Below are 72,089 nucleotides of genomic sequence, written 5' to 3' on the forward strand. Positions count from 1 at the left end.
TGGGCACTTTTATCCCAAGAGCCCAGGAAAGGCTTGGGCAGCTTTGTGTCCAGTGTTCTTCATATCCCTCAATGGCACCATCACATATCCAGTTGTGTTAGTCAGACTCTGGAGTCCCTCTTGATACTCCCTCTCCTCGACACATCATATTCAGCTCATCACCACATCTGTCAACCTCACCTCCTCATGTTCTCTTGAATCTTCCTGCATCACTCCATCTGTGCTGACTCTCCCTCACTCAGGAGCTTCCTACCTGGCTTCCTGCTTTGCTCTGGACCCCTCAGTCTCACCTGTACAATAGCCAAGTGATCTTTTTAAAATGCAACAATGATCATATTCATTCTAATGCTTAAAACACCTTGGTGGCTTCCCACTGTTCCCAGATTTAAGAGTAAAGTCCTGACCATGACCTGCATGGTCCTGGGAGACTTGCTTCCCTCCTTGGCTCTCATTGGCTTCCCAGCCACCTTGGCCTTCTCACATGGCTGGAGCATGGGACACCTGGCACAGGGCTTTTGCAAATGCCATTCACTCAACTATATATTTAAAAATGTAGCTTTTGCTTTGAATAAGATGGGAAATGGCAGAAGACACTGATCTTACATAATTTTTTTATTGATTTATTTTAGCTTTATTGAGATTTAATTCACATATCAGACAATCCACCAATTTAAGGTGTATAGTTCAATATTTCAAAGTATTATGGGGGTACAAATATTTTTGGTTACATGGATCACTTTTATAATGCTTGAGTCATGCTTATAAGTGTGCCGTCACCTGGATAGTGTTCATTGTACCCGTTAGGTAGGTTTTCACCTATCTCATCCTCCCCCCTCCTCCCTGCTTGATTTCCATTGAGTTTTATTTTTATTTATATAGAAGTACTCTTTCTGCTCAGCATTTCTGTAAGGAGTAAGATGTAAATTCCCTCAAGTACTGCAGTCATGGTAGGAACTTTGGGATGGGCACAGAATAGTGATGGTATGGATGGTGTCCTCAGGGTGTCACGGAGGAATGCTGTGTTAGGGGTTAGACAAACCTAGTTGGAGCTTCCATGCAGCCTCTACCAGTTTGGGTATCTTAGGCATCACACCAGTTAGCCTCCCTGAGCCTCAGTTTCTTACCCTGTCATATGAGGAAAATCATGCCTCACTAGCTCGCTTCAATCACATTGCGATTATGAGGTTACAGTGAGATGATAATGTGAAATGGTCGTAAAAGAAAAACACTACGCAGATGAAAGAGATTCTTGATCTTTAAAAACAAGTGTACCTGCTGGCTGCAGACATGCGTCTTACTGGAGGGTAGGGAAGGGAAGCAACAAAGGGTAGGAAGAGCAAACATTCGCTGTAAAGCAACTGGGATATCTTCAAAATCTCTACAGAACATTAGAAATCTTGGATGGTTACCTCTTGGCAGTGCAACAAATTCAGTACTGATTTGGTACCTGGTTTTGTTCCCCCTTAATACGAAAGAGTGAATTCAAAGCGTGCAACAGACAGGCGAAGGTAAAGGCAGGAAAGCTCTTACAAGAGCTTGTTTCACACACATAGGTAGTACATTAGTAAATGCATTTTCCAGGCACAAATTAGTGACTCAAAATCTGAAAAGATATTTTGCAGCCACATTTGGTGGGGAGAAGCAGGTTCTATGCCAGACACCGAATGTAAGAGACATCCTAAGTAATTTGGTTAAGAAGGATATGGCATTTGAAATTGCCATAATTCCTAGAAAATGCAGAGCAGGTGTTGTCTGAATTTATTATAGAAAGTAACATGCAATTTTAAATATTTAATAGGCATTCACTCTTAGTTTATATATCTATATTATTAAAGGCTCTTTGTGTTGCACGTAAACTTATTCCGCTAAGTAAAAACAGGAAGACAGACAAACAAACAAAAGATTTATTGAAAATCCACAAGAGTTTCTTTCAGAGTCTGTATGTTTGGGAAGGACAGGACCCAGGACAGCTCTTGAGAACATAGTAGAAGCATACAGAACTTTTATTTTAGACTAGAGCACAGCTTTAATTGTCATCTTGCTCTATGATTTCAGGCTTGTCTTATTGTCGACATTAAATAATTCTGGAAGAATACTGTATTTCCAGCTCAGCTGGGTCAGATTTTATTTCTGGTAAGTGGGCAAGTCCCCCCAGCAATGGCTGCAGAGGACCCACCTGTGAGTAATGAGGTAGTAGCTTGAAAGGGCTGCACTAAACTTTTCTGGGACTCTTCTTCCATCCCTGACACTGCTATTCTATGAGAAAAAATAATGCCACTGTGGAACAGCAATAAATTTTTCAGTTTTTTAAAAAGTCAGTTTTTGGTTTACTAGCACAGGTGAGTGGGCTCAGATATTTTTTGTAAATATTTTCCAAAAAATACGTAGGAAACTTTAAACTCTGAAACTTCATACATTTTTAGGAGTTAGGAGCTTGTTTTTTGGAGTCAGGTTCAAATCCTCTTTCTGCCACTTACTGGCTCTGTGCCTTTGACCTTGTTATTTTAGCTGGGCTTTAGTTTCCTTATTTTGAATCGTTCTTTGGTTATCCTGGTTCATAACACATATATATTAATACACATATATTTCATATTTTTGTGTGTGTGATTAAAACTTTGAACATGCCCAGGAAAAGTGATTACCACCCACAAATTTCTTCTCCATGAACTAAGGTATGTGACCTCAAAGAGGAAAACTTTAATCTGACTTTCTAGGAGTGAAATTGCAAAGCCAGGGTGTTCAAAATGGGTTGTGTTTGGCTGAAGCCAGGACCTGATCCCGAGAACTCCTGGGAGCTGCTTTGAGGCCTGGATCCCGGAGAACTCGTGAAGCAGAAGAACTGGAAAAGCGGGTTTGGCTGCCCTTGGATTGTCCAGGAGCCAGACAGGTGTGTCCTTTGAAACACAAGCCAGAGAAAGGGAAACAATTACCAAGCAGAGAGGGTTTAAGACTTAAAAAAAAAAAAAAAAAAAAAACCACCCCCCAAACCCCAGAAAATCTTTTAACCTTTTCTTTAAAATTTTTATGCTTCTGCATTTTAAAATATAAGAAGATTCATAATGAAATCAACTATCATACATACTTGAGGAAATGATCAACAACAACAAAAAGAAACATTCAACATATATAAGGAAAGAATCAGAAACAGAGGAAGGACGAATTTACATACAATAAACATAAGGATAAATGAAGGCACTAATTTCATGGTGAGTTTCTGGATAGATGGGAGAAAAAAAGGAAATACACCAAGTCACATAAATCTTGCGTTTAGAAAAGGAGAAGCGGACTTTAGTGGAAGCCATTGTTTTTTATTCTTCTAAATTCTAGAAGAAAAAAATTTCCATAAGACTTCATGGAGGGAACATTAAGTGATGTTGTTCCCAGTTGCAGTTTTGCTGGTCAGGTGCATCAGACTTCCCTCCTCAGTTTACTTGTTCCCAGGTCCCTCCCTAGGAAGTTCTGACTCAACAAGTCTAAGCATGAGATCTAGTGTGTCCGTAGTAGATTTTTTCCTAAATACGATAAATGTATATAGAAATTCAGAATTCACAAGGTGCTCTTTTATCTACTACTTCTTATTAATTTTAATAATCTAGTGAGGTTCATCAGATGTTTTTATGCAGGAAAGGAAATTCATACTTAAAGATGTCCAATGACTTAAGCACAAAGGGAGATGACTTGAATCCATGTGGTTTGAAGTAATGCAGAACAACAGGAGTTGAAATTTTAAGTCTATTGAAAATTTTTAGCATATTGGAAATCATGCTGTTGTGGTCGAGCAGAGGTTGAGACAGTCTCAGATCAATCAGGTATCCAATTATTATGTGATTTTTTTTTCTGGTACTGCACCACTCTACTCATCATCTGAGATTGCGTGCAGCATCACACGGAGTTCACGTTCTCTTTGTAAAGCCTTCATAATGCTCGCACCTTCCTCCAGGTGTTCTCTCTTAGCTCCTTTTGCCAAGGCATTCCCAAGACCCTTTCATACATTATCATTTCTTTCCACAGTTACAGGATATGCTGTGCTATGTGATAATCCAGACTTCTCAATGGCTAGCTAGTGTTATTCATCTTAGTAGCACTGGCCAAATCTAACACATAGTGGACATGGATTAAAAAAGTATTAAAGGAATGTGTTGAAAAAAGAGATCTTTGTCACTAGGAGAAACACATGATATCTATCTATCTAATCATCCATCTTCATTTAAGAAACACCTAGAACTTTGGACAAGTTTTCTAAAGTGGAGAAACAGGTATTGCTGTGAATCACTTAATTCTAAAGTGATGACTTACTTTTGATTAGATGAGGCAATTATCATACAAATGCAATTTCTAAAGCTACTTATTAAATGCACGGTCACTTGGGTTTAAAGAGATACTCCTGATCAAACTACCCAAAATTTAACCTCTCCCTTAGAAGCTTCCTTCTCTTTAGTCCAGTGTTTTTTTTTTCCTAACTACCATTTTGTGCAACCAATTTTTTTAAGTCCCTAGATTGAGCCATTCCTCCCTGCTCATTAGGGCATCTAAAATTGGTTCAGGAATCTAATCAAAGTTTTTTAGGTCCAGTTAAAAAAAGTTCCGGCATTAAGATCTGGAACAATTAATTCCCTACATTTAAAAAACTTATAAGGACGAAAGTGAGGCTCAGGGAGATGAAGTGACCTGTGCTTGGTTACAGAACCAATAAGTGGCCAATTTAGAAGAACTTACATCTTCTCTATGTCTTCTGCTCTTTCTGCTCCTCCATGGTGCCCTGCCTATTGGGCTACCTCACACACTGAACTTCTAGGATGACACTCCAAGGGTTTGGGGTGTGACTACTAATGATTATAGGTGTGTATCAGCGGGCTGAATGAAGGCAAGGTGTTAGGCCACCTGCAATAAGAGGTAGGCTGTTCCCTGAGAAAATGGGGAGGAAGACATACAAACATAAACAAATGTCTTTAGAAGTCTAAATGGCTTTGGGGTGAGATGCAGGAGTGTCTGAGTTGAACATGTCTTGACATGATTCCAACACCCAAGGCTGATTTTCATCCTTAGAAGCATGTGGGAAAGGGTGGGCTAAGTTCTGGGTGATAGGATAGTAGATTTCTGAACTGACACTAATCACATCCAAGTTATGAAATGGAGCCAGTAGGTGAAAGGGGTGTTTCCAGACTGGGTCACAAATAGAAGTTGGGAAAGACCATCCTTCTTGGAGATGCATTAGAGGGTAACCCGACTAACCAAAGTAGTGTTTCATTTCTATGGACATGTGTAGGCATAACTAACCATTGTTATCTACTGCCTCCTCCTTTATTACTATGCTCTACTCTCTAGTAGCACTATGGATTAGAGATAGAGCACAGACTCTGGACCAGGCTGCTTGAGTTAAAATCTTGCCTCCTTCTTTATTAATATAGTGACATAACAAAACTCCTGAGCCTTCATTTCTTTATCGATAAAATTTTAAAAATAACAATACCTATTTTCCTAAGGATTGAGTTAAATTAAATGCTACCTATCCAGCACTTAGCTTGATGCCTAAAACAGAGTAAATCCTCAGTTCATTCAAGCTACCGATTTTATTACTTTTCCAGCTAAAACCTTTCTGTTTTTATCTTTCAATAGTCACTATCCAATATCAGAGAGCTGAGTAAGAAAAAAGCAGCTATTTCTGAGTACTTAAACCATATTGTTTGCACATAAATCTAACCATGTGGGATAGAGAGATTTTGCTACTTCTTTCTCCTCTAATGAGGTTCAGCAAATTTCACTCTTCTCATGAGTAACTAACTGAGTGATTACATGAGTTCTTCGATTTTAGTGTGCACTATTCCCTCATTTCATAGGCTGGACTTATTCAAAGTAAATTCTTAGCAAAGCAAATTCCTAGCACACATGTCCTAACTCCCAGTGCTTTCTCATTTATCCCCACAATTGTGCCTCCTCCCTTAGCAGAATGATTTAAAATTAATTTTAAAAACAAATGACAGCAAGAACAACAACAAAAAAATACATCTTTTCTGCTTGTAGACAGGCATGGGAACCCACAACCATTAAATAAAACCATTAAATAAAACCTTTGTCTAATATGCTATTATTTTAATTGTAAATGGTAAGTTAAAAATCACCTGGGGAGGTCACTTTGATGAATGTTCTCCTTTTTTATCACCAAATTCCATAAATCCTCTTGAAAATAAAAAAAAATAAAGAGAAAATAATGAATTATGATTTAGACTGTACAGGAGTGTTAGAATGATCACTAAGGTGTCTTATAATGTTTGAGCCACATTTTTCTTCTCCAGATATTCTTATGTCAGAAGGAAATGAGACCTAAGATTTCCATAATAGTTCATAATGGACAAGCTAGTTATGCATAATTATGTCTTTAAACCTGATACCAAACCTATTATTGATAGTTTGATGTCTATTCATGCACAAACTCCATAAAGGCATATGTTTTGATATATTTTTGCAGTAATATATCCTCAGTACCTAGAACAGTGCCTGGCCTGCAGTATAAATTAATAAATAGTTGTTGAATAAATTTTTCTTATCTCTTTTGATGTGTGAAGAAACCTTTGAAGCTCAAAGAAATTAACCAACCTGTGCAAACCACATGGCTGGTAAATGGCAAAGCCAAGTTTAAAACTTAGCTTTCCAGAGTCATTACTAAATGCCAGAAACTCTATACCCTATTGCTCCAGCGTGGGTACTGGGGTAGCTGCTAAGTGGTAAAAGATGAATAAAATATAGTTTGTGAAGAGATTATGGTCCCATGGAGAAAAGAGACACACTCAGATGTAAGTAATTTAAAATAATGTGGGGGAAAACCTGTTATGAAGGTTCCTACAAAGCATTATGAAATCCCTGAATATGAAAAACTGAATTTTCTAATTGTGGGCATCTGTGACTTCTTCACAGACTCTGTTTTTGAAATGGACTTTAGAACATGATTAGATTGACAGGTGAACAGAATTGGGGTTGGAGCTTGGGGGCTAGGCATTGCTAGCAGAAAAAAAAAAGCATGTAACTAGTTTATACAAAGATGACTTGCTCTGAAGACAAAAATCATTTGTCATTAGGGGATCAGGTGTTTGGTTTAGGGGGTGAGAGATACAACTGAAAGATTCATTGGCATCAGGGAAGGATCTTTAACATCAGCCTAAGGCATTTGCTCCACTTTTGTAGACAATGGAAATTCATGAAAGGGTTTCAAGCATGGCAGTGATATGACCAAATTTACACTTTTGATACATTATTCTGGTAGTAGGTAGAAGACGGATTGGAATGAGGAAACACAGAAAACATTGCAGTGAAAATTATTAGAAATCTGACAAAAGGAACTTGGGAAAGAAATGATGGGGTACTCGACCAAATAGTCAGTGGAATTGAGGAAAAGGAATGGCATAGAAAAAAATTTAGGGTAGAATATTTAGCCACTGCATGAAGGTGATGATGAGCAGGAAGGATCCAATGAGACCCGTATGTTTCTGGATTCTGGGCAGATGGTGTTATGAATTAATGACAGAAGGAGGTGAGTTTTTAAGTGAGATGATGGGCTTGGGTTTAGACCAGTTGAATTTGAGATATTCATGGAAAACCTAGATGGAGTTTTATAGCAGGCAATCAGTTATTTCAGTTTGGAGCTCAGAAAAAAGAATGCAATAGGAATATGAATTTGGAAGTCATTAAATCATAAGCAGTATTCCCAATGTGGAAGCTGCAAGATGGAAAAGCAGGTACATTTGGAATATAACAAATGAAAGGGGAAACGGTGGAAGATGAGGTGCCATTTCCAAGCCTAGAGTTGACAGTGATTTTTTTTTTTAGCATATCAGATAGTCAACTTTTAGGGTTAACATAGAGAAAAATGTGCTATTTTATACCTGGAAAATTCCCTAGAGAAGGAATAAAAAAGAAGTATTATTGTTCCAACTGCTTGCTATGCTCTGTTGTTAATATAACAATTTCAGTTTAACTGGAGTCTAATCTGTACTTTGTACCTAATGGGTTGTACTCATTGTTTGCTTATTACTTCCCTTCTTGTTTACATTAACAATCATGGGAAGGCAACAGTTGCAAAAGAAACCACAATAGGAAATGTAACAGTAAAAAAGAAACATCTGCGAATTTAACAATTTGTGGAGAAGGATTGCATGCATAACCTGCCCAGCCAGATGATAATAAATTGATTTAGGTAGATCAGTAATTATAAGACTCTCATTACTTCTGTTAATATGTAGAAGTGGTTCTTAGTCTTTTGTTGGTTATAGACCCCTTTGAGAATTTAATACAAGTCAGAAATAATTTCTTCAGCAAAATGCAAAAATTCTCATCTATATAAAATATGAATAAAAGTGTAAATGCTATATGGAACTTTAAGGCCCATCCATGTAGTCTAGAGCATTTGCTTAAGGACATGGCTTTCAAAAATTTCTGTACATCAGAATCACCTGGAAATCTTGTTAAAAAGCATGCCCTTAGCCTTGCCCCCAGGGGGATGCAAGATAGGATGGGGAAACCTGCATTTTTTTTTTTTTTTTTTGGTAAGTTCTTCGGGGGATTCTAAAACAGGTGGGTAATAAACTACACTTAGTCAAATTCTGCTTACGGAGATAGGAAAGTAAAACTTAAGAGAGCAGAGGTCTTAAAGTGATGGAGATTAAAAGCACCTGGAAGTTCTGAGGAGTGAATTTGATCCTGGAGTACTGAATTGGGGAGGTTAATGTGGGGAGAGTTAAGAATAGGGTGAAGTAGTGGTATAAAATCGGAGCTATGGAGGCTGGAATAAGATGTTTTAGGAATTGAGCACAGGGGCTTGGAAGCAGGCTGAGAACACGGGGAAGCCTCTGGGTTGGGTGATCTGCCCCTAAGGCAATCCCTTATGATCCAAACTAACACTCACGCTGAGAGGGTCTCTAGATTGTCTCCAACGAGAGATACCTCCTGTCTCTGCTAAGCCTCTTGAGCTACTCAAACTAGAAAATAAAGACAGGGCTCATCACCCCCATCACTAATGAACCTATCGTTACCCCTTGCCTTCACCACATAACTGCAGTACTTTCATGGGGTGGGGGAGACTCTCTAACTTTACAGATGAGCAAACAGAGGTACTCCGAGAGGGAAGGCTTTGCCCAAGACCATGTAGTGAGAGAGCACCTGAGTCAGGACCAGGACTTGGCTTTCTGTCCCCTGGTGCAGTGCTCCTCCTCCTCCCTGTTTGGTACCGAGATGAACGATTTTGTATGGAACCACTTGATGGGAGTGTGCTCACCCCGAAGAGTTCAGGGCAATTCATTCAGATGCAAAACATATCTTAGAGTGGGACAACATTTTTCAATAAAAAAGTATACATTTGCATGTGCCACAAATTTTGTTTCTCATTCATTTTAATGTGATGTGGTCATTACCAACAGCAAAGTGGAGAAAAAGCAAGGTTTGTCTCGGTGCTTACGTGCTCCTGGTCATGGAGCGGAGGATGAACTCGACTGCATTCTCAATGATCTCTGTGCCTAGGATGTTTAGGAATTTGGGGAAATCTGGCTCTGGGCTTTTCCCTGAGTCTTCTGGCTTGTTATCTGGTTTATCATCTGAAAAACAGAACAGAATCTCAGAGGTGATTGATTCTTAGCAACAAGGAAGTCTCTTTTCCATGCAGGGAAACCTTGGGGCCCTTTGTACCCATCTCACTAATTATGAAGGCTTATATAGTTATATTCATTGAACATCTAATGCCCACCTGGTTAAACTCTTCACATGCATTATCTCATTTACTCCTAAAAACAGAGAAACAGACCGGCGGACCTTGAAACTTAGGTAGACATGGGCCCCATTTTGTGAGTGAGAAAACTGATGCTCACAGAGGTTAGGTAGCTTTCCCAGAGTTAACCAGTAAGTGCTGGTGCCAGGACTGAAATATAGCTTGCCAGTGGTAATAATAATAATGACAAAATGTCTGTGGGTAGCATTTGTTTTTTTCATTTTTTTTAATTTCAGAATATTACAGGGGTAAAAATGTTTAGGTTACATATATTGCCTTCGCACAGCCCAAGACAGAGCTACAAGTGTGTCCATCCCCCAGATGGTGTGCATTAGGTGTGAATATACCCATTCCCTCCTCCCCCTCCTACCTGCCCTACAGCCTATGAGTGTTACTGCAGGCCTCTACACTTGACTCTTAATCGAGTGCCCTTTGGATCGAGGGCCAAGGATGCAGAGAGTGAGGCTGGTTAAATGCAAGGTCCCTCGAAGTGTGTTGACGTTGCTGAGTGTACTTTATTTTAGGGAGAAGAGAAGAGATGGAAGAATGACAGCAGCTATGTGTGGCCTCCTCTCTGGACCCTGATGACAGGATGAAGTAGGACCTTTATTTTTTCAGTTTTATTGTAGCCTAACAGACAGTGTTATCAGATTTGGTTTATAAAAATACAGAATGCCCAGTTAAATCTAAATTTCACATAAACAACAAATACATTTTTAGTACTATAAGAATGGTCCATGCAATATTTAGGACTCACTTATGCTAAAAGATTATTCATTGATTATCTGAAATTCAAATTTAACTGGGTGTCCGGTATTTTATGTGGCAAGCCCACCATAAGTTTCCACCCACAAAGTCCCAACTTCTGGACAATGCACCCCTGTGCCTTTGGATGAAGGCGATGTAAACAACCCTTTGTGTGGAGGCTGTCAAATTATGTCAGAAGCCTTACATCTATATTATATCCTAAAATAGAAACTATTCGTAAAAAGATTGTCATGCAATTTTGCAAACATTTATTGTTTACTGGGCCACAACCAAAGATTTGATGGGAGCACCAGTCTGAGACTTATACACAAAATCAGAATGCTAATCATCAAGTATAATCATTCATTCAGCCGTTGGTCCTTTCATTCAAAAAGTATTTTCTGAGCCTACCATTACATGCATAGCTATGCTAAGAGTTAAGGTAAAGAGGGACAAATATAGATATGACCCTCACATAAAGTACTGGGCAGCCAAAGTGCACAGAAGAATTGGTTTGTTTTTATCATGGAAAGAAGTAAACAGAACTCATTTATGGGGTGCCTATCTGGCAGGTGCTGGGCCAACGCTTTCATCACATGCCTTAATCCTCATTTAGCTCAGTAATGATATCACAGTTTTATAGAAAAGAACACAGATACTCAGGGAAATTAAATGACTCACCTAAAACCACTCACCTAGAAAGTGGCTGAACCAGGTGTCTGAATGTTTTTAACTCCACAGAGCGTGTTATTCACCTTATATAATACAAACTCCAAGTGATTGTTCTCTGAAGACATTTGCCAAGTGCAAAACAATAATTTCTTGCATGAAAGGTGAGTTCATTTTTTCTGTGTTCTTAACTACCTACTTGCGTAACAATTTAATTTTATTGACTTTTTATTTTAATATGACACTAAGTGCTAGCTTTTCAGTATGCAGGGAGCCTGGGATTGGAGTGGGTGAAGATCAGGTTCTTGGCCTCAGCCTGTGGGCCACACATGTACTGAAAGATATTGAGAGTGTGGTGGATCACATGCTTTGGAATCCTACAGGCCTGATTCCTGTCTTCAAATAAAATTAGCCATGTACCTTGCACACAACGCTTAACCACTCTTTCTCTCAGTTTCCTCATTGTGGTGTTGTCAGAGTTGAAAGATATTTTATATACCATATATATGTGTATGTGTCACTTATCACTTATCAGGGTACCAGTCCAAGGTAAGCTCACAATAAATGTTTACTGTATTATTATTACTATCAGTAATAACAATGGCAACAAAATGATTTATAATTCACTTTGTCTTCTATTGCCTTGGGAGATTATAAAATCTTAAAAAATGCTTTTAAATTTTAAAGAAATTTGATATTCTAGAAATAAATCACCAAAGCCAATAGTTAAACATCTTCTCTTTTCAAGTATAATATGGGGTAGACTTCTGTTTTTTTATTTTTTTGAGATAGTGTCTTGCTCTGTCGGCTGGGGTTAAGTGCAATGGCATCATCATAGCTCACTGCAATCTCAAACTCCTAGGCTCAAGCAATCTTTCTGCCTTAGCCTCCTGAGTAGCTGGGACTACAGGTATGTGCCACCACGCTCAGCTAATTTATAAAACCTTTTGTAGAGATGGGGGTCTTGTTATGTTGCCCAGGCTGGTTTTGAACTCTTGGCCTGAAGCAATCCTCCTGCCTCAGCTTCCCAAGGTGCTAGGATTACAGGTGTGAGCCACTGTGCTCAGCCAGTCTGGATAGCCTTTATTTATAGTAACTACCTGGCTGAGTTTCTTAGACAAAGTGAATGTAAAGAATATTGACAATATAAACAGATACAGGCATACTGTATTTGTTCAAATTTTTTATCTGTATTGCTGATATTTGCACAGTTCTTATGGTTTACAAAGTGATTATAAAAGTCTATTCATTTGATCTGGTACAGTTGATGGTTAACCCATTTTACAGATGAAAAAACTGAGGTTCAAAGCAGTAAATTGACTTAACTACAGTTTCAGAGTTCATGAGAGACAGATCTAGGACTGGTCTTCAATGTCAAATCTCACCATTTATTTATTTATTTATGAATGAATGAATGAATGAATGAGACAGAGTCTCGCTCTGTCACCCAGGCTACAGTATAGTGGTATGATCATAGCTCATTGCACCCTCAAACTCCTGGGCTCAAGCGATCCTCCTGCCTCAGCCTCCCGAGTGGCTGGGACTGCGGGCATGCACCATGATGCCTAGCTAATATTTTCTATTTTAGTAGAGACAGGGTCTACTGAAGGCTCAGGCTGGTCTGGAATTCCTGACATCAAGATATCCTCCTGCCTTGGCCTCCCAAAGTGCTAGAATTACAGGCATGAGCCATGACGCCTGGCCCAAATTTTACCTTTCACTTCACTGTGGTGACTGCTTTAGGAGTGGACACAGTAATCTCTGTGGCCATCCCTAGAGTGATTCTGTTGTAGTGTCTGCCTGTTGTATTGTCTGCCAACTTACACTCGTAGGACCGTTAGTAAATGTTGGCACTATCTGTGTTTTTTGACCTATTATTCTGAATAGAGATAAGTCAGGAGCTCACAGTCTTCTGCAGACAAAAAGATAAACTAACTAATGAGAACGCTGCCTGCTGCCTTCTGGTCCTCTGTGTACATAGAACAGATAGGAAAGAAGTAGATGCTCAGTTATAATGGAAAGAATCTAGGAATGTGGGCTTCACTCCCAGGTGCCACTTCCACCTGTATTTATGCTTAAGAGACTTTCCCTCTGCAAGCTGAGTTTATTAACCTATAAAAAGGGAAATGATAAAACTGTGCATGTTTACCTAATAGGATTACTATGAAACTCAAATGAGATTATACATGACAACAATAACAGTTAATATTTACTGCATGCTTACTATTGACCAGGTACTGTTCCAATGTGTTTTGTCTCTTTTATTTAATTTTCATGATAACTTTAGGAGAATGTTAAATGTTCCCATTTATGTCTGAGGTCTAGACAGGTTGAGTAGCATGTCTAAAGTCACATTTCTGATTAGTGGTAGAGCCAGGCTTAGGAGTCTTATTCCTGACAACATATTCTTCATCATTGAACATTATTAGCTATAATCATTAAAAATTAAATACCTTCTAGCTCCCAAGGAATTTATAATATGGTATTGTCACTATATCATATGAATACATAAGGAAAAATCATTTCAAACTTCATACATTCACTGAGAATAGAGATTATAGCTGAAGCTGACTTTAATAAAAATCCTACTTTCTTTGTGTTAGAAGGTACAGCTCTTGTTTTCAATCCAGTGCTCTTTCTGTGGTGCCCACAGGCCCCTCCCTCCTTTTAGCTTCTAGATCAGTGCCGCTAACTTCCTCCAATCACTGCTAACCACTGCACAGTCCACGGGCTGTGATCAGAAGCACTTACCTGCATGGCAGGTCAGGATTAAGAAAAGCAGTCCCAGGACAATTGTCAGCCGAAGTACTGAGACAGCCATTCTTGTACCACTGGATACTGGTGCAGACAAATTGCTGAGATGCACCTGAAACACTGCTCCATTTATAGGGCATATATAGGTGACATCATCTGCTATGGAATTTAATTAGGGTATTGCATAAGATGACCGCACAGATTGCTCTTGGATCCCTACTAATGAGCCCTGACCTATCTTTCAAACTAAACGTTTTTCTTATAGGGAAAGAAAAACCCTCTTGCTTTTTCTAATTTGTATCTGTAAATGGCACCAAAGTGAATCTTTTGGGGGTAGCTCCAATGCTGGCATTGATAATGAAATGGATACCAGGCAAATTTATTTATCAGTGTCAAGGAGCAAGCACAAAATCAGATTGGCACGAGGCGTGCCTACTCCCCTTCCTGTGCAGTCTGCTTCTTCCCTCACTGAGCTAATCCCCCATCCTACGTGGGCGTGTCCTTTCACACCCCCGTGCCTCTGCTCTGGTTCTTTCTTCTTCCTGGGATTCTCCTCCAGCTCCCCTTGGAGCGTTCCTCCTTGTTCCTCAGACTCAGTTCAAGTGCCCCCTTCTCTGTGAAACCTTCATGATGACCATTCCACCCTACTCCAGAGAGAGTTTGTTGCTTCATCATCTGTCCTATAGAACCCTGGACCCCAGTGTTTGAGAACTAAGTATTTTAGTAGCGCTCTCCTCTTGCAGCCTGTGGATCTACTTATTTATTTATTGACAAATAAAAACTGTACATATTTACGATACACAAGGTGATGTTTTGAAATATATGTACATTGTGGAATGGCTAAATCGAGCTAATTAACATGTATATGACCTCACATACTTATCATTTATTTGTGGTGACAACACAAAATCTACTCTCTTAGCAATTTTCAAGTATACAATATATTGTTATTAATTATAGTCACCATGTCGTAGGGTAGATCTCTTGAACATATTTCTTCTAACGGAAATTTTGTATCTTTTGACCAACATCTCCCCAATCAATCCCTCGACCCAACCTCTAGACCACGGTAACCATCATTCTACTCTCTGCTTCTATGAGTTGAACTTTTTAAAATTCCACACCTAAATGAGCTCATGTGATATGTATTTGTCTTTCTGTGCCTGGCTTATTTCACACAGCATAATGTCCTTCAGGTTCACCCATGTTGTCACAAATGACAGCATTTCCTTCTTTTTTTAAGGTTGAGTAATATTCCATTGTGTGTGTGTGTGTGTGTATATATATGTGTGTGTATATATATATATATATATATATATACACACCACATTTTCCTTATTCATTCATCTGTTGATAGACACTTAGGCTGATTCCTAGCCAGTGGGTCTGTTATGGGCAGAGTGTTTTATTACTTCTGAATCCTCAAGGATTGGCATTGATCTCAACTTTGACTTCACTTTCTCTGGAAGTTTGTTTTGGTTGTCCCAAGCAAAGATAGGTGATCCTCTGATGTATCTGATAGGTTCTTATTTAAATGTCTTCACCAATAGGCCATCAACTTCTTGAGGGCAAAACTATCTGTTTAGAGTTGAATACATATTATGCAAGGAATATAGCAAACATCAAAGAAAAAAATTTGGAAGTTGATTGTGTCCAATTTCTCTCCCTCACTACCACACTCCATTGTGATAGTTCCTATACCTATCCCCATGGTCCCTGATAAATAAAGAATAAAGTCTACCTTACTATCTTAAAAAAAAAAAAAAAGAAAGAAAAAATATTTACCTGGATTAAATTTATTTGCACTTGGTGAAACAAAATATTGTATTTGAGATGCTGCCATATATCTCAGGCATAAAATACTCTTCCTTTTGGATCCACTTAAGTGGATAAAACTTGTCTCAGGTCTAGATGATACTGGTTATCCTGAGGAATGCTATAATGTAAGTCTAGTTAATTGGGATGAGGACTTGGGGGTACCTACGTGTGTCAGAGGACCATTTTATAAATGGGAAAATTATCGGGGGTGTGAAGAAAGGAGGCTTGTCCAGTGTCTCAGAGCCAAGGCTAGGGTAATGCCTCTTCCTCCCCAGTCAGTACTCCTGATAAGGCACCAAAAGCCATCAGGTAGCTCTAGAGGTTTGCACCTTGTGTGCAATGACCTTCCCAGGCTCTCCAACCTATCTTCTCAAGTAGACTCTGACCCTCTGTCCTATACAAAGCATTGTCATATAGAGATAGTCACCCACATTGGGGAGCTATCAGCAAGGTAGATTTACCCCATTGGGATCACTCTCGTGATCGAGCAGTGTGCTTGTCAAAGGGCTAGAGGGGGAATGACAGTCAAGTGCCTTCTGTTAGCCATGCCATGGATCCTGACCTATGGCTGTGTTTGCCTTGGAATTATTTTTCGAATTCACCACAAATGCACTGTAGAGGCAAATGAAGCTCTAGACATTGCAACTGAAGATAGTCTGGTGGCTTCTCAGGGATAGCAACTGGATGGGGCATGCAGGCAAGTCCTGAATCAGCTGCTTTCCATGGTCTGGTGTCAAGAAAATAGCACAGTCCTGAGCATCAGGATAGCTGGCCCCCATTCCTGTCATCAACACTAACTCACCCACTGTGTGACCCTGGTTAAATTACTCTCCAGGCCTATCCTCCATTTTCTCTACTTGCTGTGTTCTTAGCCCTCTCCTCTTCTCTCAGTATGTTCCACTTAGCTGCAGGTTTTAGTTAAAGTGTCTCTTTTATTTTGGTGAAAACTTCTGTGACACTCTAATCCAAATCGGATCTCTCTATTACATTATTTTTATACACTCTGTGTTCTTTCTTCTTAGCACTTAAATATTTTTGTTTGATGATTTAATGTTTCTTTTCCTAAGCGATGTTAAAATCCAGAATTGAAGGATTCTGGTCTATTTTGTTCACTGAGATAGCTCTGGTTTCTAGGATAGTACCTTGTGCTTAGAAGATACCCAACAAATAAATAAATTAATACATCATTTTGAGAAGAGAAGCCTGGACTTCTCTAATGGTCTGTCAGTTATTGTCTGCGTGGCTCTGGTAAATGACTGATACCATTCTGAATCCCAGTTTCTGTAAAATTGGGTTGCAATATAATTTCCTGCCTATTTGTCTGCACTGGTTTAAATATATAGGAGATAACAAAGATAAAATGTCTGATAAACTGTACAGAACCTTTAATGTGTGTCATATTCATAGCAGTTAAGAAGCTGTGACTTATTCCTCATTGGCATAAGCAAATCAGTTTGACTCTAGGTAGAAGAGAAACTGAGATTATGAAAGAGGGTTTTTCCCAAGCTAAAAAAAGTAAGATGAGAACTTTCTTTTGTAACACCATTCTAACTTGGCAAGAAAGTATGGGAATGAAGGAAATAAAGAATGTTTTAATTTCTGCGGACATTTCTATACTTAATTGAAAATCATCAGAGTTTTTTTCTTAGGGTAGGAAAGAATTGCAATTGGGTTGGCAACCTCACGGAGAAATTTCAGTTTAGGTATTAGTGGTTAAAAGTTAAAAGCATGTGTTTTGGAATCAGCAGAACTGAGTTTGAGTTTCAGATTTGCCATTTATAAGCTATGTGACCCTGTGACCTTAAAATATTTCCTAATTTCTCTTTGCCTTGGATCCAATGTCTATAAAATAAGGAAGAATGATACTTCGTGGGGTTATGAGGATTGGATTGCAAAAGCAGTTAGCACAGTGCCTTGTACACATTAAGTGAAAAAAAAATAAGTAATAGACTTATTCTATTCTATTCTATTCCATTCTGTTCCATTCCATCTACCTTAGGTTGTCTCAGGGGAGGGAGTGACACTTAGCCATGCAAGCAGCATGAAGACTAATAATAATAATAGACTTCCTACTCTGATCAGGTACCAAACTAGATGCAATATCTCAACAAGCTATCGGGAGGCTACCATTATTATCTTCATTTTATATAAGGAAATTTAAGCTTGGATAAGTTAAGTCATTTGCCTGGGGTTACAAATCATGTATGAGCCAGAGCAGGGAACTGAGCCCAAGAACACGTGACTCCAAAGTTCCTGCTTTTAACTATGCCACTATGTTGCACTGGTATGCGCTCTGTGGCTGTTTTTGGCCAAAAGCCCGTGCCAGGCAGGAACACTGCAGCCACCAGCCTGTTGGTCTACAGATTCGTCTGTGCTTACTCTGTTTTTCTCACTGGCCTCTGAGTAACGTTATGGTCCACTTTATTCAGCTATGTTTTGGCTCAGTTTGGTACGGCAAACATGCAGGTTACACAGTGCCTTCTTAGTCCTTGCCAGAAAGTGAATTGGAGATAGGGCTGCATGATAAGATATATGATGTCCAATTCAATGTAAATTTTGGATAAACAATGGGTAATTAATTTTTTAGTATAAGTATATACCAAATATTTCACAGAACATACTTATACTAAAAAAGTATTTGTTGTTTAGCAGAAATAAATTAATTAAACTTTTTCTTGGCTGAAATTTAAATTTAACTGAGTATCTTGTATTTTTATTTGCTGAATCTGGCAATCTAAACTGGAGAATCCCTCATAACTGTTTCCTCGAATACAACTCAGATGAAGGAGTGAAGTATAGGACTTGGGGGGGGGGATGTCACATAAATGATTAGATAGTCTATGAAAAGTTGAAATCATACATGGAAACTGAAAGTTTCGTAAGGAAATCATACGCCCCTCTCCTGTTCTTGGTTCATTCTGGCTAAAGTTGCAAACCAGCCTTAGAAAGGGGTACATGTGGCTTTAGGCAGGGCTCCCCCATTCCCAGGGTGTCCACATGCTAAGGAGAGGCCATTTTCATTGTCACCCTAATCGCCTTTCTAAATGCAGCTTATAACTTAGTCCATCTTCATGCCAGACATCCATTTATGAATTACTTTTTTCAATGAACATTTATTGAGCTTGTACCATTTGCCAGGTGCTCTGCTAAGTACTGGGGACAGGAAAATACAAAACATGAGTCCCTGACCTCACCTTTGTTGAGGATGCAAACATGTAACTAAATAATTACAATTTAAATATGAGAAATGCTAATGGAGTTATGAACAGATTCCTATAGAAGACTAACAGGGGAGTGGTTAACATTGCCTGGGAGGAGGGGATCACAGAGGTATCATTTGTTTGGGCCGTGAAAAGTGATTGCGTAGGTGTTCGCTATGCAAGCAAGGTGTGGAGAAGACACTTCAGGTAGGAGGAATGACATCTGCGAAGGCACAGAGGCATGGAAGAGCGTAGCATACTTCTAGGAAAGAACCCTCAAACTCTCTAGTTTTGACATTAGAAGAGAAAATTAAAGCGGAGCTAACTGAATCCTGAAATTTGTTTTAATTAATGAGCACGCTAGCAAGAGATAATGGGCGGGGGAAAGAAAGAGAAAAGAGAGAGGAACAGAGAATGGGGGTGAACAGTAAAAAAATCATTAAGTATTAAATCTCATAGCTAAGAGTTTTTCCTCTGTTTTTAATTTCCTAATTAGAATTTCAGATAAGGACATTGCCACCCATCAAATTACTAGTTAGAAATGTGAATTTTCTTTAACTCTTTATCACCACAGAACAGATTTTCTTACCAAGTCCTATCAATTTTCCTCCCAAATAGCCTTAAAATGTATCAAATTCTATTACTTCCACAATAAGAGTCATAGTTTGGGACTTTACAATCTAAGGTCTTCCTGATGTATGCCTCTCCCCATTCCAGGCTTTCCTCCACGTTGCTGCCATTTTTATCTTTCTAAAACATCATTTTTTTTTAAATTTCAAAGTATTACAGGGGTACAAACCTTTTGGTTGCATGGGTCACTTTTAAAATGCTTGCGTCAGGGTTAAACGTGTATTCATCATACCCTTTAGGTAGGTTTTCGCCCATCCTGTCCTCCCCCTTTCCCCCTTCTTGCTTTTTGTTGGGTTTTACTTCCCTCTACTCACATATGTGCTCATCAATTAGTTCCAATTTCATAGTGAGTACATGTGGTGTCTGTTTTTCTATTCTTTAGATACTTCACTTAGGATAATGGTCTCCAGTTCTATCCAGATTGTAGCAAAATAAAACATCGTTATGTTTATATCATCTGTCATTTCCCTTCTCTAATAATGTCCATGGCTCTTTACTGCATATAACTAAGGCCTTTAATATTTAATTCAAATCAATATCTCCAGCCTCATCTCAGCAATAGTGTAGAATAATTCTTAGAGCATAGCTTCTAGAGTCATGTGGCCTGCATTCAATTTCTGACTTCCACAGGGCTAGTGTTTACCTGCCATGTACTGGGATGCTCACTCTGGTTGTTTATATCCAGTCTACTAGGCTGGGCCAGTGTTTGTACCCTGGTTTTAAAATAACTTAATATCTTTTCAGTTACTAACAGTGTGATTTGCCAGGTTCCTTATACTCTTTAAACTTCAGTTCTCTGGCTTCAATACGAAGATAAAGAGTATCAGCCTCATAAAGTTTTTATGAGTATAAATGAGATTATGCTATAAAGAGCTTAGCTCCATGTGCATCTAATAAATTTTGACTACTTGCATTATCACCTCCCGCCACTCTCTAACAATGTGACTTCCAATCTGACCTTATCAGGCATACTTACTCCAGCACTTTACTTTATCAATATACTGTTCTGCTTAAAATATCCAAACCTCACCAACTCATCCTTCAAATATTCCATCCTTCAGAGAGACATTGTGACCCTGACCTAACCCGTGGCAGAATTAATCACTTCTCCTGTGGGCTAACTTTGCACACACCTTTATTACAGCATGGACTGTACTGAATCATAACTTATTGTTGGTGTGTCTGCCACCATCATTAAGCTGTGGGCTCCTCAAGCATGGGTCATGCCTTATTTATCCTCAAATACTCCTTGCCGACAACTATGACTGACAGATAGAGAGTGTTGAATGAATGCAGTGAGTGTGCAATGAGTGATCACGAAGTGTATGAACAGACAACTGGGGTCAGTAGCAGAAGTGAATCCAGAGCCCCACTGAAATGAGAGCCAAGGCTCCAGCCAAGGGATCCAGTGTAAATAAGGAAGGCAGTTAAGAGTCCAGTGGCTTTTGTTTTCCTAGCAGTTGGAGCTATGGCTGAGGGTGGAGGCAGCATTCCAGAAGAGCTACTTTGTCATGCCTCATTTTGGCACATGAGATGGAATTAAGAGGACATTTTTTTTTAAAGCATAAATTAATCAGATAGAAGTAGTGATTTACCCCTAAATTATGAAGACCATAGCACTAAATAATAGCGTAAACATTTCTGTGTCAGTCATGGATAATATATCTATGCCAGATAAGGTTATAATAAAACCTAAATCACAAGGTTTTTGTGGGACCAAATGAAATAATAGATGCAGAGTTGATTTTAAAGGTACAAATTGTCAAACTATAAATTGAAAACTATAAAATGAAGGAAAACTATGATTGATAAAAGAAGGTTTATCTATTGAGTCAATAATGGAGGTAATATAAAGACATAAAAAATAGTCAATTAATCCAAAAACAGACCAAAAGTATGGAAAACCAAAGGAAATATCTAGTAACATTGTAGATTTTAACACAATCATGTTAATAATTATTTATATTATATTCCATTACATTAAATGTAAACAATCTAAATACATTAATTATAAAACAGATTATTAGATTATGCTGTTTACAAGAAATCCACTTTAAATGTAAAGACATAGATAAGAGTAAATGAATGCAAAAGGATATATCATCAAACACTAATCAAAAGAAACTTGGAATGGTTATATTAATGTCAGAAAAAATAGTGAGTCAGAGCAAGGAATATTACCAGAGATAAAAAGAGACACTGCATAATCATAAAGGAGTTGATTAAGAAAACATAACAATCCTATGTTTGTATGCAAGTCACAATAGATCCTCAAAAGCTATGAAGTAAGAAATGGCAGAGAAAAAAAGAGAAGTACACAAATTGACAATTCTGATTGGAGTCTTCAAAACTAGTATTTCAGTGATAGAACAAGCAGATAGAAAATCAGTAAGCATACAGAAAACCTGAATATCACAGTTAACAAAATTGACCTAACTAACATTAATAAAATACTCCAACCCAAATAAGTTTCCTTTTTTTTTCATGTACAGAGGAAGCATGAATAAAGATAGAGTTTATTGGGTCATTAAACAAACCTCAAGAAATTTAATAGAATTGAAATAATACAAAGGATGCTTTTGTACTACTATGGAATCAAACTTGAAATCAAATAATCATATGTGTCAAATATCTCAAACGATTTGGAAATTAAATTAAAAAGTCTTAAATAACCTATGGGTCAAGTAGAAGATGTCCCAAGAGACACTAAAGCAAACATATTTTGAATTGAAAAAATGTACCCATATATATTGTATAATTACTGTGTTACTTAAACAAATAAATATACTATATAAAAATTTGTGGAAGGCAGCTAAAACATTGTATAGAGGTAAATTTATAGCATTGAACACTTATATTAAAAATGAAAAAAAAATCTTGACTTCTGTCTTCAGAAACTAGGATAAAAGCAAATTAAATTCAAATAAAAGAAATAACATAATAAAGATAAGAGCATAAATCAATTGAACAAAGTCTGAGGGATCACTCAAGCTGATTTCAAGGCCTCTATAAAGCTCAGTAATTAAGACAGTATTGTATTTGAGTAAAGCTAGCCATATTGGTGGAACAGAATAGAGTCTAGAAATATACTCACACTTGTATGATCAGCTGATTTTAATGAAGGTGTATAGGTAATCCTATGGAGATACTCTTTTCAACATATGGTGTGATACAGTTGGACAAAAATAAATGCTAAAAGAAAAAAGAAAAAAAAATCTTGATTTATACCTTCTAAAATACATAAAAACTAACTCAAAATGGGTCACAGACCTAAATGTAAAAACTTTTTATTTATTTATTTTTTCCCCAGTTCCAGAATGCATATAAATGTAAAAACTTAAAGTCTAAAATTTTCAGAAGAAAATTATAGAGGAAAATCTTTGTATCCTTGGGTTAGACAAAGATTTCTTACATATAACACCAAAAACATGATCCACACACACAAAAAGATAGTGCTAAAACAAAGCAAAGATAAGCCATAAACTTGGAAAAAACCTCACATATCTATCAAAGGATTTGTATTCTAAATAGGATATATAAATTATTTTCAGAATTAAGTAATAGAAAAACAACTCAATTTAAACAAAGGAGGCAAAAGATTTGAACAAATAGTGTATCAAAGTAGATAAGTGGATGACAAGTATATGAAAAGATTCTGCATCATTTGTTATTGGAGACATGAAAATTAAAACTGTGATAACATATCCCACCCACCTATCAGAATGGCTAAAATTAGAAAACCAAAACCAAACAAAATCAAATGCTAAATAGTACATAGAGAAACTGAAACTCTCATACAGTGTTGTGGGAATTAATATAGGAAAACAGCTTGGCAGTTTCTTATAAAGTTAAATATATACTTAACCATATGATCCAGCAATCTTACCCTTAGATACATACTCAAGTGAAATCACTAGTTATGTTCACACAAAAATCATACATGAATGTTTATAGTGGCTTTGCTGGTAATAGCACCAAACATGATAATCCAAATGTCCCTTGACTGGTGAATAGATAAACTGTGAATAGATAAAGCTGTGGCACAGCTGCATACGGGCACACTGTTCATCACCACTGGGAATGAACCACTGATCCACGCAACAGCATGGATGAATCTCACTCCAATATTCTAAGTGATATGAGCCAGACACAAAATGCTGCAAAATGTACAACTCTAATGCCATTTATATAATATTCTGAAAAAGGCAAAACTATAGGGACAGAAAACAGAAGGGTGGTTGCTAGGAGCTGAGTAGGAAGGGAGAGGGACTTATTATAAATGAGCACAAGGGAATTTTGGGGGATCACGGACGTATTATGTCATGAGTATGGTTTGATTACAAAATTGTTTGGCAAAACTTCATACTTAAAAGGTTAAATTTAAGCTGTATGTAAAATATATGTTAACATTTTACTGTGTGTAAATTACACCCCAATAAAGGAAAAGAAAAAATATTATAGTCTTGTTGATGATGGTGATAGTGAGAGTTATTAGAATATATAGTGGACTGGTGGTTTAAGTCTGCATACCAGTTCTGCAACTGTGACAACTTGCTGGGTGATCTTGAATACTTCTTTTTCCTCTTCCTGGGCCCAAGTTTCTACATATTTCCAGGTTCCGTGAGATAATGACTACGGTTCCTTCTAGCATTGGCATTCATGACTGAAGACGTGATTCTTTTTTTTTTTTTTTTTTTTTTGTTGAGACAGAGTCTCACTTTGTTGCCCAGGCTAGAGTGAGTGCCGTGGCGTCAGCTTAGCTCACAGCAACCTCAAACTCCTGGGCTTAAGCGATCCTACTGCCTCAGCCTCCCGAGTAGCTGGGACTACAGGCATGCGCCACTATGCCCGGCTAATTTTTTCTATATAGATTTTTAGGTGTCCATATAATGTCTTTCTATTTTTAGTAGAGACGGGGTCTCGCTCAGGCTGGTCTCGAACTCCTGACCTTGAGCAATCCACCCGCCTCGGCCTCCCAGAGTGCTAGGATTACAGGCGTGAGCCACCGCGCCCGGCCAGGACGTGATTCTTTTAGGTTGTTTTAATGTTCCCTCAATCTTTGAGACCAAGTACTTTTGCTGAGGTCTGGGCTGGGCCCGCGTTCTGAGATATTTCCATACATGACAGGGAGGTGTGTGTTATGGACAAAGACGGCTAAAGTTAATCTGGCCACCACCTTTTTACCCTTCACGTGCCTCCTTCACTAAGCTGTTTATGACCGAGCTGTGAACAGCTGCCATCAACAGCAACCCAGAGCCTGGGAATGAATTCGAACAAACAGACAAAAGACTGAACATCTGTCTTTTACATGCTATCAGGCATCCTGCTCTCTCTGTCTCTCTTGATTGAACAGCTCAACAGAGTTTAGTAAGAATAATTTCCATTGTTTTTTAAAATTTTTTTTTAAATATTGGAAGAAATATTTTTAATTTAATTTAATATATATATATATAGAGAGAGAGAGAGAGAGAGAGAGACAGAATCTTGCTGTCGCCCCAGGTAGAATGCAGTGGCATCATTATAGCTCACTGCAACCTCAAACTCCTGGGCTCAAGCGAACCTCCTGCCTCAGACTCCCAAGTACCTAGGACTACAGGCACGTGCCTCCATGCCTGGCTAATTTTTCGATTAGTAGAGACGGGGGTCTTGCTCTTGTTTAGGCGGGTCTCGAACTCCTGAACTCAAGCAATCCTCCTGCCTTGACCTCCCAGAGTGCTACAGATTCTAGGTGTGGGCCACCGCGCCCGGCCAATAATTCCCATACTTAAGGCCCGCTCCCATGTGGGAACTCATGCATTCCACACAATTACCCTACCCCGAAATGTAGGTCAGGATGGGTATAATTATCCTCATTTTACAAATTATTAAAAAGAAAAAAAAAAAAACAGCAATGACAAAAGAAAAAACAAACTAAGGTGTGAACGTTTTAATTCACTACTCTAATGTTAATCTACTAGTAAGGGGCGGAGCTAGGACTTAAATGCCGTTCTATCTGATGCTAAAACCACTAATAAGAATGCATCTAACTGGGTTCCAGTCTGAAATATGGGAACCTGGTTACTGTTCATATATTTATGTTTTCACTCCTTCATTTATGCATTTATTGACAGTGAGCTGGACAGGCACTGTCCCTGCCACCACGGAACCTGCAGTCTAGTGAGGGACATGAGCAAAGTATCAGAGAATCAAGCTTCAGCATCATACTTGCTGTAATAGGATATTCCAGGCAGTGAAGAAAGACCAAGGAAATCTTCCCAAGGGAAGTGTTATCCATGCTGAGATGTGAAAGATACGCAGGCGTTAGACAAAGGTTTACAGGTGGGGAAGAGCATGACAGCAAATGAGAACCACAAGTAGCTCCGTAGGTCAAGGCTTTGAAGTAAAGCATCCCTGAGTGGTGTGAAGAGAAACTGAGAAAATACCCAGGGGTGGACTCATCTAGAATTCTGTGAACTTACTTAAGTAGTTGGAACTTTTTTAAAGAGCCATATGCAAAGGTTTTAAATAGATAAGTGACAGGATCAGATTTTATTTTTCAATTTCTTGAATCTGTAGTAGAAAACAAGAGTGAACCAAGACTGAAGGCAAAGGGACCATTTAGAAGATGATTATCATTATAATAATCTTATTGTTATCATAATAATGCCCACAATGATAGTGACTTGAAGCAGGGTTAGAGCCAGTGGTAATGCAGATGCGTGGATGGTCTTGAGCCGTAAATTTTTTTTTACTTTATCAGCCCTAATGCTGCGTTTTTTGCATATATTTTGTAATATACTTTTCATTGTATTATAACTAGTAGAGTATATCCTATTAACACACATAATTTTAATTATCTATAGAACTTCTTAGCTGTAGCACAATTAAGAATTAAAATAAATAATAATATAATATGTATTTTAATATCAGTGTGACAAGCTGAAAGCTAAACCCTCTGTAACATTACGGAGTGCCCGCTCTGAAGCATTGTCCTTTCAGCTGAGATCCACTAGATTCCCTGTTTCCTAGAATATCAAGTATGGATACACTTGTCCCTTAAAAACAAACAAACAAACAAATGTTTATTAATATTCATTTTTTAAACAATACTTTCTGTACAAATGCCAGGGAATTTGAAAAAGAAAAAAAAACAAACAAAAATAAAGCATTGGGGAAGTTCACAGTTCTGGATAGTGTAATCAAAAAAAGCTTCATAGAACCAGAGGTATTTGAACTTGACTTATAAGGATGGCTATATTTTAACTATGTGACAAAAGACAACAACGTAGTCTAGGCAGAAAGAACAAGGTAAGCAAGGGAAGGTGGAAAGACTGGGTTACACTTAAGGAAAATTTCATTAAGTTAATTATGCTTGTGCAATACTGTAGCCACCAGCTGCATGTGGGCTCTCAAACTTAATTAAATTAAATTAAAATTCAATTCCTCAGCCGTACTAGCCACATTGCATGTGCTAGTAGTTGCACATGGCTAGTGGCTAGTGTGTCGGACAGCACAGATACAGAACAGCTCCGTCATCACAGAGAGGTCTACTGGGCAGTGCTCGGCTGAAGACTGGGGCTGTGTACAGAGAATAATGAAAGGTTAGCTGTTACCAGATTTTGAGTTTGGACTTTATTGTGTTACTGTATCAAGTAGGATATTTTTGGTTATAAGAAATAGAAAATCCAACTCAAACTGGCTTAAACAACAAATGGAGTTTATTAGCTCAAGTAACTGAAAAGTCCAGAAATAACCTGAGCTTCAGAAATAGCTCTTTCAGAGCTTTTGCTCAGCTTCCGCTGGATTTTCTCTTGTCTTTTCTCTTCCATTTATTGGCTTTATCCTCAGGCTGTGTAGGGTAGGGAAATGGCTGCAGTAGTTCTAGGTCTGAAGTTCCAAAACCATTACCTTAGTCTGTTTTATGTTGCTATAACAGAATACCTGAGACTGGGTAATTTATAAAGAACAGAAATTTATCGGCTCACAGTTCTGGAGGCTGGGAAGTCTGAGATTGAGTCTCATGGTGTGTCATAACATGGCGGGAGATGTCACATAGTGGGGGGGGCAAACCCACTCTTGTCATAATCAGCCCACTCCTGTGATAACAGCATTAATCCCTTTATGAGAGCAGAGCCTTCATGACCTAATCACCTCTTAAAGGTCCCAATTCTCAGCACTGTTACTTTGGGGATTAAGTTTCCAACACACAAACTTTGGGGGACACGTTCAAACCATAGCAGACGTGATTCAGAAGAAGAGACCTTATTTTCCTCTTGACCTTGACCATAGAAATGGAAATTCCTGCTCTTTTCTGGACTTGCCCTATTTATGTCCCTGCCCACTTTTGTACTGTTTTATTGTGGTCAAGGGAGTGTCATGTGCTGACTGATGCCTGACACAATCAGTGTGGCACAAGAGATAGGAAAATGTGGATGGGCTTAGGCTGGGTTGGGGCCAGTCTTTGAGGTGAAGGTGGAGTCATTTCTGCCCATAGCGTTCTGGCTGCGACCCAGCCTGGGTGGAGCTGAATCGGCTGTGAAAAGCAATTGCCACTGAGGTTTGAAATACAAAACCATTGTGTCCTTTTTATTTTTTAAAATAACAAACGTTCATTTTTATTTGACTTGGTTAGGTTTGAAAAACTTTAAGCTATAATACAGATAAAATAGAGAAAAATCAGTAAAGAATAACCAGAATTACTTTTTTTTTAAGTTAGAGTTTTGTTTAAAACATGGCTACACAAAAAGTGGTAAGTTCAAAACATTAAGGAGCAATTCGTGAGGCACTTAACACACAATATACATACTGATATACAAAGAATATTAAAATCGATGAACTATGTAGCCAAATAGAATCTTTATTATTTGGCTGCTTCTGTCTAAACTACTCCTGTGATAAACCAAATAAACACAAATAAGTTTTAAAAATCATTAAAAACCGTCATCAAAAAAGCAAACAAAAAAGTGAAAGCCTTCAAACGAGAGAAGTCTGACTCAGTTATGAAAATGATCAACTTGTTATTAAAAAGCAAAACTGTTGCCTTGTCATATTATAGCAACTTTTGTTTTTTAAAAAATAACTTTAACACATCATGAATAAAACAAAGCATACTAAACTTGTATAAAATCAGTCATGTTTTAATTGATGGTTAATCACGACTAACAAGAAAAAGGAGGGCAAAAATTAAAATTGTGAATAAATTTCTATGGAATATGACAATGAGATCAATGAGTATTTTTCTTCATATAAAATATTGTCATTGACAGATTAATAAAGTGTATTTTGCATGATGACAATGTGAAAATAGTAGAACACGTTCTTTCTATAAAAAGTTACACGATACTTTCTATAGAAATAACTATAATGCCCATCCTATTCCAAAACTGACAGCATTATGGAGTCTGGTTTTAGAATGACCTTGTTATCTCTTTCTTGTGCTCATCCTTTTTTCCTCTTTTTTCTTTAAAGATCTTCTTCTTTGTCTTCTACTCTCTCTTTGTCAACATAGCCATCATAATATTTATTCTAAAATTCTTTTCTTTGAAAATGAGAGGTATATTTCCTCTTATCCCTTTCCCAATTCTGGAATTCCTTCACCTTGTCTTCATTCTCTTCCTCCTCTTCCTCACATCCTGTGAATGGACCAACTCATCCTCCACATCATCTTCATTAACTCTATGTTCATCCTCATTGTCTTCCTCCTCAAAGCTGGTGTTCATGTGTTCATCGCGTTTCTTAGCAAATCCCTCTAAGTATGTTTTGTTGCAGTAGTTAAAAAATACTTTCTCTATGAACTTTTAGGATTGCTAAACAAGTCAAGACTTTTACTTTGTAAGATTTTGCAGAAATCTACTAACCTGAGATATTTGATTTTGGTTCTATTCCAGTTGAAATAGTTAGAATCTGGGCATTTGCTTGTCAGGACTTCCAAAGCCCCCAGGTTCCCTCCACGCTGTATCACCGTGCGTTGGCTATGTGTCCCTCTGTGGTGTCTGGTCTGTAGTAGGCTGCAATGGGATGGAGCCTGGTTTTAGTGCAGAGTAGTGATGCAGGCATCAATAAATGGGCTAAGAGTGAGCACTTTGTAAAATCTGGTCTTCGTATTTCTAACTTGACTGCATAGGTTTTCCTTTAAAATCCCTGACATTCTATGAATGTGAACGAGTGCTTTTTTCTGTTCAAAGTGTAATCTGTGGAACAGCAGAATCAATTTGTCCTGGTAGCTTTTTAGAAACGCATAATTGCAGACTCTATTCCTAACTTACTAAACTAGAATCTGAGTTTTCAAAATATACCCAGATAGTTCATATACATGTCAAGATTTGGGAGATTTGGAACTAGTATATAATTATAGTTAAAGAGTATGGACTTTGAGGTCAGACTGACCTGGTTTTGAGTTTTGACTCTTCTATTATTTACTAGCTCCATGAACTTGTGACAAGTGACTGTCTCTTTTTGAATTTCAATGTTCTAACATGAATATAATAATAATAATCCTAGGGTTGTTGTGAAGTGTCAGTAATACAATGTGATCCTGTCTAGTCGTGCAGCACTTACTAATTAAACAAATACTTATTGTTCAAGCAAATAAGAAGGATTGCCTCAGGTTGTCTCTGTAATTGGAACTCCTCCCACATAAGCAAAGCAAGACTCAATTCAGTGTGAACAGTAAAACACAACTTAAGCTTAAACAATCAGGAACTGCCAACTAACCTCTAACTGGGGACTTTCCACCGGAACTCACAGCCAAACAAGGCAAATGCCCAGCTGTAGCCAGTCAAGTAGTTTTTCTACTTCGCTTTCATGTTTAATCTATAAAAGCTGCCTACTTGGCAGAGCAGAGCTCTCTGCACCTCTCCTGCTTCTGTTTTCCTGTTGGGTTTCCTGCCCGATTCATGAGTTATTCTTTGCTCAAATAAAATTCTATAGGCCGGGCGCGGTGGCTCACGCCTGTAATCCTAGCACTCTGGGAGGCCGAGGCGGGTGGATCGCTCGAGGTCAGGAGTTCGAGACCAGCCTGAGCAAGAGTGAGACCCCCCGTCTCTACTAAAAATAGAAAGAAATTATATGGACAACTAAAATATATATATATACAAAAAATTAGCCGGGCATGGTGGCGCATGCCTGTAGTCCCAGCTACTCGGGAGGCTGAGGCAGTAGGATCGCTTAAGCCCAGGAGTTTGAGGTTGCTGTGAGCTAGACTGACGCCACGGCACTCACTCTAGCCCAGGCAACAGAGTGAGACTCTGTCTCAAAAAAAAAAAAAAAAAAAAAAAAAATTCTATTAACTTTTTGTCTAAAGTTTTCCTTTTAACATTATGGATACCTTCAATGGTCCAGGCACTATGCTAGATGCTCCGTAATCAACAAGACAGACACGATCTCCAGCCTCATGGAACTTAGGTTGTTTTTGAGTCTTGGACCAAAGTTACACCTGTGCTGGAATGTGGCAGCATGGTGTAAAAAATAGAATATTGACCTCAAAAAGTGATCATTTTTTCCCCAAAGAGTGTATAGCATTTAGATAAAAGGGAGAAAGGAAGTGCTTTCTTTTTAGGATACTGTTGTTTGTAGAAGATATGTTAAAATATTAGAGGACCAGTATATAGCAGATCACTATAAATAAGCAGTGATAAACCCTTCCCACCATTTCAACTTCTTTGTTCTAAGAATTTCACCCCACTGCCTTAGGCCTTATTATTTTTTATTTTTATTTTTTTGAGACAGAGTCTCACTCTGTTGCCCGGCTAGAGTGCCATACCATCAGCCTAGCTCACAGCAATCTCAAACTTCTGGGTTCAAGCGATCCTCTTGCTTTAGGCCTTATTATTAACAGATGTTCTTAATATGTAGTATTTAGTGGATTTGGCTGTTGTGATTGCTACTTACGGCCACAAGAGGGTGCCAAAAGATCTCTGTTCGCCTAGTTCTTTAGGCCCAGGTGTAGAACATCTAGGTACTCATTCCTTTAACACTGTTTGCATTTGCAAAAATGGACTTAGATTTAAAAATTCAGAAAGAATTTAATAGAGACAAATAAAAATATAGCTTAATATACAAATATTTAGATTTCAAGATTAACTGAAGTTCAGTCCCAGAGTTCTTGAAGATTTGGTACCATTTTAGTTGAAAGTAGTAGAATTTCCCTTACCACCATTTCAACTTCTTTGTTCTAAGAATTCCACCCCACTGCTTTAGGCCTTATTATTAACAGATGTTAATTTGTAGTATTTAGTGGATTTGGCTGTTGTGATTGTTGCTTTTGGCCACAAGAGGGCGCCAAAAGATCTCAGTTCTCCTAGTTCTTTAGGCCCAGGTGTAGAACATCTAGGTACCCATTCCTTTAATGCTGTTTCCATTTGCAAAAATAAGATTAGATTTAAAAATTCAGAAAGAATTTAATAGAGACAAATGAAAATATAGCTTAATATACAAATATTTAGATTTCAAGATTAACTGAAGTTCAGTCCCAGAGTTCTTGAAGATTTGGTACCATTTTAGTTGAAAGTAGTAGAATTTCCCTTACCACCATTTCAACTTCTTTGTTCTAAGAATTTCACCCCACTGCTTTAGGCCTTATTACTAACAGATGTTGTTAATTTGTAGTATTTAGTGGATTTGGCTGTTGTGATTGCTGCTTACGGCCACAAGAGGGTGCCAAAAGACCTCTGTTCTCCTAGTTCTTTAGGCCCAGGTGTAGAACATCTAGGTACCCTTTCCTTTAACGCTGTTTCTATTTGCAAAAATGGACTTAGATTTAAAAATTCAGAAAGAATTTAATAGAGCCAAATGAAAATATAGCTTAATATACAACTATTTAGATTTCAAGTTTAACTGAAGTTCAGTCCCAGAGTTCTTGAAGATTTGGTACTATTTTAGTTGAAAGTAGTAGAATTTCCCTTACCACCATTTCAACTTCTTTGTTCTAAGAATTTCACCCCACTGCTTTAGGCCTTATTACTAACAGATGTTGTTAATTTGTAGTATTTAGTGGATTTGGCTGTTGTGATTGCTACTTAGAGACACAACAGGGCACTAAAAGATCTCTGTTCTCCTAGTTCTTTAGGCCCAGGTGTAGAACATCTAGGTATCCTTTCCTTTAACGCTGTTCCATTTGCAAAAATGAGCTTAGATTTAAAAATTCAGAAAGAATTTAATAGAGATAAATGAAAATATAGCTTAATATACAAATATTTAGATTTCAAGATTAACTGAAGTTCAGTCCCAGAGTTCTTGAAGATTTGGTACCATTTTAGTCGAAAGTAGTAGAATTTCAGATCTAGAAATGATATTTGAGATTACCCTTCCTTTTTTTCCTTCCTGCTCCCTTCCATCCTTCCCTCTCTCCCTTCTTCCTTCCTTCCTGGGACACTTTGTTAAACGCAATCTTTTCAGTTTGGAAAACCAAATAAGTAAAACTGTTCTTAGTGAAACACAGAGATAGGACACTGAAGCCCAATCTTACATCTTATTTTCACCACCGTGGCAGGCCGAGAGGTATTTCTGGGTAACCTCAGGGTGCCACATAAAGAGTTTTCAATACCATTGCCAAAAATCAAGTTGTTGGCAAACTATGCCCTCAGATTCAGTCCTGCTCCTGCCTGTTTTTGTACAACCTGTAAGCTAAAATGCTTTTTACACTTCTAAGTGGTTGGGGGGAAAAATCAAAAAGAAGAATATCTCACAAGATATGGAACTATATGAAATTAAAATTTCAGTGCCTATATGTAAAGTTTTTTTGGGACATAGCCGTGTTCATCATATATGTATTGCCCATGGCTGTTTCCCTTCTACAACTGCAGAGTTGAGTAGTTGCAACAGACACTGTATCTCAGCTTCCTTAATAGACATAAAATTATTCAAAGTAATAATTAAAATATAGCATCATTAGTTTTGTAACATGTATGATGATATATGATGTAATATGTATAACAATAATAGTATAATAGCTATAGAGTAGCATTACTATCTCATTTCAATTATGTTAGTATAAATCTAAAGTAGATGTGATAAATTGAAATGTATATAGTAAACCGTACAATAATCACTAAAAAACAACTTAAGATAGTAAAAAAAATCATTAAAAGAATTAAAATGTTACATTAGAAAATATTTACTCAATATAAAAGAAAGCAGTCAAAGAGAATAGAGGAAAAAAGAAACGAGGTATATAGAAAAGAAAAGGCAAAATGGCAGGTACACATCCAACCATTTCAATAATAACATTAAATATGAATGGATTGAACAAATGGATTAATCAAAAATTGTCACACTGGATTAAGAAATAAGATCCAACCATATACTGTCTATAGAAAACTATTTTATTTGGTTTTTGTTTGTTTTAAATCTTATGTTTTTACATAATTGTATATATTTATAGGGTACGATGCAATTTTATGATACATGTATAGTTTGTGGAACGATTGACTCAAGCTAATTAACATATCCATCACCTCATATACTTATCATTTCTTTGTGATAAGAACATTTGAAATCTACTCTTTTAGCAATTTTAAAATATACAGTGATCATTACTAACTACAGTCACCATGTTGTGCAGTAGATCACTAGAAGTTATTCCTACTAACTGAAACTTTGTACCTTTTGACTATCATCTCCCCTATTCATGCCTCCCCCCCTAAAGTACCGTGCCCCCTGCCAGCCTTTGGTAACTATCATTCCACTCTCTGCTTCTAGGAGTTTGACTCCTTTTAGATTCTATATATCAGTGATATCAGGCAATATGTGTTTTTATGTGTTTGGCTTATTTCACTTCCATAACGTCTTCCAGGTTCATCTTTGTTATCACAAGTAGCAGCATTTCCTTCTATTTTAAGGCTGAATGATATTCCATTATATGTCTCTGCCACATTTTCTTTATCCATTTATCCATTGATGGACATTTGGGTTGCTTCCTTGTCTTGGCTATTGTGAATAATGCTGCGATGAGCATGGGAGTGCAGATAATCTTTCTGAGACCCTAATTTCAATCTCTTTGGTGTATATGCCAGAAGTGGGGTTGCTAGATCATATGGCAATCCTATTTTTATTTTTTGAGGCATCTCCACACTGTTTCCCAAAATGGATGTACTAATTTACATTCCCAACTACAGTGTACAAGAGTTCCCTTTAGGAGACACTATTTTATTTACTTATTTAAATACATTTAGGGGGTACAAATGGTTTTTTGTTACAAAAGTGAATTTTATAGTGGTGAAGTCTGGGCTTTTAGTGCACCTGCTACCTGAATAGTGTATATTGTACCCGACAGGGAATTGTTCACTCCCCATTCACTCTCCCTTTTCTGAGTCTCCAATGTCCGTTAGGGAGACACTATATTAGGTTCAAGGATATAAATAAGTTGAAAGTAAAAGGATGGAAAAAGATATATTACGCAAGGAGCAACCACAAAAAAGCGGGAATGGCTACACTAATATCAGACAAAGTAGTCTTTAAAAGAAAAAGCCTATGGCCTGAAAGGCCCAACATATTTACCATCTGGCTTTTTACAGAAAAAGTTTGCCAACCCCTGCCTCAGTGGGCTAAAGGAAAATATATTAAATTATTTATTATATTTAAAATGTAAATATGAAAAAATTTTTATTTATGGTATATGTTATACCATATATATCATATGAATAGTTCATATGTTTATAAATAAATAAAATACATGTAATTTTAGTGTGCATGTGCGGAAATGTTTTCCTCTTCAAAGTGAGTAAAAATAAATACCTTAAGAAACACTCTAAGGCCGGGCGCGGTGGCTCACGCCTGTAATCCTAGCACTCTGGGAGGCCGAGGTGGGCAGATCGTTTGAGCTCAGGAGTTCGAGACCAGCCTGAGCAAGAGCGAGACCCCATCTCTACTAAAAATAGAAAGAAATTATATGGACAGCTAAAAATATATATAGAAAAAATTAGCCGGGCATGGTGGCACATGCCTGTAGTCCCAGCTACTCGGGAGGCTGAGACAGGAGGATCGCTTGAGCTCAGGAGTTTGAGGTTGCTGTGAGCTAGGCTAACGCCACGGCACTCACTCTAGCCGGGGCAACAGAGTGAGACTCTGTCTCAAAAAAAAAAAAAAAAAAAAAGAAACACTCTAGTCTAAACTTAGTGTTTTGCTAGTGAGAAAAATAAAATCAAAAGAGACAAAATGATTGCTCAAGGGCCGAAAGCAAGTTTCTGGTGGTGGCAGCTGCGGCTCCTGCTCTTGGAACTGCACCATTTTGCAGGCATGGCCACTCCACCCTCCGCTGCTTTATAGTCTGAGGTTTCTGAAGTCCCCACTTGTGGTGACTTCAGGTTTTCTCTATTGCTAGACCTATTCCTAATGCTACATAACACATTCAAAACCTTTTTTCTCATCTTTCAGTACTCTTTGAGCTCTAGAAAGAGGTTGAAACATACCATAAATTGATCCCAAATGTCTTCTCTGGGGTTGAAAATATCCCATGGAAAGCTGAAGTAGAAATCTGTACACATCCTGCATGGTGCAATCATTGTTTGATTTAGGAGTGTGGTGCCAGGAGTTAGAAGTCTGGAAAATTTCTGGAGTTGACTTTGAACCTCTCTGGCTAGAATGATGCAGCTTATTTGGGGAAGTTACAAATCTAGAGGGACACACAAAACTTATGCACCTCCAAAAGCAGGTCCAGGGTGATGAAAAGATGGTCAACATCATGTCTATGAAGAGCAGAGGAACTGGGTGATACTCAGCCCAGAGATGACTCAGGTGCCAAAATAATTCTCAAGTATCTGAATGACTGTCTTGGGAAAGGGGGAATATAGCTGCTCAATAGGTCCAGAACTGTAGAATTTTCTGGGATTTAGAGTCGGGCTTACTAGTTAGAGAGATCTAGCGATAGACTGGATGTCACATAGACTATGACATGAGAGAGATGTGGGTATGATTCCTGGTTTCATCCCCTTTTGCCTGTATGACCCTGCGAATTATGGTTATGAAGAGGAATGATACTTTGCAATGTTTTACATGTGGCTCCTGCTTTTCCTCTTCTACACGTTTTTGTACCTCATCCTCCCACCGCCAGTTTATATTGTCAGGATTTTGAAACTCAAAGGTCAGAGAGTAGCTTGAGAAAAAGAAATTTTTACCCAAAGTCTGGCTTTTAGAACAAAAGGCCAGGAAATCTGGAAGGAAGTAGATTATAATGTATATGAATAGATTTAGAAATATAAAGTAGGAGTCACACTACAGTGCCCCTTAAGACCAAATAAAAATTCCCTGGGCTAGAGACTAAGGGATGGAGGAAAGACAATATTGAGGGAAGAGGTTGGTGGGGCCCCCCCATGCCTGGGGGAGCCAGGGGGATTGAACTGGAACTAGCACTAAGACTTATCAACTGCTACTAGAACACCATCTATCATAAGTTGGGAGTCATGTCATTAAATGCAGATCGTGGGATCACTTCAGGCATTTGGGCCAGTGTCATAAATCATCCATGCTATAGGGTGATGTTAGCTGTCCTCATTATGCCCCATACAGACCTCCCACTGACAGCACCGGCAGTGCTGCTCATTGTTCTGTGGGAGCAACAGCTCTTTGGGACCCACATTTTGCTCATCCCTGTTCACCTTGCCCCATGTAGGAATAACTTCTGTTGGTCAGATATATTCTAAGGCTCCACTGAGATGACGCGCTATCTCCTGAATACCTATAGGAGGAAGAATTATGGGGGAGGAAGCCTCAGCTTTGTGCCTTGGTCGCAATGAATAGAACTTGTTTGAAGTCCATTCTGTGTCAACCCAGTCACACCCAAAACAACAACGCAAATTATATGTTAACCATTCTTTTACCCTTCTCATCCAGTTATAGGTAACCTTTCCAGAACTTTTTTTGTTACAGATTATAGCATTAACTATTGTTGTATAGAGTTGCTGTGAGATTAAATAAGATAATGCATAAAAGTATTACCATATTGATTGTCTTAGGATATGTATGTTCACTAAATGAAAGCTGTTATTATTCAAGATGTGATGAGCTCTAACCCCTTTTGAAGTTCCTGTGAGATTGAATGACCACTTGGCCTTTATTTGGTAAAAGACATGGAAATTCCTGAATGTGATTGTGGTCGTGGTGAGTGACTTGTCCGTTTAGATTTGGTGCTTTTCAGCCTGCTGTGCATAGGCTGTTATAGGCTGGCTGTGTCAGGATACCCTGGGACAGCTTTGAAAGACATAGTCTGGGACCAAATCCACATAAAGTGACTTAGTAGATGAAGAATAGGGTTCAAGATTCTGTGCTATTAACGAGCTGCTGCCTTCTGGAGTCTCTAGGGGAGAACCCGTTCCTTCACTTTTCCAGCTTGGAGAGACTGCCCACGTTTTTGGCTCACGGCCCCATGTCACTCCAACTTCTGTTTCCATTGTCACATCTCCTCCTCTGACTCTGACCCTCCTGCCTCCCTTTTATAGGGATCCTTGTGATTACACTAACCCCCCCGGATAATCCAGAGTCATCTTCCTATCTGAAGATCCTAAACTTTACCACCTGTGCAAAGTCCCTTTTGCCATGCAAGGTAACATTCTCAGGCTTGGGGAATTAGGATGTGGATGTCTTTGGGAGCCATTATTCTCTCTATTGTAGATGGTAACCTATTTTTTTATTTGACTGTTAAATACACAGAAAAATCCCTAGATGATTTCCTTTATTCCTCTCTAGGTGCATGTATAAGAGGCTTTTTCTTCTACACCACTGCCCTTATAAGCATGCATTTCATATGTGTACAGTTGTCCCAGGATGTTGATGAAGAACTGATAATTCTAAGGTAAGGTGGATGGGAGCAGAACAAGCTTAAGGGTGAGGTTATGAATGGCTGTTACTCCTGCGGGGTGATCAGTGGGCTAGATGCTGACTTCCACCAAAAGGAGGACCCCATTGTAGCTGCTCAGTAAAGGCAACATGTGAGGCTCCAGGTCTGAAGGCAGCAGCTGCTGTCCCTGGGTTCTGGTTGCAGATGATGCACACTCAGGTGGACTCTGGTCATCCCCTGGATGCTGACTCAATACTGTCCTCCTGGTCCCTCTGGCTATGTCCCCTCATTTTTTCTCCAGCTTTCAAGTCTCTTCTGTCTCTTTCTTCCCAATCTTGGGAATCCATCCTTTGTCTTAGAAAACTTTCTTTTATCATATATTGTATTAGAAAACTTTCTCTTATCACATATTCTCTCAAAATCTCATGTTTCCATATCTGAGTCATAATATCTGGGTTGCTAAACTCAAAAGCCAGCAATGGACTCTGCTTTCTCTGTTTTCTGCGGCCAGTTCATAACTAAGACATGGCTGAAGAATGCTTAGCTGACTGGCGGAGGGAAGGAATGAGGGTTGAAACAAATTATGGAGACAAAGTCATATTAATTATTATTTAAAATATTAAAATATTATTCATTTACATGATTTTTAAGGTTCGTTCCAGCATTGAAATGCAAAGACACAATTTCTGAAGTCCACAGTTAGAGCTTACTCTGCTATACTATATCCCTTGGTGTGCTGTTTTTAGCTTATTCATTTCAATAACTTTTGCAGTAACTTTAAGACCCGGATTTCCCAATTGGCACGGGCATGTTACATCTTCCCCAAGGCACCTCCCCACTGTCACTAAATCTCCACTCTCACTGTTATGAGAGCATACTGCTCTCTAACTCCTGGGAAAGGCTGAATAATGAGAGATCTGCACCACCCTGGGTTAGGCTGCTGGTCTGCCTTTCCATAATTTCAGCCAGTGTAACTCTGACTCAGCTCTCTGTCTGCAATGCCAGGCCATGCCTTGTAGAAATCATCTGCTGTTTCTCTTTTCCCAAGAAGAGGATTAGTACGCAGTACACCTTAGCACGGAGCAGCTCTCTTGTAGTTTGTTTGTCTGGTATTAAAAAGGGATGGGAACTAGCTTAAGGTCTGAAATGAGTTCTTTCCCACAGGTACTTGTCCACCCTCTAATACCCAGGTACATGTCAAGAATGTGGACTCTGTCTGGCAGTTCAACTGGTCCAGCTTCCCTATGGCAAGTGACTGCTTGTCTGTCTAACCCTGTCTCGCCATTCCAGCTCTTCTCTTCCAATTTTGTAACAAAATAGTCAATACAGGGAGGCAGCCTACATTAGTGTGTAAGTTTCCCCGCATTTGCGTTATACAAAATATGGATTGAGTCCTACTTTTGCTACTTACTAATTATGCGACCTTGGGAAAATTACTTAATTTCCCAAAGTTTTAGTTTCCTCCCCTGTAAAACAGGGATGAAGACATCTACATCATTCAATTTGCTATGAGGATTAAACAAAATAGCATACATAAAGAACTTAGCATCACACGTGGCACACACTGCTCTGTAAATGGTAGTCATTATTATATTCTGTTTCATTTAACAAAACTGTGCTGAGTATTTATTTTGAAAAATACCATGCCTGGTACTCTGGAAGAGGGTAAAGAAAGAGGAGACATGGTTGCTGTCCTCAAGAACATTACAGACTAATGGGGGAGACAGGAAATATGAAAGTAAGTAAAAGGAATGAATGAAGTGGGGTAACATAAGAGGAGAAGACCTGAGTGGGGGTGAAGTTGGAACCACACAGTTGGGAAGAGGGCCCAGAGGGAAACCTCATTGCCCAGGTGTGGGAAAGGCCACCTCGACAGTGTGCCCCATCCTGTGGGGCATGTCCCCACATGTCCTTGTATGGGACTCTTCTATTCAATGGTGCTGCATCAGGATCATGAAAATGCAGGCTTCTATTTTTTTGTATTTTCTGGGATACTCATGGGTTAGAGCTACAGTTCCTTAGGGTCTTCTAGTAAAACGAACAAAAAGATATCACTTTCTTCCTGGTCCACCTCTTTCCCTCATCCCTCTGTGACCATCTGGTTTATAATTAAAAAGTTTAGATATTTTGGCTAGCTGGTATCCATCCACAGATAATTTTCTGGCTAGGTTTCAGCCAGCTCTACCACTTTGAATAAAAATTCACTGAAGTGTATGTACACCACACTGAGTACACATACATGCGTTCTTTCCACACTAGATAAAACATGCGGATTCTCAGGACACTTGACCAGATACTCATTGGCATTCATGGGCTGAGTGCCCGGAGTAGTTTGTGGGAGGTGCCGGGGCATTCCTTAGATGACTCACACAAATATTACAAAATTTCCCTGTTCCCCAAATGTCACAAGGAGATAGTGGAGTATTCTAGCAAGAATCAGGGCACTTATGTTTTAGTGCTAGCCCAGCTGTGACAAATGTATGTAAAATTAGGCAAATTTTCTTAATTGCTTTCTTAGGAAAATAGGTGAAATAATCTTTGCCCCATGGCTCTTGAGAACACAAAGATAATTTTCTTTGTAGAGTCTGATACTTTTTACTTATGGTTTAGCCCACTCGACCTAGTTGTTGGGAAGATCAGACAAGATAAAGGATAAAACTCTTGACAACCTTGTCTCCAAGGCTGGTTTTTAAGTGTCTCAGAAGATTAATTTTGTCCTCACTAAAGTTTCTCCAAATTGGTCATTTCCTGTTCTTAGGGTCTCTAAGTCCCTGTAGACCCTTCTAGGCTGGTCCCTCTAGGCTAGTGAATGGGTTGTTACCATCCCCACATACATCTAGCAGGACATTAATCAATCTCAGGACTGACAATATGGAAATATGCAATATGGAAAGACAATATGAAAGAAAGTGTCTTCTAGGATTCCAATGTCTCATACCAAGGCATTTTGCAAATATGATCGCCACATTTTAACATATTTAAATCATTCTAATGATTTCTCTTCATACTTGGAATAAAATCCAGACTACCAGCCTCCCAACACTCACATGTTCAGCCCATGCCTACTTTGGGCAGCCTGCGTTATGGTCGAGTCACATGGGCCTTCTTTCTGTTCTTTGTACATGCCAAACCCATTCCTGCCCAGGGGCTTTTGCTCCTACCCTTCCCTCTGCTGCAATGCCCTTCCCCTAGATCTTTGCAAGGCTGGCTCATTCCTGTATCTCACATCGCACTTCCTCATGGAGGCCTTTCCTGATCATGCTATCTAAGGTTTCCCCTCTCCACCCCCAGTACATCTCATTTCTTTAGAGCTTTTATCATAATCTGCAATTGAATTATGCATTGTTTCATTCACTTGTTTACTCTGTCTCTTCTCAATAGAGTAGAACCTGTTCTCCCAGGGTGATATTCAAACTATTTAACAACCAGTGCCACATGGCTTAATCAATCAGAATTGACACTGGGCAAAGTCCTACAACAGGGTCCAGGAGTCTTCTGGGTTGTAGGGAGGTCAAGGGATCCTGAGGGAGAGGCTGGAGTAGATAGGGCAATAAGTGTGAACTAAAGGACTCAAGGAAATGGTGTGTACCCATAAGTATAAAAACATTCAATATTTTGGCAATCAGTATGGCCAGTAGTTTCTACTGGCTAAATATCAACTCTACTTTATCTCCTATATTCGACACTGTCTCCGAAGGCCTGGAACGGTGACTGGCACAGAGCAGTCCCTCACACAGTGAATTATCTGAGTATCACTGAGTCTTGTCCATACACCACTTTCTCCAACCTGGTATTTTCTAGAAGAGTGAGAAGGTGTCCTGGGTTTATTGTCACTCAAGAGAGTATGTAATGGTATATTTAGAGCATGAGTTCTACTCTAATGATAATTAATGTCTGTAACTCTTCACAGTTTACAAAAATCTGCACATACATTATCTCATTTTATCCTCACAACCATCCTGAGAGGCTGGTGGGACAAGAACTATTATATTTATATTTTATTGAGTAAACTCAGACTCCTATAATTCAATTGATAGCTAAAGAGTGAGCAAAAATAGGAAAGAGCTCATGTCTTCTGGGCTGAGACTATGATCCTTCCACTGGGATATGTGTTCTGTCCCTAGCCTTGGAGGAATTTCTGTCCCTAACCTGAGCATAGAAGCAGCTACTGGATACAGGTGAGAAGACTCTGGGCTCTACAACTAGGGTTATATATGCCCTGTAGAACAACTGTTTGTAAAATGTTGTTTACAAAACGGAGTATTTCAGGCAAGAGTGACAGCTCAGGACAGTCTGTCGAAGAGGTTGGAGGAACAGCAAATGAGCAACCTGGAGAATTCTTGATAGGGATATAGTCAATCTTCTTAGATACTCTCAAGCTAGCCTTGGAGACAAGATTGCCAAGATTTTTCCTTGACAAACTCACAGGGCAGAGTTAACACCAACAGTGAAAAATTTCTACAAAATTAATCCGGTTTTAGTTTAAAAGTAAGAAGAAATATACCTTAGAGCAATGTTTTCCAAAATGTGGTGCATATAAAAATGGTATTAAGAGGTTTTTACTTATCAAGTGGATGAACATTTTGTGTTAGTCTATAAATTTGTTTTAATATATATTAGGGGAAAATGCACAAGTACACCAATTTTGTGATTTCAGATATAGAAGAAATGATTAAAGTAGGTATTTAAGGTTTTTTTTTTTAAAACAAGACCATGTAAAGAAAAAAATAAGTGAATAACAGTAAAAGTGTTTCTGGCACATATTACAAATAAAGTGACAGGTGAGCCATTGAAGTTTGTGAAAAGCACATTCTTTGAAGAGTGTTCTATCACTTTGTGTGACCTTGAACACATTCTTAACATTATGATGCCTAATTTCCTCACTTGTTGTCAAATGAGGATAATACAATACCTGTTTAATACATTTGTGGCAAGGATTCAAGGGTTCCATGCATGGAAAGTATTTAGCCTACTGTTCAGCACATAGTGAGAACTCGACAAATGCTAGCTATTGTTTTTCTTGTTTATCAATAACAATGAGAACTGGAACCATGGAGAGCTGCTTTGTGAAGCAGAAAGCTTCTCATCATTGAAGGCGTGTAAACAGGACCAGGTGGGCATTTATCAGGGATGCTGCAAGGGAGATTCTTACATAATTTAGAGCTCAGCTAACGCTTTGAAATCATTCCAACCTGGAGATTTCTGTGATTCTGCTTTTTGGTGAATTCTGGGGTGCAGGAGAGACTTGGAACTAGAGTTTTCCTCTTACCCCTTGGGAGCACTCTTAGTTACTGATCATCAGAACTCAAAGAGCCATTGCTCTGTGAACATTATTGTTGGCTGTGACATTCAGACCTGGCCTTTTCATCACCCACGTCACTGTCAAGAAGAAGAGCTGTCTGAGAACCACGCAGCTATTGTCCCACAGTTCTTGCCCAACCAGGAAAAATGCCTGTTCTGTCCTCACATCCTTGCTCACAACCGTGGGAAATGCTGCAAGCGTTTCTCGTGGGTACAGAGAGGATCCATCCTGTCTAAGCGTCAGCTGGAACCTCGCCTTTTCCCAGTGGTGGCTGCGGAAAGGCAACCACTTCCACCTTGAAAGCTCTGACCATGGGAAGTCCTCCTTTACACAAGCTTTAAACAATGTTTCTCTGTAGCTTTCGCTCATATGTCCTAGTTTCATTTCCTTAAAGAATATATCTCTTCATTGCCTCTTACGGAAGCTCTTCAGAAGTGTGTAGACTGATGGAGTGTTTGCCTTGTGGGTTTTGCCTTCCATGTTGTTCCCCATTGTTCCGCAGACATGCTATGCCTGTCAAGCATAGTTTCCAGGTCCCTCGCCTTTCTCATCACAAACATCATGTTCTTGCACAGCTCCTCTCTGCCCTTCATGTAGGCCAGAGATTGTGGAATCTGGGCCCTGTGTTCTTCATAAAGGGAGCCACTCTCAGTAAGGGTTCAGTTGCTAAGGATCCGGCAAATGTATTTACGTGAAGCCTTCAGTGACGGAGCAAGGCGTGTTTAGTGCTCCTTAGTGCTCTGGCCCCTTCTTTAATCTGCACATGCTTCTAAGGGATATCCTCCAGTCCCACCACTCTAGTTTCCATCCACAGGCTGAAGATTCTAGTTATGTAATTCTAAAGTCATTTCTCATCTGAGTTCTAGGATCGTGTGCAATAGCCTCCTGGTTAGCCACACATGAATAGCTCACAGGGATTTCAATCTCACTGAGTTCAAAACTGAACTCATCCACTTTTTCTCAGCCTTTCCATCTCTTCAATGGGGATAATTGCTGCTTAAAAGATTTTACAGCGTTGCTTAAAAGATTAAATGAATGAATGTGTATGAAGCACTTAGGATAGTACCTAATAAATAATAAATAGTACGTGCATGCTATTATTGATGAAGATAGGAAAACAAGCAAAGAAATAAAATATAATATGCTGAGTGGTGATATTTTATGAGGAAAAAATGAAGCAAGGGAGGTAGAGACATGCTGGTAAGAGTGGGAGGATGCCACAAGGCAATTTTGGAAAAGTGATTATAGTATGTTCCTCAAAGTGCTCTTCTTGTGGAAAATCAGTGTCTAAGAAAATTGGTGGCCTATTCTAAGTGTTTTTCAAGTTGCTCAATGCATGCAGCAGGAGCTGCCTTCTTCCCTATGGCTAAAGTCACTTCTAGGTCCAGGATCCATTTCTCTGGACTCCTTAGGGGAAGTGAGTTCATGGGGAGGTTCATATCCACGGACTAAAGGGTTGCATTTGGAGATGGCAGCAGCCTGCTTTGTAAGGGCTTATGCAAGTCAAGCACCAACTTGCTATGGAGAAAAATCTTACGAACCTGGAAGGGTGGTTGGTTAGGCAAGACATGTAAAGCAGGGTTACCCAAAATGCTGGCTACAAACTGATGCTAGTCTACAAACTGTTACTGGTCTGCAATGTAATAAGTGCATAACTGAGAATATGAGTTTAAACCATTGTACAGCAACCTTACAGAGTAACTTTACGTCTTAAATCCAACAGTGGTGAAATGGAGACTTGTATTTGGAATATGTGAATGTATTTTCATTTAATTTAAAGCATTGGCTTGTGATGACTAGAAAGCAAACAAAAGAAAAGGAAAGAAAGAAGGAGAAAGAAATTGATTGTTTATAACAAATTGTATCCTGGCTCTGACACCAACTCATCTGGGATCCCAGGTAGCTCACTCCTCTCTGTGCAAGTACCGTGTGCTAACTGATAGCACCAGTGGAGGGTCTGCTTACTCCTTTTTGGGAATTACTTTCTTTTTTATGTGGATTAAGAGTCTTGCAATAGCTTATTTTTAATTTCTATTTAGCTTTAAAGATGACATAATTCCAAGAATCCCAAAAAAATTTTTTTTAAATAAAAATTAACTGAGTAAAACTCTATAGCTTGATTTTGAGCCTGATAATTCTGCTTTCTGCTTACTCATACCCTAGACCTTGACTGATTTTTCCAGATCCCCAGAAGAAGCATATCATTTTCTTTGGGTGATTATCTTCCAGCCGTCATCCTTCACTGTGAACATCTCTTTTTCCTGCTGCTCTCAAGTTTTCCTCCTGAGTGCTAATGTTTTACAGGAAAAGTCTTCCTCTGCTGGGTGTTTATGGACTGATGGCTTTCTTGAATTTGCCAAGCATTCTTCTGAGCATGTCCTCTGAATAAAATCTAAGCAGCCAGCCTTTGTAAGGAGTTTGAATTTTATTCAGAGAGTAATGTGAAGCCATAGGATGCTGCTAAGAAAGGGAGTGACATGAGATGATTTAAATTTTCAGGTGTCCCATTGGCTGAACTTTGGCGATTAGATTGTAGGGGTCAAGAATGTATACAGAGAATAGTTGGGAGGCTATTACAGTAGTGGAGGTAGCCTGTAATGGTGGTTTGGCCTATGGGACACAAAGAATAAGTCTTTATCATATTCTTATCTAGCTTATTCACCAGCCTTGGCAGTGCTATAGTATGGAATTGTATATATCTCCTAGATGTGGCTTTGCGTAGCTGGATTGGGATTGCAGTTGTTTATGGAGTTATAAGTGGTAATTTGTAGGAGTTAACATTAATTCCCGAGAATTCATGTCTTAGAATTATTGCACAATGTCCCAGTCATAGGAATGTGTGGAATCAGAAAAGGTGCAGGCAAAGCGGAATTGCTGACACAGGGTTGCACATGGGAAAGGACTTTTTTCCTTCTCTCTCTTCCGCTGAGAAAACAAAGGTGGCAAATAAGAGTGCTGCAGAGAGGAAGCCAAAAGCCATCCCGGGCAATGTGCTGGCTTATTGGACTCTTAGCCCTGGGTCTACAGAGCAGATGGAGAGTCCTGCCTTTGGGGATCAACTGCCTTCAGTCACGCAGAGCTCACGTTAGCTGACTCTGCATTAGAGGGCATGGAGCCATACAACCCATTTTACCCTGGACTGTAGCCAGGCATTTCAATGAGAAGTAAAAGACTTAGGAGAAAAAGTAAGGACTCCACCCAGGTAAAAGCATTCTGGTAACACAATTGGCTGGAGATTTCTATCTGGGGAAATGTTCCACTCCACAGATGACCAATATCAGCAACTGCACTGAGAATAATTTAGGATAAGAAAAGAATTCATGAGATACACAAGTGGAGGCAGTGGGAATTGATTGATGCAGAGCCCAGATTTTTGAGCCTGAGCCAAGATTCAAATCTGCTCTCTTTCCTCTGCTAGCTTCTAACTTCAGATTGTTGTCTGATTATCAGAGGCTGCAAAATGGGATCATTGCACATTCAAGGTTAATTCAAGCATCAAGTGAGATCTCAGTAGAAGTGTTTATAAACTATAAAAAGCCACAAACCAATTATAACAATAAGGCGTCTACTGAATTGCATCAGACTGTCAATACTATTTGTGGAATTCATGCAGCTTGCTTGGTCAGAACACTGCTAAGTGAAACCTGAAAGACACTGTGAGAAAATACCTGTAGGTGTGGAAATTTATACCATTGCATAATATATAAATATGATTTTATGTGCATGCTTGTGTATACACGTTCGTACTATATCCATGCTCGAATATCAGTTAAATGTTGTTGGGGTGGGATCAGATGCTGTATGGGACAAAGTTTCACAGAAAGGGCTTTGGAGTCAGAAACATGAGTATTCAAATTCCAATTTATGAGCTTGATTAATTTAGATAAAATTACTTAATTCATATGAGCTTTTGTCACTTTTGTGTCATCATCTGCAAAATGGTGATAGTAATATCTATTTAATAGTGTGGATGTGAGAATTAAGGCAAAAAATTGGACACATTTAGGAAGTGCTGAGAAAAATAGAAAAGGCTAATAAATGCTAATTGTTGTCATTGCTGTTGTTGTTGTTAGCAATAATAAAACCCACTCCATGCCTATGTGTGGGTAGATGGAGGCTCTTGCCTAAGTGACAGTCCCTGGAATGGGACAAGGAAACAGAGATGATCCCTTGTGTGAAGAAGGAACATCGTTTCTTGAGTCTTCCTCTCCTGGTTGGTGAAGGAAGTCTCCAGAGTCAGTGCTAGGATGTGATGCTCTGTTCTGTTTCTCCCTAGCTTCTTCCAAAAATGGAAGGGGCCGATGGGTTTGGGGAATTTTGAATGGGAAAAACAAGAAAGTAAGAAAAGTTTTGTATTACCTCTTTTGAAATCACCTAGGGAATGAAGCAAGATGAATAGGAGACCAGCGAGGTCTTACTGGCAAGTTAGTTAATCTCTTATGCATTAGTTCCTTATTTTTATTATTTTATTTTACTTTATTTTGAGACAGTGTCTCGCTCTGTCACCCAGGTAGAGTGCAGTGGTGTTACGATAACTCACCGCAACCTTGAACTTCTGGGTTCAAGAGATCTTCCTGCCTCGGCTTCCTGAGTAGCTGGGAGTACAGGTACACAGCACGATACTTGGCTAATTGTTTCTATTTTTGGTGTAGACAGGGTCCTTACTCTTGTTTCGAACTCCTGATCTCAAGCGATCTTACTGCTTCAGCCTCCCAGAGTACAGGATTACAGGGATGAGCCACTGTACACAGCCAGTTCCTTATATTTAATTTTTTTTGAAATCCATCAATCTTTTTTTTTTTTTTATTTCATCTTATTGTTATGGGGGATGCAGAATTGCAGGTTACATACGTTGCCCATGTACCGCCTTTCCCCCCAAGTCAGAGCTCCAGGCATGTCCGTTCCCCAGGTAGTGCACGTTGCACCCATCATGTAGGTATATGTCCCTCCCCCCCACCCCCCCTTCCCGAGTCAGCACCTTCAAGTGTTACCATTCCCCAAACGGTGTGCAATGCACTCATTGTGTAGGCATACCCCTATCCCCTCCCCTACCCCCCAATGAAATCCATCAATCTTATAGGGTTTTTGCAAAGTTTAAGTCAGGTGAAATATTTAGCACAATACTTGGCACATAATAAATCATAAATGGGAGCTCTAATTATCATGGTCATGATCACTGTCTTCCTTTAACTTTAAGGCAGTACTCTGGACTTGATAGCCAGTATTTTATTCACTTTACAAATAAGAAAACTGCACTGTAAAAAATAATTATTTTTTTTAAATAAGAAGTAATCTGCTTTTAGGCTCAGTGATTTTAACACAATTACATCTAATTATTTAAAAACTGCGATTTTCTTTATTTAATTAAATGGTGTTCTTTGCTGTTGCATGAACATATACAAAAACTAGGGTTTAAAGACTAAGCCCCAAAACAGCTGAGTAGCTATTTTACCCATTTTGGCCATGGCAATTTAGGTGGGAATGTGCTATCATTCTCACATTCCTGAAGGCTGAGAACCTTTAGGCAGGTTGACTTGGTTAGACAAGTCACTTTGAATGCAGCTTTCACCTGATGACACCAGATGTAACAATAGAAGCACTGACTATTGTAATTTTTTTCCCTTACAGAATAGTGTGAAAGTACACATGGGCAAACTATTTCCTTAGTCATTAGATTTGTTAATGGGAGGCATGAGTACTCTATGGGTTAAATGATGCATTTATTGCTGAGTGTTGCTGAAAAGGTTATTGCTGAAAGGTTTTTGTAATTGCTGTGAAAGAATTTGTAATATTTAGTAATGGTGGGAACAGAATGACTCATGGTGAGAGATGTAAAAAATAACAATGTATGGTCTCTCTGACAGGTCTACTTTAGAATGATTTTTTCACAAAATTTCAATTTTGTGTTTTCCATTAATTATTTCTTAATTTGATATTATTTCATCATCAATTTGAATACACAGTCATGTGTTGCTTAATGATAGGGATATACTCTGAGAAATGCATCACTAGGTAATTTTGTCCTTGTGTGAACATCATAGAGTGCACTTACACAAACCTAGATGGCAAAGCCTACTACACACCTAGACTCTATGGTGTAGCCTGTTGCTCCTAGCCGACAAACCTGTACAGCATATTACTAGTGATAGGAATGTTTCATCTTCATTATAATCTTATGGGACCACCATCATATATGTGGTTTGAAATGTCAGTATGTAGTGCATGACTGTATTTTAATAATTCTTTTATTGGATGATAGTTTATTAAGTATCAACTATAGGCATCTACTCTTCTAGGAGTTGAGATGAAACAGACATAATTCCTGTCCTGACAACTAAGCAGAGAAGACAAATAATTAAATGAATGAATTCAGATTAATAGAGTGGAGGCGGATCATCTCACAGGGAAAGCTTATGTTGTCTTAAGAGCCAGGGAGGACCTTGTTTGCAAGTTGATATCTAAAAGATGAACAAAAATTAGCTGTACCCTAAGACTGATCTGATTCTGTGCATTCACTAATTATTAATAATACCTATATTTGCTCATCCTTGCTTATGATACATATCTATTGTTTTCCTACAACGAGAAACTCCCTTTCTAAAACAAAAAAAACAAATAAACAAGTAAACAAATATATAAAGTAAATTCAGGTCATGGTGAAGAATGAGGAGGAGGAGGAGAAAATTACAGCCAGAACAGGAGAAGATGATCTGGGAAGGTCTCTCCTAGGAGATGACATTTTAAATCATCCCCAAATTAAGCAAAGCCAGCCATGCAAAGAGCCTTTTAAAGTTATTCTCAGTCTGGTTCCACTTGAGAGTTAAAAATAAAAAAAAAAAAAAGTTTTTCTCAGTATCGCATCTTCCTTTCATTATCCACAAATCTTCAGTAAATTCCAGTCAAAAATAAGAGCCTTTGTTCAGGGATGTTTCGAGTAACAAAGGCAAACCAGTTTGGGGAAACCACCGTTTCCAGCTGATGCCAGAAGAGAATGACAGTGGTGATCTCTGGACAATAACTACATCCAACCAAACAATGATTTCCAAGGGTCACTGGTAACAGAGTCTTCGGAATGGTGGCGTGATAAAGAGTTGAGGGTAAAAGAACTAGAAGTTCTATTTGCTAACTACATAAATAGCAGTAGTGTGGAAAAATCTCAGAAAAATTGGAGGGACCTGTGGAGGATGGTGGGTTTTTGACTGGAGGATCATTAATCCCTTCAAAATTTGGTTATAAGAAGGAAGTCTGACTGTACTTTTTTGTCACATCCTGGTGAGGTCTGAAATACGTTGATTAGACTTAGCTATGGACGTTTTTATTCAACATGCATTCAAAGACTACTTATGCAATAATAGTGAACACATTGAACATTCACTATGTGTCACCCTCACTCTAAGTGCTTCTATATCTTAATTCATATGATACTCATAACATATCTATAAGTAGCTAATATTATATTTTGTATTTTATATATGATGCAGAGAGGAGTTAGGGAGTTTGCCCAAGTTCACAGAGTTGGTAAGCAGATACTCTAAGAATCAAGCCCAGGCAGTTAAGAACCAGAGCTCTTACCCAATTTGTAAGCCTTTCCCTTATATGCCATACAGGTAATTGTTCCCCTTATCGGCTATTAGGTAAGCATGAGTGTGTTCTTCTTCAAATGATGGGGAGTGAAGTGTGTGTATGTGTGTGTGAGAGAGAGAGAGAGAGAGAGAGAGAGACAAGTTGCAGCACTGGATTTACCCTTCTTAAAAAAATTCTGAAGAAGAAGAAATATAAAAGAACAATTTCATTAGTAATGAAAACAGTTAAGAAAAATCTGACTTAACCAAAATCCTGATGGCATTGTCTACTCTGTCCTTTTCCGTAGTAGTGGCATAGAATTTAAAAGCTCCAGATTTAGGCTTCGGGAAATAGGAAGGGGATGGTCAATTACTTGTTCTCTTGTTTGCCAGGTGTTACCCCAGATGCGGTCCTTATTTCTTTTACCTCTCAAAGCAAAACAAACACACAGGTATTTTTAGCCTTATTTTACTGTTAAGAAGAAAATTCAGCTCAGAGAAGTTCAACACTTGGGGTCTGCCGTATGCCTAAATTTATGGTACCATTTCCTAGGGATATTTTAGAAAAATAAATAAATGAAAAAAAAAAAAAGCTATTATCTTCAGCCTTAGATCCATGATGTTGAGGTAGGCTTTTACACACACAGGAAAAATAAAGGGAACTTTTCTTTACAGGCTACATAAAGAATATTTGAACTTATAAAAATCTACATGATCCAATGCCAAAATGTACTTTGTGGAACAAATGAGGATCTTTACTAGCAACACATTGAGAACATCTCCTTGCTTCTTCCATTGGTGGCAAGAATACATGTACACATATGTACATATGTGTGTACACAAAAGGATATAATCAAAATTCTTTTGTAGTGTTAAAAAAGAACATTCAAAAAAGTAAAAGTTTTGAGAAAAATATAAGCTTTGTAATAGGCTTAACATACAAAGGCACTTTCCTTAACTTAGGAAGGTTTCTAAATATGGCTGTTACTCCCATCATAAAATACAAAAAAGATGAAAGGTAATCACTTCGATTAAGTTATATTTCTTTTATTATTGTTTTTTTGGGAGGTTATTTGGCTTTCTTCCTGCATTGATTTTTTTATTGTTTTGGATTTTTTGATATAAAATCACCCATGTTAATGGCACTTTTCAAAAACACATACTCTTTCAAGTGACCATTTTACAAATGTATCCTCCCTACAATAATGTGACGTTTATGCTACTGCTTTTTTCTTGGTTAAATTCCTTGATTTGGTCTATTTTACTAGTAATATTTAATGACTGAGCTTGACTAATTTAAATGTGCCTATAATATCTAAATTAGATATAACAGTTTTTATATAATTTACTTTCTTCTATTTTCTTTTGGTATGATTTTATTTTATTTTTTGCTCTAAATAATTCTTTAAATTCTGGTATGTAAGATTTTAATCTTTAGTTATTTTTAATATTTTTCAATGGTGTGCTTTTGTCAGAAATTTCTGTATTTTATCTGCAATAGATTTCTTTTGTTAAATTAATATAAAACTTTGCATGTACTTCTGATCATTCTTTAGATATATGAACACATTTTGTATATACATTCATTTGATTCATAATGTTTTGCATATTTTTAATTATAACTTTAATTATTATGAAATAAACCTCTGTAACTTGCTTAATATATTTTTTTAAATTCTTCCTTGTCTGAGGTTGATATTGGCAAAACTATTCTTCTTTTATATAAACATTTTTTTCATTTTCCCCAGTCTTTTAAATTAATTTTATAATTTTGTTTAAAAAAATGTCTTTTAAAAGCAGTGTTGCTAAATTTCTCTTAAGAAAGAGTTGGAAACTTCTTACCTTTGATTAAGAAAATTTAGGCCATTTATATTTATTAAATAATTTTTTATAATGTGACTTTTGTATCTTTTTGTATGCTTCCTTGGATTCATTTATATTTATTGATTTATTATTTGTATTTTTATTTATTAGTATATAGCCTATGTTTTATTTGATTTTATATTTAAAATTATTTGTAAAGAGACTTTTAAATACTATTAGTTATTTCCTAATATAATCGCAGGCATTACTAACCATAAAGTTGTATATGTATGCTCATTTAAAATATTTTTTACTTACATTTATAGGACAAAAAGACTATTCTTTAAGACCACTCTTATTGGTAATTTTTTGTTTTGTTTTGTTTAATCTGAAGAATGAAATTCCATCTTTGACTCTTTATTTCTTAGTGGTCATTATGACTTAAACTGCTTCGAAACATTACATTAATTTGGAGTGATTATTAGCTCTAATCTTTCACATTCACAGTTAATTTTTATTTTAGTTTAGTTTTTTCTCTAATGTTGGTTGGTTTCTTTGGTCTCTGGAAGGTTTTTTTTACCTTTAATATTTTTGTTAGATATGCATTAGTTATTTAACACTGCAAAACAAATTGCCACCAAGAGTGATTTAAAATAGCACAAATTTGTTATCTTACTGTTTCTGTGGGTCAGGAGTCCAGGCTGGGTTAACCTGGGGCTAGGTTCGGGTCTCACCAGTCTGAAATCAAGATGTCAGTTGATGCTGAAATCTTATCTGAGGCTCTGGATTCTCTTTCAAACTCAAATGGTTGCTGAGAGAATTTAGTTCCTTGCAACTGTTGAACTGAGACTCTCAGCTTCTAGAGGTTACCTGCCATTCCCTGAGAGGTGGCTCTTTTGAAAATAACGCAGTATGCTTCATCAAGATCTGCCAGAGTGTGTCTGCTACTGCCTCAAGTCTTTCTGGTTTCTTCTGTCTCTGACCCCTACACCCTCTTTCTAGGGCTCACCTGATTAGGTCAGGTCCACTCAGTGTGATTTCCCTTTCAATTAACTTAGTCAATAGATCAAGAACCTTAATTATAACTGCAAAATTACTTTACCTCTTCCATGTAACATAACCTTATCTTAGTGGGTGGTATGCTCTCATATTTATAGAATCTACCCTACTTAAGGGGAGTGGGTGAGAATCTTGGGGACTATCTTAGAATTATACCTATCACAAGGTCTAATTTATATCATATAGTTGTGTATTTTCTTTGAAGAAATATTTTTAAGACTTATTTGAGGACTGGGCTCAGTGGTTCACACTTGTAATCTCAGCACTTTGGGAGGCCAAGGTGGGTGGATCACTTGAGGGCAGGGGTTTGAGACCAGCCTGGTCAACATAGCAAGACCCCATGTCCACAAAAAATATAAATAAAAAAAATTAGTCAGTATGGTAGTGTGTGCCTGTAGTCCTCACTGCTTTCGGATGGGGGGCTAACTTGGGAGGATAGCTTGAGCCCAGGAGTCTGAGGCTGCAGTGACCTTTGATCGTGCCACTGCATGTCAGTCTGGGTGATGGAGTGAGACTCTGCCTTTAAAAAAAAAATACAATAAATATAAAAATTTCCACCCTCATTTTTAAAAAAAAGAATTATTTGAGGATACTTTTCTGTATGAATTAACTATTGTCTGAAAAAAATTTCATGATGCATTCTTTCTCTCTAAATGTTTTATAAAAGTGATGTATATCTAGATGAATGTAGAAAAAAATATACCATAATAAGAGTGGTAAATTTGTAATGAAATGTGTAATCTAATACACTATCTGATTCTAATTCTAATGTCTGTTGGTATCATTACAATATAGCACAGTATTATAAAAGATTAATTTGCCTTAAATTGTTGCTAAAATATGTCTTTTGGGTCAACAATCTGACTCACAAAAGGCCACACTAAGAAGACGGTTGAAGACAACAAAAAATATTTCTGCACAAAAAAGTTTAGTTTCACACTATATTGTAGTGAATATTTGAAACAACCTCAAATTTAAAAATTGGGAAATGTTAAGGAACTTAGAGTGAGCCCTCTAGATATATATATTGTGTTATAAATACGAATACCATAATAGTATAAAGAATGTGTACAACATATGTGAAATACAGAACACAAAATTATATAAGCACTATAATTATAACTATGTAAAATACATAAGCAATTGCAGTAAAACTGGAATAATTGATGGGAGATTAGAAAACAGTGATGTATCAGGTTGATATACCACATATAAATTTTTAAACAATTTAATTAAGGCCACCAAAAGATTTCTACAATATATAAAACAAAATTAGGTCAGATTCCCAAGTGTCTGGAAAAGGGTGGGTGTGGACATCCTCGACTTCTGATTCTCTTTCATCTTAAATTTGCTGAGCCTTTACCAAGTGAAGGGTGAAATCTTTCTTCTGTTGCCACTGGTGAGAACTAAGTGAATTATATTGGGAGTAGACAGACCCATCCCTTCCCTCAAGATAATGACTAATTGGCCAAATCTCCTGACTGGGTGTGACCTAGGGCTGACCCTTGATGACTGAGGATGGATTAAGTGCAGAATGCTCACTTTTCCCTGCTTTTCTATGAGGTTTCAAATGGAACTGCATCATACAAACAAGAAAGAATTACTATATTCTTTTTATAAAAATATCAGTACCGAAGGGACCCTAGTCAATTCTCTCATCCAATGTGGAAATCCCTTCCAATGCATGTATGAGAATGACCACCTTGTTTTTGCTTGTACAATGCGTACCTGTTACACCACTGATTGTAGTTTATGTTTTCGACTATTTGACAACAGATCACTCTTTTCAAGGAAAACATCTTAACACATGGTCCTCTGGAACATAATTTTTGAAAGGTTGAATTACAAATAATCCTTTAATCTTCATACAAAGAACCATGTTAAATGAAAAAACTTGGACTGTAAAAGAGAGATTATACATATTTTTCAAGGTCTCAAAGGGATTAAAGCTAGAACAAAAGGATAAAATTACAGTAAATTAGATAACTATCTAAAAAGATGGTTTTGTTCTAGAAGTCAAGCTTCCTATCACTAGTAGTTCTGAAACATGGATTTGATAATCATGTGATGCGAATAGTATGGAGAAGAGTCAAGTGTTAGACTGGAGACCAGAAGAATTTGGAGAGTTTATAACTTTTAACCCTAACAGAGCATCAGAATCTTCTGTGAAGATAGTTTAAAAAAAAAAGAAAGAAAGAGGGAGGAAAGAAGGGAAAAAAAAGGAAAGAAAGAGACATCTAGGCCCCAATCTAAGTACTGTAAAATTGGAATATCTGAATTTTGGGCTTAGGCACTTGAATTTTTAACAAGCCGCCTAGATGACTCTAATGTATACAGTTCAAGAGACTAGGAAATGAAAACCAATGGGCCAGATTGCTTCTTAAGGATAATTGAAGCCATAAAAATCTGTTTCCATAATATAAACAAACAATATGGCAAATTAGGCAACCAACTAGGGATGCTAAACAGGTGCTATTGCTTGTCTTCTGGGAATGAGAAAACAGAAACCTAGTTTCTGAGATTTCCAGGCAGGGACAATGGGACCAGTTGGTATCGTTGAATTCCTCACCTTGTTCTGAGAGACAGGTGGGAAGAGACGAGAACTACGGAAGAAGGAGGTGGCCTGGGAGGGCTGTTTTGGAAATGGCCTTCTCCACCCATGTACAATCCCTTCCTTGCACTCTGTTGTACAAACCTAAGGCTTTGATTGCTTGAATCTGTGTCTATTGCTTCATGAAGTTTAATGAGGCTCATCCTGTACAGAGAAACTGCAGGACTTCTCGGATGGTTGTGATAGGGAGTGGCTTCTTGGATCACAGCAATTCATTTATGCCCCCTTTGCCAATAAGGGTCTGGCAGGATGTGTCTGCACTGCCACACTTCCAACTCTAACAATGCTAGCTAGTCTTGCCCAAACCCAGGGACTGACCTCAGACAGTGTTTGCCATAAGTTGCAGCCAGTTTAAATCTTCATTCTACCTAATGTTGCACAAAGAGCTAGAAAAAGAGGCAGCCATTTGCCAAAAAGTATGCCCAGTTATTGGTTCTGAACATGGCTAGAAAACCTAGATGCCTTTCCGAAAATTAAAGCCTCTTTTCCCATGTGTGGTAGTGATCACTACTCCCCAGGGATGCCCAAATTCTGGGCAGCTGGAAAGTAATTGCAAAACCCATTTATTTGTTCATTTATTCATATTTGTCCAGTGTTAACTATGTGCTACTCATTGCATTAGGTATTGAAGAGAAAATAAATAATGAGTAAAAGCAGCCTGGAGTTTACAGTCTGGCTGTTTCTGTTCTTGTTATGTGATTAGAAATGGGCTAACACCTCTTGGTGATCACCATCATCTTCACCATCATTATCATCATCCTCTTCCTCATGATCATGTCATTAGCATAATAGTAGCTAACATGTATGGACTTGGCACCTAAGCTAAAAGCTTTCTAATGGAATGTTTCTAATGAAATGGGTATTATTGTTATTATACCCATTTTTCAGATGAGAAAATGGAGAAACATAGATAAGGTAATTGGACTATCTGGAGGCTAGGCATGGGAAAGCAGAGATTTAGTGTTCCTTTGCCAGCTCCTATAAGCTTGGGTCTTCCTTGCTCTTGATCTCTTGGCTTAGGGTCTGAGCTAGGCCAGGCTCCCTTTGTATCGTGTTAATACAACTCAGTCTCAAGTTCCAAATGGGGATCATTCTGAGGAATGGAGATTACATTCAGGCCCTGAATAAGAGAAGAGAAATAAAATTGACAGTGGTTATCTTTGGAATCTCAGGGGACTGAATAGGTTCAAGGGAGGCAGGAGGAGTTTGGAGCATCTGCAGATGGCTGCAGTTGAGGTTTTCTTTTGGGTGGACCAGAGAGTGAGGCTCTTTCTACTAAACTCGTATACTTCAAAGAGTCAATAGGACACCTGAATCTGACTTCCTGGGTTCAGAAAGGCCATCTGGACCTAGCCCCAGTGGGTCAAGGAGACAGGCCAGACCTGAAGAGCAGTAGCAGTAGCACTTGCTGGCCAAGTAGCTCAGATTTAGTGAAGTTTTGTTCTTGTAATACTGAGGAAGCCTCAAGGATGTGATTCATTTTAAAGAGATTTAGGTTAATGCAACAGGGGTGAAGTTCCTTCAATTTGTAAACTCTGAGCTAGTTCATGAAGACAATAATATAATGTAAATCCCTATTCTTGTTTTAAAACAGGATTCTTCCTATGTTCTCAAATTAACTTTTTTAGCTGCTCCTTCAAAGAGGATTTACCATCTCCTTATTTGCATATAATGTATTTATCTTCCCTGAGTCAAGGGTATCATTGCCTGTCTTTGCAGCTGCATTCAAAGATTTACTGAGTACTTTTTTTTTTTTTTTTTTTTTTTTGGGACAGAGTCTCACTCTGTTGCCCAGGCTAGAGTGAGTGCCGTGGCATTAGCCTAGCTCACAGCAACCTCAAACTCCTGAGCTCAAGCGATCCTCCTGTCTCAGCCTCCCGAGTAGCTGGGACTACAGGCATGCACCACCATGCCCGGCTAATTTTTTTTCTATATATATTTTTAGCTGTCCATATAATTTCTTTCTATTTTTAGTAGAGATGGGGTCTCGCTCTTGCTCAGGCTGGTCTCGAACTTCTGAGCTCAAACGATCCGCCCACCTCGGCCTCCCAGAGTGCTAGGATTACAGGCGTGAGCCACCGCGCCCGGCCTACTGAGTACTTTTTAAAAACAAAGTTGAAATCATATAATGTGATTTTGGATAATTTTTATCCCTTAAAATTTTCAATAATAATCTGGAACATTTTCTTGTGTTAGCCAAAAATTTGCTACCCATAATATTTTGGGAGGCTGAATGATAATTTGTCACACAGAGAGACTATAATTATTTAACAGTTTCTCTATTACTTTTCCAAGTTTACATGCTTTAATTTTACTATTCACCTTTGTAACAGTGAAAACAATCAGAAATGTTAGAAACTGAATGCTAACAGTGTTTTGAATACATTTGCCCATAAATCTTTCCATAGAGTTATAATATGAGGTCAAATATTGATACTTTACATTTTCCTACTGAAGAGCATCTAAGTAATTTTTAGAAGAGGTGTTTTTACTTTGATTAATGAGCTTGGGAAAGTTACTTAAACTTTCTGTCCTTCAACCCCCTCATCTGTAATATGAGAAAAATGATAGTAACTATCTCATAGAGTTGAGATAATATATGGAACATACTTCAAATAGTTATATATATAGTTCCAAGTATTTTTAATTTTTGATATGTAGATACGTAAAACGTAAGCCACTTTTGCTTTAGAGCCAATTGTGGAGGGGGAAGCTTTCCTGTGCCAATAATCTAACCCATCAGAGGAAAGTAGCCTTTGGAAGGATTGTGCAATAGAAATTTGGGGATTTAGTGGGTAATGAAGCCAGCCCTACTGAGAGTACTCACAGGAGCTGATGGGAAGGTTCCCATGGCACAGAGAGAATGCGGTGAGCTAAAGCAGATGGCACAACATCAGAGAGCAGTGGGTGGATAATGAGCATGGAGCTACAATGCAAAAGACTGAAGGGAAATGCATGGTTCAGGGAGCATGGAATGAAACTCCAGGCTTTCAGTTTGAAGTAGGCAGTTCCACTTGGCAGCTGGAATCTATTTCTGTGCAAAGCCATATGACACAAATTTGTGGGAGACGTCTTTACAAGGAGCCCAGTGAATGAATCCACCACAGACTTGTTTCAGAACCAAGGCTAATGTTCCCAGCAGGATGGGGTAAAGCAGGAAGGGGTGGGATTTTGAGACTAGACATACCTATAAGGAGCAGGAAGACAATCTAGGAAGGCCCCAGGATTTAGTTAAAAGAGGGCTGTATGAAATGTGTAGGTGGCCTTGCTACATACAGTATGTACTGCTATAGTCAGGTTTGTGGATGGCTTCAGTAAATAGGGCTAATCCACATGAATCAAGATTCAGGGACATGACCCTGGAGTATAATTATAATATTAATGGTTAGCATTTATTGAGTAATTGCTATATACCAGCCACTGTGCTAATAGCTGTGTATACATTGTGTCAATTACCTTACACAGAACTCTAGAGTAGGTGCTATTGCTATTCCTCCTTTAAAGACAAGAAAAGCAAAGTGCAGAGATTTTAAATAACTTGCCCATCATCACATATGCAGTAAGTAGCAGAGGTGAGGCTTGAATCCATTGCAGCACCTGTGCTATTAACCACTAGAATCATGGGCGTTCAGAAGTAGAAAAGACTGAGAGGCTACATAGTCCAATCCCCGGGTTCTGGGGAAGAGCTAACTAAAGTTCAAAGGCAAAAGTTACTGCCCTAAGGTTCACAGGGAACCAACCTATGACAGAGTCAGAGGGGGAGGTTCAGACTCTCTCTACAGTATATTCTACTAGGGAAGAGGCCAGAGTTGGGGAAGCAGAAGAGCTCACCTGAGCACTTAGCCTTATCATTCTCTTCACCAAAACCAGATTGGCCCCAGAACTTGGGCAGTGTGAACTTGAAGGTTACTCATGTTACCAGGATATACACATGCTGGAAGCCCAAGAGCTTTCTCTTTTGTGATGGCCAGGACAACAGAGGACATGAGACAGAAGGGCAGATGAGGCCCTTATCCCCTGTGATCTTTTCATTCTCTTTTCTTACTTGACCAGATTATCTTATGAATGAACAATCAGATCTTGTTTTACTAGAAAACGAGTGAACTACAAACTTCAATTGTGTCATGATTTCCCAATTGGAGAGAAAATTCAGTGCCCTCTGCAGCTTGATCTCCATTAGAAAAGGCATTGATTTTAAACACAAAATATACCTATGTAAGAAATTATCAGAAAAAGTAAAAATAAAACGAAACATAAATTATCATTATGCATGATAAATGAGATTAACACTTCTGTTTTTTTTTTTTTCTTAATGTTATGTTCAAGAACTACCTAAGGTATATCTTCTTGAGAACGTGGTGGCAGTTACAATTGTTTTCACAACATAGTTATTGCAATTATAGTGAAAGAATGGTGATATATCACATGATTGACAGTAGTCATTCATCAGATGTCTGTGTTATTACAGTGGGTTGAACTAGAAGTGAAGGCAATTCTACAAAAAACTAATGATTAATTTCTGATGCCAACATTATATTTTTGCAATGGACTGTATTTCCTAAACGTCTCCAGGAATGGGGTAACATTTCTTAATATTTAGTTTCAATAGTGGATATCAGATATCAGATATGGACTTACACTGTCTGGATTTCCTCATAAATGGTCATAGAAAGGTAAGCCTTATGATATTTTTGCTTATGCTTATCTTTTTTTTCTGTCTCCTGCCCCAACTGGTGCTGAAATTCACAATTATATGCCTTTTCTGATTCTGTTATGTTTCTGATTATAATCCTGTTCAATTCTTTATCTCCAACTCTGACATGGGTCAACTGTAAGCCCTGTGGAGCCAAGACCGGGTCTCTTTTGTCTCCTGTAAGAATCAATTAAATCTTCAAAGTCCAGCTCTAACTTAAACTAAACCATGAAATTTCATCAGATTTGATTTAATTTAATTCTTGCCTTCTTTGTTACCATTGCACTTAGTTCTGTAGAGTAGCATTTATTATATGGTATCATGGATAGTTTGACATATTTAATTTATTATGGACAAAAACCCTTCCTTTATTCCTATTCCAAGTTCAGCACTGATAATATTTTAATGTCTTGAATTTAGTAACTAGATGCACCTTAGAAAGCACTCATTCAGTATGTTTATAACTGATCATAATTTTACCCCTAAAACATGCCCTTTTATAATACATTCCTAGTGCAGTTACAGATCTTCATCTATTCAGTCCCACATGCCAGAACCTTGGAAGGCTTAATCCTTTCTATCTTTCACCATCTTATCCTCTACAGCCAATTAGTCACGAAATCCTATAAATTTACATTCTGAATAACCATTATTTCCATTCTTCCCATTTCCATGGTTACTTGACTTAATTGACTATGGTCTGGTCTTACTGCTTTTCACTTGGGCCTCCAGCCTCTCTCTCACTCTTTAACTCATATTTGACAAAGTTGTCAAAGTAATATTCTAAGGAAAACAAGTACAATTAGGTCTCTTATTTGCTTAAATCTTAAATGCCCCCAAATCTCACCCCATTACCTATAGAATACACCCTGTACTTCTTAGCATGGAAAATAAAGATCCTTATAACCTGAACTTTTTTTGAATTGGTTAATACCACAGACTCCAATTTTTCATTCCACAAACAACCTTTATTTATTTGTCTTGTATCCATTCTTTGCTATCCACTGATAAGGCATTGGCTATAATATATATTGAGTCTATCTATCGATCATATGCCTATCATTATATAATATACATCAGGTATCTCATATATTGAGTATGTAAAGATGAAAAGAGCATAGTAAAGACTTTGAGAAGTTAGTTCTAGTAGAGAAGACCACTATATAAACCCAACCAGTAAAATGTTTGAACATTTTACCGTTGAATGACCATACATCGTATGACTAATACCACGTTAGAGAAAATACACAATTTCATGGATGTGAGAGGAGAGATGTTTCTGCTTCAAAAAGTCAGAGAATAGAAGACATTTGAGTAGTTAAGTGAGAATTAGTCAAGTGGACAGAGGGAGGGAAGACATCCCAGTCACAGGCAAGCACAGACAAATGCAGAGACATGTAAGAATTGACCATGTTTAGGGAAATAAAAAAGCCTGATGTGTGAGAATATAGGTTGTTATAGTGAAGAGCAGCTACTGGAGGGAAGACTGGTAAAGTCTGCTGGACTAGATTTGAAGGAACATTTATGCAACACTAACAATCATGAACTTTCCCTTATTTAAAGAAATCAGTGGTTCCCTATTACTCACAGAATAGTGAAATGATAGCATTTGCATGTCAAACAGATAACCCAGGTGCTCCTACATGGCACTAAAAGGAGAGAAACTTTAAGGCCAGAGAGCAGTATGAGGCAATGGGAGTGGGCGTGGTTTGAGAAGAATGAGTATGAGAATGAAACTCATGTTGATGGCAATGAAGAGCAGATAATGAATTCCAAAGAGATTCTAAAGTTAGAGTTAACAGGGTCTAGTTAACTTAGGTATAGTCTAAGCGAAAGAAAGAAAAGACCATAACGTGGCAGGTAAATAAAATGGGCGAACAACGTGAAAGAGAAGCATGATTCTTCATCAGTGTCTGGAACCCTGAAGGTCCCTGATATTCAATTCAGTAAATGAGAATTTTGGTTTTTGAACAATAAAACAAAACATAATGAAAAACAAAACAAAGCAAAGAAACAACAAAAAGAAGGCCATTTTCTTTGTAGTACTTATTCATAATGACAGAAAAACGAAGGCTACTATGTTTTGTTTATGGTGTGTCAATTATACCTGAATAAGAAAGATGGTCCCTATGAATATTTATTTCATATATTTATAATAATCAAGGAAATTTAGTTAATTTAAGTAACTTGGCAAATGAATTTGAAATGGCTAATTAAATAATTGGTTTACCCTTACACCTTTAGGTTGAGGTATTGCTATGCTAGTATCAGTATTGCAATATCTAAGAGAATTTTAACATTATGATTTTTACTAAATTTATAAAAAGTCATTGGTACTCAAAACATGCTTATTTATTAAATCAGCCAATTGAAATACTTGAAAAGGAAATTAAGTTTATAACTGTAGTTTTAAAAGTTTTAGAGCATCTAATTGACTAAGTTTTAAAGAGTTATCAAATGTTTTTCAGAGGCTATTTAAAAGTAAAATTTAGTTAACCTAAAATGTCTTATAAAGCAACAATGAAATTTTCAAACTAAATTTAACCTGCTTAAAAGGGAACCTCTAAATTTTTACTGCCTGAGACAATTTTAATCTAAAGGAAAAATATATTATTCTGTGGCTTTTACAGCTGACCTCAAGGTAGCTGCCAAAAAAGGCTTGGTGACAAAACAAATAACCTCAGGATTTACAGTATTGACCAGGATAACCACAAAGCTAACAACACCCAAGGGAGATGTTTCTTCTTTACTTCTCACCTGGTCCATGTCCTCCAATTGTCTCTTATAGGGATGGTGAACAAATATCCCATCACTATAAAATTTATAACTCAGTGTCATAATGATAAAAATGTGTTGATTGTATATCCACAGACTGGGAAGCCAAAGATGACAAAATTAGCCCATCACCCCTCCAGAATATGACAGTACCTTATGTTAATGGGGGACGGGTGGGTGGTGAGGAAGAAGGGTAGATTTTAAAGTCTCAACTAAAGACATCCTTTATAAACAATGTGACCTCCGTATAAATCATAGTCTTTTATCAAAGTCACAATTCCTTCTAAATGTACATTATGAGCACCTTTCCAAGTGGCTCTTTGGAGTTTACCACTCATGACAACATGATCCACCTTTCTCTCCCACCCCAGTGTCATGAGGTCCCCTTTCCATGTGACTGCCTCAAAACTTCTCATCTCTGAGGCAACCTCAGAGGAATATTTAGATTATAGTTGTGTGTAAATGAAAGCCTATAACTTTGAAGTTTTAAGGAAGTGGCGTGAGGTGGCTAGTTCTTATACTTAATCAGCACTCATTTCTTTTCTTCCAGCAAAGCAATTTTTTGGGAGAAAAAAAAACGATACAATTCTCATCTTAAAATCCTGAATCTATGATCTATTTGCCATCACAGAAATTAAACAGTTGAGAAACATAAAGTAAATCAGGAGCAGTTTGAGTTTAATGATAAAAGCACTGTGTATGAGTTCTATGGCCAAGAGACTTTTCCTGTCTGAACACTAATTCCTTTGTCTGTTCACAAGAGAGGCTTAGAACGGATTTGGCACAGGTGTGCCTTGAACCCAAGGTAGAAAGCAAGGTAGCACATAGAGGGAGGGCGTATTTTATGTGCATTCAGACTTTGAAGTTGGTGGAAAGACAATGGGGTAAACATTTATGATTTCGGTGGAAATGGGAAGAAGGCCATGATGGATAAAGATTTTGGTTCTGAACACTCTACTGAATCTGAAGTCTATTCTTTACTGGACACAGATTACCCTCCGGCTATGGTAGTTGTTTTGTTTTTGTTTTTGTTTTTGTAACTGTCAAAACTAAGATCCAGGAAGGTCAGATATTATCAGGCAATTTTTACCTTTTTGGTTAAGATTCCCCATAGGCACAGGAAAAATTATGGTAAAGCTTACTCAGTTTCCCTAAGAGATCTAGACGAGGAGTGCTCTGTCCAGAAGGTCCTGAGTGTCCTAATCACAGGGGAAAGCAAATCTGTTTCTAAAGGGTCATTTAATAAATATATTTGGCTCTGTGGATTGTAACCAATCACCTCTGCTGTCTTGGTGCTAAAGCAACCATAAGCAATACGTGTATGAATGAGTGTGGCTGTGTTCTAATAAAACTTTATTTATGAAAGCAGACAGTATCCCAGACTTAACTCATGAGCCATAGTTTGACTGTTTTGGTGAGCAGAAAGAGCACTGGTATAAAAATCAAGTTGATGGTGGCCTCATCTTAATCCTGCCCCAAGATAAATATGTAACTTCAGGAAATCTTTCCCTCTTTGAAACTCACAGTTAATGTTTAATGAGCAATTCCTATGTTATCGTAACTTTATAAGCCTCATTTATTGACTGCTCAGAGCCCAATAATGCAGGTACTATTATTAACTTAGAACATAGCTAATGAGTTTCAAAGTGACAACTTAAACCCACCGAAGTCTGGTTATCTTTAAAGCAAATGTTCTTAATGACAACCACACTGTCTTCTAGTAAAGTAGTAGATTTGAATTTAATATTCCCTAATTGCTCTTGCATAGCTAGTAGTCAGTAAATTTGGGGGAGAAGAAGGAGTTGTCTCTGGGGTGTGTCTCCATCTTTTTCTGGTCTGGTGCTTAGGGCTTCTCTTAAGAGATTTGCTGAGTTTTGTCTGTTTTGTTTGTTAGGTCTAAGCTTGTTTTTGCACTTGCTCAGCCACTGGAATGATAGACTTTGAGGAAACACTGATGTCTCCTTGCTAAAAAGGAGGTTAACCAAACCTCCCCACCCTCTGTAGAACGCCTTGCCTATGACTGGCTGCCTCTTCCTAGTGGTGACGCTCACTTGGACTTCCACTCGAAATTTGTGTGTTCCACTTTTTAAGAAACAGCATTACATTTTTATATTTCCCAGTTAATGAGAGAGAAGGTACAGACATGCATTAAGAAACCATGTAAAGGCCTCTAAGAGAACATGCATAATTTTTTCTATTCAAGACCTATAGGCGTTCCATGCTCATTAATAAGGCAATAAAAATGTAAATGCTCTAATCAGCCTGTGCTCATTTAAAAATGAAGCTTCCCATGAAATGTTTTTAGAAACCAGATTAAATGTAGGGCTGGATAAAAAAAGCAAAAGCTTTAGAACTTGAGTAATACATTGAACAATGTGTACATAATTGACACGATGACAGAAATGACATGATCAAAAAAAATGGCCATTGCTGTTTGGTTTTAATTTAAAGAGAGCTAAGTGTGATAAAATTATCCATTTAGAAGGAATGCAAGATTTAAAAAGCCATTTAGAAAATAATTTTAAGGTTATAGTACTATGTATGTGATACAATTTTTAATCTATTATCTTTAGATTAAATAAAATACTTTGATATTTAGTTGAAAAGTCTATTTGAAAAAAAAGTGCTCTGAAATATTTCTTCCTGATCTTTTAGGAAATTGTGGGTGAGAGGAAGATGGATAGATGTCAGGAAAAAAGTGATACAGAAACTGAAAATTGAAAGATAAGTAGGATCAGGGAAAGAAGAGGAGGAAAATAGTGTTCAAAATCAAGGTAATTCTAGAATCTAGTTGAGACAGAGAGAGATGGCAGTGAGATAAAAGAAGTCAACAACAAAAAAAAAAAAGAAAGAAAGAAAAAGAAAATCCAAGAGACAACATGGAACCTGTTAAAAGGAAAGAGGAAATGTAAGAAAGGAGAAGTTGAGAAAGAGAGAGGACAGCAGAGAACAAAGTGAGCTGGAGGGGCCAGAAAAGGGAGAAGAGAAGAAAAGAGAAGCTGCCGCAGAGTGAAAAGGGCACTTAGACTAAGAGTGCAAAGCTGGAAGTAACATAGGCAGGTGGGAGAATAATCGCAGAGAGAATGAGTTAAAAGCAGAAAGAAGAAACTCAAGGAAAGAAAGGAAAGGGGAGGAGATGGAATGTGAGAACAGAATGCAAGTGGCCCTCCCTGGCCTTCTCTTTTAATTTCCCCTCCCACGCAGCTTCCTCATTTCCTCACTTCCTCTTCCTTCTCTTCTTCACTTCTCTCAGTTTTGAACCAGACACTGAAAGGGAACGAGCTGGTGAGACACTCAAAGTAGGGCAGAGAAGCTTCTGGGAGGAAGGCGGTAGTCATCGTGTCTCATGACCTCCTCCAGGTTGGCTAATGAGTTTCCACTTAAATGCCAGCTTTGAGTGACAGCAGTGGCCCTGGCATGGAGGAATCTCCTGGGCTCAGCAGAAAAGGGTTGATGGGACCAAGCAGGGAAGCTTCTCACGCCCTAAGCAAGGGGAAGTGGTGTTACCTGGACAAGTATTTGCCATCCTTGGGCTAGAACCAGAAATAAATTGACAACACATATGACCCTGGTTTTGTCTTTTTATTTCCCTTAAGTTTTTTTTTCTGGTTTGATAATGATTTTCCTGATTTGTGGTGTTCCACCTGTGAATAGGAATATGTTTTAAGTCCCGTTTTTCAGGAATTTTGTTCCCCTGAGACTTTCTTAACTCTAGTTATTTATTTTACTTAGATGACAAATATTGAGCATTCACTAGATGCCAGACATATGAGAGCGAATGGGATTAAAATAAAGAAAAGGTGGAGTTTCTCCCCTCACGTAGCTTGCGAGCAGAACAGTGACATAAGCTGGCAAAAGACAGGACAATGCCAGCACTGCCTGGTGAGTGGAAATCATGGTGTGCCATTTGAGGGCATAAGTGGAACATCTCACCCAGGCTTTCAGGGAGGAGGTTAGGGGTCAATGAACGTCAAAAAGAAAGGCACACAGAATGTGCAACTAGGAAGATTATTAGGAGTACGGCTAGGAGCAGAGAAGAAGGAAAATGATGTTCTAGGTCAAGGAATAGAATGACTTATTGGAGAACAGAAAGTAGTTCAGCATGGTTGAAAAGAAGAGAGAGGGCGTGGTTAAATGACATGTGGTATGGATCTGTGGTGTGTTGGTAAAGCTTTCATTTATAATTTTTGCCAATTTCTATGGTATGAATATTTCCTCCATGGCCAAATTTAAGCTACCAACAGTCTATGGACTGACTGGCAAAATTTCTACATATTTAACAAGTGTTTCTCAAAGGCCAGTAGGAGCTGGGTCTAGTATACCAAAAGTAAACAGTAGCCAGACCAAGATCGACCTTAAAGTCCTGGATTTATCCCCAAAGTTTTGAAATATATTGAAGCTCAGAGTGGCATGGTCATGTCTTTCTATCAGGAAGATCACGTTACTAGCTCTGTTGGTAAGGAATTGAGGGAGGGCAAGGCCAAGGCCAAGGCCAGAGGCAGCCTCTTAACTGGACTTCCTGAGCTTAAGCCTTTGCTCTGATCCTTGCAGCCGTACCAATTTGGACACATCACTTAACTTTTTTGGTATTTTTTATTTCCTCATCAAGACAGTGTTGATAATATTTATATTATCATGAGTCTCTTTTTGGGAGCCGGGGAATGAGAAAAGATTATATGGAAATGCTTTGTTAAATGTAAAATTAATGCATTCTTCCTCTACTCTCCCCAGTCCCATCTCTCTCTCTTTCTCTGTCTACCCACCATTCCCACAATCTTCTTTTTTCTCTGGCCCCGAGTGCTGGGGAGCACATTCAATTGGAAGCAAGAATGCCTTGGATCTGCACAGGGCTCCACCGCCAACTTAACCTCTCTGGTCTTTTGATATGTCATGGATTGGGTAACTGTCTCCTAATTCTGAGGAGATAAAAACATTTGCTGACTGATTTATGGACTATTGCATATATCACAAATCCCTTTCTCAGGATGATTCATTTATATAAATGGAATAAATTAAAACAAATGAAAATTTGATTTCTTGAATTACCTGTATGTCTTGTATAGAGAAGATAGATCAGTTAGAATGATTGAAAGCTGATATTTTTCTTTCCCCTTTGTCCCTAGCCTCTTCTTTTTTTCTTGTTTTTCTTTTAGCAAAGCAAATGATTTGTGAATAATAATGCAGTAACATATATCTTCTGAGGTTAAATAAATAAGAAAATAGTCTGTATAAAGAGTACACTATGAAACCAGTAGGTACTCCCACCTGGTGTAATTTGAGAATTTTTATATAAAACTTAGGCTCTAAACTTACTAGTCAGTGAGTTTTCCTATCTATACAATGAATAGATAGGATAAACTTCAGAAGGTCTTTGTTCATGTGTGATGATTAGTAAGATTTTAACCTTTTCTCCATAATGTTGTCTTAAATATCAGAAGGCGAAGTAACTTAGCAATGTGTTAACAGGCAGTAGGCAAAAGACGCAGTGAAATGCACAATTCTTGGCACCATCAGAGATACTGATTCAGTGGGATAGGTGGGGCTGAAGAGTTTGCATTTTTAACAAGCATCTTAGATGATTTTGAAGAAAATGGCCACAAACCACATTTTGGAAAACACTAGCTGAATGACTAAAGGTATAGGCTTTGGAGACAGAAGAGTCTGGGTTCAGTTCTTTAATCTGTCATTACTTATATACCTGGGGCAAATTGCTTCACCTCCTCTGAGTTTCAGTTTTCTCATCTGTAAAATAGCAATGATAATAATAATAATATTAATACCTACCTCAGGGGCTTTCTGATAATTAAGATTTTATTTATAAAGTGCCTAAGTACCTAATATAAGGAATCATATTTATTATTATTAATTTTTAACTGTCTAAGCCCTGGGTTCCATCTTTGAGTTATCAGAGTATTCTTTATAGAAAGTTGCCTGTCATATCTTCAACAAATATAGCTTGTAATTATTTAACCAGCATCGCCGCTGGTCTTGTTCAAGCTGCACTTGGGAAAGCAGCCATGCCTCTGATCTGTGTCTTTATGGAATTCAATTTTCAACTGGAGTATAAAATTTATATTCTTAGAGTGTTGAAGTAACATAAGAGGGTCAACAATAAAGATTTTCCATTCCCCTGCTGCTCAGATGAAAGCATGTGATCATTTTCTGTCATTCAAATTAATAAACAGTGAAAATGCATTTATTGTACTGCCACCTTAAAATGTCAGGTATTGACTTCCATTTTGAAGGAATTTATGAAGCAAATTCTATCATCCAATCTGAGGACTTCCACACAAGCATTTCTTCAGTGGTTCTGTCCCTACACCGCAGATAGGCCCACATGTCCCCTGGTGAGCACTGCTGTCTCCCTGCTCAGCACGTATTCCACTCTCCTTCTAACAGAGGTTGATTTTGTTCTCCATTCATCTCTTCCAGAGCCCCAGTGCCTCTAGAGAAGTCGATCTTACCCAAAGCTCCACGGTGGGCCCTACTGACATGAGGGAAATCCCATTCTTCTCGCCAGTAATTAGCTCAGGAATGACCGAAATTCAACACAGGTCAAAAGGATATCTGCCATAGGTTTTTGGAAAAAAAGGTCCTCTCTCCTACAACAATTCCTGAAGCAGAAATGGTCTTTTTCTCCTATCATTTGATGCTGGAATTACTATAGCCAGTTGGCCGCCAGCCTGAGGCCGATGCAAACCCTGCTGCTGAGTCACCCAGTCTTGAGGTCGCTCCACCTCTGGGCTTCTTGTTATGTGAGATAATAAATCTCTTGCTGATTAAGATTTTGTATAGTAATTGAGACAGGCTCCTCTCAAACAGGTCACGTTGCAAACCATGTTAATATAGTGGTTCCCGTCAGGGGGATCCAGTTTCTGTGGTGAGGAGGGGTCCCGGAGATTTTGTAAGCTGCTTGAGTCCATGTGTACCTTAGGTGTTGTTGGTAGACTGCATGAATACAGGTACAACTTTTGAATTGTGCAATTCTACAAAATTATTGGATAATTTTAAAACAGGGTGCTCTGAGAACATCAAAGAATAATGAAATAACTGATATTGAGTCCTAGAAAATAAAATGTATGTTTCAGAAAAGGTTATTTGTTAGTTTGGACTTCTCTGGTTCTTACACAGGAGACGTCAGGCAAAATACTTAGCCTCATCAAATTTTAGATACATGTTTATAAAATGAGAAAAATGTCTCGTTGACTTGTTCCTTAGCAGCGTTATTATGAGGAAGAAAAGAGATATGGCAAATAAAAGGGTTTTGCAAATTAAAAAAAAAACACATTCCACATGGGAGAGGTGTTTTTGTTAATAAGTTATTATTAGCTAAGTCTAATAATTTATCCATTCACTGTGCTATCCCATCCCCACCCATCTCTAGGATTGGTTCGTTGCCATAGCTATTCAGGTAGTGATTTGAGGAACTTTCTATGTTGCCAGTTTTTCTATCTACTTTTAATGCTAATAGTACTACAGTGTGAAAATGTCACTTCCTCAAATCTTGAACCCCTAATTTATGTAGACATTGTATATACCCCAAGGATTATGGCTGATTGTCCCTGGTTTATCTGTAAATTAAAGACTCGGTAAAATGATCACATCCTCAGTTCAAAGACTTCTAATTCACAGGTTGTATATCTAGGGTTGGTACTTGAATACCATAAGGGAAAGATACACACATATTTTCTACAGAACATTTTGGCAGTTCTTGGGGAAAAAAAATACAAAACTTAATTTGTTCTTTTAAAAAGTTACCTCTGAAGCACTCTGGGAAAATGAGGCAGGAGGATTGCTTGAGGTCAAAAGTTCAAGACCAGCCTAAGAAAGAGCGAGACCCCTTCTCTACTAAAAAAAAAAAATAGAAAAATTAGCTGGGCATAATGGCATCCACCTGTAGTCCCAGCTACTCCTGAGGCAGGAGGATCACTTGCACCCAGGAGTTTGAGGTTCCAGTGAGCTACGAT

General features: G+C 38.1%; 1 protein-coding gene across 1 annotated transcript; it reads right to left on the minus strand.

The window, feature by feature from the left end:
- Nucleotides 1–2,425: 2,425 nt before the first annotated feature.
- Nucleotides 2,426–36,005, minus strand: C10H5orf46 (chromosome 10 C5orf46 homolog). Its single transcript, XM_069484175.1, has 5 exons — nucleotides 35,955–36,005; nucleotides 13,919–14,080; nucleotides 9,446–9,581; nucleotides 6,120–6,177; nucleotides 2,426–2,894 (listed from the first exon to the last, which is right to left on the minus strand). The coding sequence occupies exons 1-4, from the start codon at nucleotides 35,998–36,000 to the stop codon at nucleotides 6,129–6,131; spliced, it is 393 nt and encodes a 130-aa protein (XP_069340276.1). The 5' UTR covers nucleotides 36,001–36,005; the 3' UTR covers nucleotides 2,426–2,894; nucleotides 6,120–6,128.
- Nucleotides 36,006–72,089: the final 36,084 nt, after the last annotated feature.

This window comes from Eulemur rufifrons, chromosome 10, assembly GCF_041146395.1.
Source record: "Eulemur rufifrons isolate Redbay chromosome 10, OSU_ERuf_1, whole genome shotgun sequence".
Taxonomy (NCBI): Eukaryota; Metazoa; Chordata; class Mammalia; order Primates; family Lemuridae; genus Eulemur; species Eulemur rufifrons.

Coding starts and splice junctions, on each gene's coding strand:
- C10H5orf46 (XM_069484175.1), bottom strand. CDS start 36,000: ATGGGATATTTTCAACCCCAGAGAAGACATTTGGGATCAATTTATG. Junction 9,582..13,918: donor AATCCTGACCTGCCATGCAG/GTAAGTGCTTCT, acceptor TCTGTTTTTCAG/ATGATAAACCAGATAACAAG. Junction 6,178..9,445: donor CGCTCCATGACCAGGAGCAC/GTAAGCACCGAG, acceptor TTTATTTTCAAG/AGGATTTATGGAATTTGGTG.